This window comes from Scyliorhinus torazame, unplaced genomic scaffold, assembly GCF_047496885.1.
Source record: "Scyliorhinus torazame isolate Kashiwa2021f unplaced genomic scaffold, sScyTor2.1 scaffold_477, whole genome shotgun sequence".
NCBI lineage: Eukaryota > Metazoa > Chordata > Chondrichthyes > Carcharhiniformes > Scyliorhinidae > Scyliorhinus > Scyliorhinus torazame.
Genome location: NW_027308204.1, coordinates 2,560 through 74,648, shown reverse-complemented (window position 1 = coordinate 74,648; position 72,089 = coordinate 2,560). Strand labels below are relative to the sequence as shown.

Genomic DNA, 72,089 nt, shown 5'->3' with positions numbered 1-72,089 from the left:
CCATATCCCCCCTCCCCCATATCCCCCATATCCCCCCTCCCCCATATTCCCCCCTCCCCCATATCCCCCTCCCCCATATCCCCCCTCCCCCATATCCCCCCTTCCCCATATCCCCCATATTCCCCCCTCCCCCATATCCCCCCTCCCCCATATCCCCCATATCCCCCCTCCCCCATATCCCCCATATTCCCCCCTCCCCCATATTCCCCCCTCCCCATATCCCCCCTCCCCCATATCCCCCATATCCCCCCTCCCCCATATCCCCCATATTCCCCCCTCCCCATATCCCCCTCCCCATATCCCCCATATCCCCCCTCCCCCATATCCCCCACATTCCCCCCTTCCCCCATATCCCCCCTCCCCCATATCCCCCATATTCCCCCCTCCCCCATATCCCCCCTCCCCCATATCCCCCATATCCCCCCTCCCCCATATCCCCCATATCCCCCCCCATATCCCCCCTCCCTCATATCCCCCCTCCCCCATATTCCCCATATCCCCCCCTCCCCCATATCCCCCCTCCCACATATCCCCCCTCCCCATATCCCCCATATCCCCCCTCCCCATATCCCCCCCTCCCCCATATCCCCCCTCCCCCATATCCCCCATATCCCCCCTCCACCATATCCCCCATATTCCCCCCTCCCCCATATCCCCCCTCCCCCATATCCCCCATATCCCCCTCCCCCATATCCCCCCTCCCCCATATCCCCCATATCCCCAAGTGAATCCAGCCCTAACCTTAACCTCTGCAATGCACGCGCAACCGATGGCGTGCATTCATATACCTGCCTAACACTGTTGCCTTTTACCCCTGCCACCACCCCCCCCCAGGAGAAGCGCGCACACAACAATAGGGAGCATGTGAGGACTGGAGGAGGGCCCGCTGATGAGAGGCCACTGACCGTACACGAGGAAAGGGCCCTGGAACTGGCTGGCGGACCTGAGGACCGGGAGGTTGCTGATGCAGAGGTCGGGGCCCCACGAGCAAGTGAGCCACCAACAGCCCGTCCCCATATCCCCCCTCCCCTATATCCCCCTCTCCGGTATCACCTGATCACTGCCTGATGTCTAACCATGCATGCTTCATTGTGTATCGCAGGACCAAACGTCCAGGCACCCATCCCCGCAGATGCAGACCGCCCGCAGGATGCCCCTCGGAGACCACAGGAGACGGAGAGACCCGCACCCTCCAGCATGCGACGCCCGCAGGATGCCCCTCGGAGACCACGGGAGACGGAGAGACCCGCACCCTCCAGCATGCGACGCCCGCAGGATGCCCCTCGGAGACCACGGGAGACGGAGAGACCCGCACCCTCCAGCATGCGACGCCCGCAGGATGCCCCTCGCACACCACGGGAGACGGAGAGACCTGGAGCAACAGGGAGACGACACCCCCGTCACGTGCGGGAGCGACCACCCAGCGATGAGGGGGGCAGCCACAGGCCCCCGTCACATCCGAGCCAGGACACCACTACCCAGGACACCACTATCCAGGACACCCCTACCCGGGACACCACTACCCAGGACACCCCTACCCGGGACAGCACTACCCGGGACAGCACTACCCGGGACAGCACTACCCAGGACACCCCTACCCGGGAAGACGAAATACCGGACAGTGACTCAGAGTGGATGGGTGGAGACGAACCCCCACCCCAAAGTGCCATGGACTCATAGTGGGACGAAGAGCACGACACAACGCCACTGCTGTCACCAACACCCTCCACCATCGCAGAAACACTCACCACGGTTGGGCACTTTAGTGATGAGGCGTCTGGTACACTCACTGGTGCGCACAACACAGCCGTCCCGGTACAGCAGGTGGAGGTAGGAGCAGCAGAGGGACCGGGCGGTCGGAGGGCAGCCCAGGCCAAGCGAACATCTGCCGCCCAGATGGATCACGGGTTCCTGCAGTTACCACACCCACACATAGATCCGATGCAACCACTGACACGGAGACGAGCGAATAGGGTGACGGGTGGCTTGCGGCGGCTGCGGTCGCAGGTGGAGGAGTCCACCCGCGTCCAGGAGCTGGGAGTGGTCCCGGTCATGCGTGCCACCCAGGCTGACACCGCACGGGTGGCGTCCGCGGTGGAGGCAATGGGTGCGACGGTGTCAGACATGGGGAACGGTTTGCGAGGCCTGGGGCCTTCCGTGCAGGCGGCGTCTGTGGCCCAGGAAATGGCTGCCCTCTCACAGGAGGCCATGAGCCAGTGCCAGCGCCAGATGGCAGAGGCGCTCAACGCCATAGCCCAGTCTCAGCACGCCATAGCCCAGTCTCAGCAGGCCATGGCCCAGTCTCAGCAGGCCATGGCCCAGTCTCAGCAGGCCATAGCCCAGTCTCTGCAGGCCATGGCCCAGTCTCTGCAGGCCATGGCCCAGTCTCAGCAGGCCATCGCTGAGGGCATCGGCGCCAGTGGCCATGTGCGAGCTGGCGTCGCACTGTCGCAGACAGGGTTCGACAACCCCCTGGGCTCCATGGCTGCAAACCTGCAGACCCCTGTCGATACCAGCACGGGCCTCCAGGACTGGCAGCGCCAGATGTCGGGGGCGCGTCGGATGGCCAGTCCGTTCGCATCCCCCACGTATGTAGAGGCCTGGGGGCCATCGGGCACCCTGAGGGAGGAGGAGGTGGTGTGGTCCGTCCCGGCTCCCTCTGTAGGGGAGGTCCCGGTACACCGCAACACCTCGGACTCCCCCCCTTCCGTCCCAGGTGCATCGGGTGGGCAACGGGCAGGACAGGCTGGCAGCTCGCCATCCCAGTCGCCCGGGCCGCAGCCTGGCCCATCTAGGCCAGGACGTCCCAGGAAACGGCCGCCAAAGGGATCCAGTGTCAGAGGGCAGGAATCACAGGAGTCCACCTCCAGTTCTGCTGTACCGTCTGGGGAACCATGTAGACGTAGTCAAAGGGCCCATAAGGCCAAACAATTAGACACTGAGTAAGTTGGCACGGGTGCAGGGCACAGATGAGTTTTAGGCGCTAGGGCACGTGCATGAACTCCTTTGGTTATTAAAGTCAATGTTACACCTACCGAAGCTGCCTTTGTGCTCTGTCCAAAGTGTGCGGGGGTGTCATGTACGTTGAGCGCAAGTGTGTGTGTGAGGGGTGGTCTTACCTCAGCCCCAGGTGAGTCTTCCCGCTTCCCCCTGGGCCGCCATCAACATCCCCCGGGCAGAGGACGGGACCGTGCGCTGCAGTGTCACAGCCGCATGCAGGGATGGTCCGGGTGGATGGTGGTACTGTGGCCATGGGTCAGACATAGTCCAACGATGTAGAGCCAGGAGCTCATCGGAGGCGGGTTGTCATCATTCTCCATGGCCTGCGATAGACACGCGTCCACCCGCAACTGGGTGAGCCCGGCCCGTTGTGCCGCCGGTGGATCGGCAATTGGGGGGGGGGGGTGGTGTGCATGCGGGTGGGGTGTGTGGGGTTGGGGAGGGGGGTGAGGGTGCTGGGTGGGTGGATGGGTGGGGGGTGTGGGTGGTCGGCTGTTGTCATGGTGTGCGGTCTGTGGCCATACTACCCGATTCCCACGCCCATCTAGTCAGTGAAGCGGGCGTCTATCAGTCTGTCCCGTGCCCGCTGGGCCAGCCGGTAACGGTGGACAGCCACCCGTCTGTGTCTACCCCGTCTGCCCTGACCATTGCCCCCATCCCCCTCATCTGGGGAGGACTGGGCCTCTTCCTGCTGCTCCTCCACTCCGCCCTCCTCTGCCTGCGGCACATCGCCCCTCTGCTGGGCTATGTTGTGCAGGACGCAGCACACCACAATGATGCGGCCGACCCTATCTGACCGATACTGGAGGGCGCCCCCAGAGAGGTCCAGGCACCTGAAACGCATCTTCAGCACGCCAAAGCACCTCTCGATCACTCCCCTTGTCGCTACATGGGCATCATTGTAGCGGTTCTCCACCTCATTGCGTGGCCTCCGTATAGGCGTCATCAGCCACGATCGCAATGGGTAGCCCCTGTCGCCCAGCAACCAGCCCCTCAGCCGGGGATGGCGTCCCTCGTACATGCCGGGTATGGATGACCGCGACAACACGAATGAGTCGTGTACACTGCCTGGGTGACGGGCGCAGACGTGCAGGATCCTCATGCGGTGGTCGCAGACCACCTGTACGTCCATTGAATAGGTCCCCTTCCTATTAGTGAACACGGCCCTGTTCTCTGCAGGTGGCCGCACGGCGACGTGCATCCCATCGATCGCGCCCTGGACCATGGGGAACCCGGCAACGGCAGAGAAGCCCACGGCCCGGGCATCTTGGCTGGCCCGGTCCACGGGGAAGCGGATGTAGCGGTGCGCCATGGCATAAAGGGCATCTGTCACTGCCCGGATGCACCGATGCACCGATGTCTGCGATATGCCGGACAGGTCCCCACTCGGTGCCTGGAATGACCCCGTTGCATAAAAGTTCAGGGCCACCGTAACCTTGACGGACACGGGGAGAGGGTGTCCCCCGCCAGTGCCACGCGGTGACAGGTGTGCCAGCAGGTGGCAGATGTGTGCCACGGTTTCCCGGCTCATCCGGAGTCTCCTCCTGCATTCCCGGTCCGTGAGGTCCTGGTATGACTGCCGGGGCCGGTACACACGGGGCGCCCTCGGGTGCCTCCGTTGCCGTGGGGCTGCGACGTCCTCCTCCCCCTCCTCGTCCTGTCGGTCAGGTGTCCCTCCAGCCTGGGCGGCTGCCGCCTGCCCCTCTGCGGCAGCCTGCGCCGCCTCTCTGGCACGCTCCTCCTCCTCCTCCTCCTCCTCCTCCTCATCCAGAGCAACATAGACATGAGCGGCTGCCACCACGGCGGCCAACATCGCTGGATGGTCTGAAAACATGACGGCCTGGTGGGGGGGAGGGGAACGACGACATGTCATCATTGCCCATATCCCCTCCTCCCCCCAGCCAGGTGGCATGGACCGCATGGGTCCAACTGTTGGAGGCTGGCACCTGGCCAGGTGGACCAACTCATTTGCCCTCCCATCACCCACCCCGGCACGGACCCCCCCCCCCCCCCAACCTCCACCCCGGCACGGACCCCCTCCCCAACCCCCAACCTCCACCCCAGCACGGACCCCCCCCCAACCTCCACCCCGGCACGGACCCCCTCCGCAACCTCCACCCCGGCACGGACCCCCTCCCCAACCTCCACCCCGGCACGGACCCCCTCCCCAACCTCCACCCCGGCACGGACCCCCTCCCCAACCCCCAACCTCCACCCCAGCACGGACCCCCCCAACCTCCACCCCGGCACGGCCCCCTCCCCAACCTCCACCCCAGCACGGACCCCCCCCCAACCTCCACCCCGACACGGACCCCCTCCCCAACCTCCACCCCGGCACGGACCCCCTCCCCAACCCCCAACCTCCACCCCAGCACGGACCCCCCCAACCTCCACCCCGGCACGGCCCCCTCCCCAACCCCCAACCTCCACCCCAGCACGGACCCCCCCCCAACCTCCACCCCGGCACGGACCCCCTCCCCAACCCCCAACCTCCACCCCAGCACGGACCCCCCCACAACCTCCACCCCGGCACGGACCCCCTCCCCAACCTCCACCCCGGCACGGACCCCCCCCCCCCCAACCTCCACCCCGGCACGGACCCCCTCCACAACCCCCAACCTCCACCCCGGCACGGACCCCCTCCCGGCACTCCCCCGGAGCCCAGCCTACTCTAACCACCCCCCCCGCCGCACACACACACAAGCCGAGACACACCTCTCCTCACGCAATCAGTCTGCGGCCACGCCATTTCCTGCCCAGAGCCAACGCCCCAGGCCGTCACTCACCTCCTCGCTGGTCGGCGTGAGCCTGGAGCACCGGGTCACGCCGATGAAAAGGAGGTTTGATTCACGTCGACGTGAACGGTCATCACGTCGACGGGACTTCGGCCCATCCGGAAGGGAGAATATCGGCAGGCCGAAAATCGGCTGCCTTGCGCAGACCCGTGACATTCTCCGCGGCAGCGGCGCCATTAACGCCCCGCCGACTTTTCTCCCTTCGGAGACTTCGGCGGGGGCGGGGGCGGGATTCACGGCGGCCAACGGCCATTCTCCGACCCGGCGGGGGGTCGGAGAATGACGCCCGTGGTTCTGGACACACTTATCATTGGTAACATCTTCCCTGCATCTACCCTGTCTAGTCCTGTTAGAATTTTCTAAGTCTCTATGAGATCCCCTCTCATTCTTCTGAACTCCAACGAGAACAATCCCAACCTAGCCAATCTCTCCTCATATGACAGTCCCGCCATCCCTGGAATCATGATGATGCATGATGACAACAAAGTCCCATGAGTTCTGGCAATTCTTCACATCCAGAGCTGATTGGTGCGAGTATCCAGTGGACACTTTCTGTCTGGAATTGAAGAAAGGTTGGATTGAATCGTGGTGAAAAGCAGGTCCTGAACTGGCAAGTGGCATTCGGCTCAGCAATTTTACCACAGGGGGCACCAGTAGATCCATTAAAGGACAGCAGATAAGGTCCTGAGGCTGCCAGCCCCATCAGACAGCTGGGATAGTTTGCTGCTGCTTAGGCAGGCAGGAAACATGGGGCCTCCCGCAGGTAAGTTTGAAAAATAAATTCAGGGGGCCGAAGGTCAGTGGGGGATACTCCTCTGGGCGATCTCCTCTGGGAGATCCTTGTGGCCTGCAAGGGCTGCCTTCCCTACTTGCGGTGCCCTGTTTTTGTCTTAGAATCTCTCACCCCGATGGCCACAGCGAGGCCAGCTCCATAAAGTTGGCAGCCCCCTCATGCACTGCGTACACCGTTGTCAAATTACCAACAACAAATAGCCCTTAATAGGACTTTTAATTATGCCATTCAGCTGCCCATCTCCTTGGAGCAGGCAGTCAATCTTCATCCAGTCCGACCACTGTAAAATGGCCTGTAGGACTGCCCCAACATGGCTCCCTGTTATTATCAATCCCAGCCAGTCACTTGAGGGCTGGTAAAATGCTGTCTGTGATCGATCACCACATCTTTGTTTCATATCAGTACACACAGAACATAGAACATACAGTGCAGAAGGAGGCCATTCGGCCTATCGAGTCTGCACCGACCCACTTAAGCCCTCACTTCCACCCTATCCCCGTAACCCAATAACCCCACCTAACCTTTTTTTGTTCACTAAGGGCAATTTATTATGGCCAATCCACCTAACCTGCACGTCTTTGGGCTGTGGGAGGAAACCGGAGTACCCGGAGGAAACCCACGCAGACACGGGGAGAACGTGCCGACTCCGCACAGACAGCGATGTATCGAACCTGGGACCCTGGCGCTGTGAAGCCTACAGTGCTATCCACTTGTGCTACCCAAACACGTACAGAGAACAAGCTGGTAAGTAACCCATCTCACTATTTGAAGGATGCTGAGGCCAAACATAGTGGTCAGTTGTTATTCCAGGTAATGATTGTCTCTGCAACAAGACAGAGTCTAACTATCTCCACTTGATGTTCAATGATAATGCCATCACTGAATTCCACACAATAAACATTCTGATCAGACACTCTCTGGTCTGGGCCAGCCACATAAATACCGTGGCTACAAGAGGAAGGCCGAAACCTGGAATTCTGCAGTGATTCTTCACATTCTGACTTCCCAAAGCTTGTTCACCATCTACAAATTACAAGTCAGGAGTGTGATGGAATGTGCTCCACTTACCTGGATGAGGTCCAGCTCCAACAACACTTAAGAAGCTTGTCACCATCGAAGACCAGTCTGAATTTCCACCAGCGCTGCATTGTGGCTGCATTGTGTTCGGTTTTCAAGATGCACTGCGGCATCTCACCAAGGCTCCTTTGACAGCACCTTCTAAGCCCCTCCCCCCACCTCTACCTCCTAGTAGAACGAGGATAGCCGATGCATGGGAATACCACAAACTGAAAGCTCCCCTCCAAGTCACACATCACCCTGACTTGGAAATACATATCGGCTTTCCTTCACTGTCGCTGGGTCAGAATCCTGGAACTTGCTTCCTAACAGATCAGGGCACATCGACTCCATATGTGCTGCATATGGGCTCATCACCAACTTCTCGAGGGCAATTTGGGATGAGCAATAAATGCTGTCCCTGCCACCAATGCTCACATCCATGAACAAACAGAATGAGTATTGCGCTGAAACGTCAGCCTGGATTATGTGCCCAGTTTTTTGGAGTGGAAATCATGGCCTTCTAACTCAGTGGTGAGGGGGCAAAAAAGTAACAACTTAAAAAATAGGAACAATTCATAATCAGTTGGTGCAACTCAAACCCCTCAAGTTATTGGGTTGGAAGTCACTTTTGTTTGTATACCGTTAACTTGGCAAACTGTGCAGCACAGGAATGCAGCTCATTATTTGAAAACAGGAGCAGCTATTTGTGCTGATGAAAAGAGGAACCAATATTTGTTTCCCCACTATCTCTGATGGGAAGAGGCACCAGTAAAATGGCAGGGAGCTTCAGTACAGTTTATTTCCAGAGATGTGTCATAGATATGTACCAGCATTCATTTTACGATGTGCGCTCTGTGCAGATTACTGACGTGGACCTTATTGGGTCTGAGTCAGCTCGTTAATAGAGTAAAGATCCCATTTAGACAGTGGGGGCTTGTAACTGGCAGCACCACACAGCTCGGTGGAAGAAGCATGCAGCTTTAAAATTGTAGGTCGGAGCAGCATTGTGCTTTTGAATTTTTTCAATGTATTCCGAAATCCTGTAGCTGCTTTCTGTAATTTCTGGTTTGGGGAGGATGAAGAAATCAACCATAAAAATAACCTGAAGCTACCTCAGCATTGCGACTAAAGGTTGTGACGCTGCGATTTCAGTCTTTGGGGCTGCAAGGTTTGTGGTACTAACAATAGCATTCATTGGCACAGACATACTGCTTAAGCAGTGGTAACATGAACACCATCAGAATTACCTCCATCTGCACACCTACGATTGACAGCCTACACTTCGGAACGTGAATAAAAGCCATTTGAGGTTTAGAGCCCACTTAAAAGTGAAGAAAGACTCAAAAAAGGTGCGAGCAGCGAGGCAGAATGGTGATTTGAAAACGGCACAAAACGAAAACTAGAGTGGACATTGAATGGAACAAGGAGCTGCGAGTCAGAGTGGAGATTTAAAAAGGGTGATAGCTATAAGTCAGAGTGAAAATTTAAAAAGATTGGGAGCAGAGATTCAGAGCTGAGATTGATAAAGAGCAGAAGCCGAGAGTGACAATGGATTGAGCTGGTCCAGAAGTGAAATGACGTCAAGGTCAGGTAGCCACATAGCATAAGTTTTCTAGTAAGCATTTAATTGAAACTAAATTAAATTTATCAACTATAAAATAAGGCTAGATTGATAGATCGATTAATTATTACAAATATGCAAAACTAAAGTCAATTTGTTAAATTATCATATAATTACAAACAGTACACAGTCATTAATCACATCTGGGAGCTAAAGTTGAAACAATATAACAAGGGATAGTAACATTAAAGAGTTTGAATTTTTTCAGGAAATGAAAACCGAAGGTTCTTAAATTACAAGAGTTAAGCAAACACATGTGAATTAACCTCCCAATAAAATACAGTGATGTCAGCACAAGTGAAACAGTTGATTGGTAAGTAGTGGGTGGGTCTTTATTTGTCAAAGCAGAAATTTGAATAACCTAATAAATAGAGGCATGGCATTGAAGTTTGGACCTGTAGAGTGCCCAACCTGTTCTATGTGGGAACTCCAGGGCAGGTGTTGTGACTTGGACAAGCACGGATGTAAGAATTATCATAAGCTGCAGCAGCTTGAGATCTGGGTTTCAGCTGCCCTGATTTGGGTGCATCTGTGAGGTTGAGAGTTTCGTGCATAGTACATTTATAGATGTGACCATGCTGCAATTTACGGGTATGCAGGCAGAGAAAATGGATACCCACCAGTAAATCAAGAAGGACAAGGCAGGCGTGCAGCAGTCACCTTTCTCCCTTTCCAGTATTCAATTCTGAACACTGAAGAGTGTGATTGTTCCTCCGTGAAGTGCAGACAGAGACAAGTCCATGGCATCACAGCCGGCTCGGCTATAAAGGGGCTCAGGGGGAAGATCGGAAAATCAACAGTGATAGGGATTTGATTGTTGGGAGAATGGGTAGCAAGTCTGCAATTGTAAACATGAATCCAGGATGATATGTTCCGTCCCTGATACTATGGTCAGAAATGGCACCGAATGGCCACAGGGCACTCTCAGCTGGGAGGGTGAACAGTCTATAATTGCAGTCCTTGTTGGTAATAATGACAAAGGCATAAAGAGGAATGAAGTCCTACAGTCAGAGTTTAGGGAGCTAGGAGAAAAAACTAGCAAATGGGGGCCACAGAGTAGTACTCTTCCAGTTCCATGTGCTAGTTCATAAAGAAATAGGAGATTAAAACTGATAAATACATGGCTGGAGAGATGGTCCAGAAGGGCGGGCTTGAAATGCCTGGGACTTTGAGAACAATTCTGGGGACATGGGACCTGTACAGTAGAAGTGGTTTGTGCCTGAACGGAGCCAGGACCAATGGCCTTGCAGGATGAGCTGCTAGTGCTATTGGGAGGGTTTAAACTAAGGTTTACAACAAGTCTAAGTTAAGTGTATCGTGCAAGTATATGAATGCACAGAGTGTAGTAAATACAGTTGGTGAGCTCCAGGTACAGGTCGCCATGTGGGAGTGTGATGTGGGTACAACGGAGACTTGGTTTAAAAAGACAGGACTGGGTACTGAGTATTTCTGGATGCAATGTTCAGGAAAGATAGGAAAGGAAAGGAAGGAGGTGGTGCAGCCCTACCAATTAAGGAAAACATTATGGCGCTTGAGAGAGAATATCCTAAATGGGTGAAAAATAGAATCTTTTTGGTTAGAGTAAAGAAATAATAACGGTACCATTTCACCCCTGGGTGTACCCTATAGGCTACTAATAGAAAGGATAAAGAGGAGCACATTTCAAGAAACTTGCAAATTGTAGATTAGCTATAACAGGGGCACTTAATTATCCTAGTATAGACTGGGATAGTAATAGGGCAGAGAGGTGGAAGTTTATGAATCATGTTCAGCGGAACTTTCATGGGAAGAGAATTGGAATGGAATATTTTTGGCACAATGAGGAAGGCGGCACTGCCAGATCTGCTCTGGGAAATGCAATGGGTCAAGTGTTGTTCCAGAAACATTTAGAGACAGTAATCACAGCATCAGTGGGTAGCACTGTTGTTTCACAGCTCCAGGGTCCCCGTTTCGATTCCCGGCTTGGGTCACTGTCTGTGCCGAGTCTGCACGTTCTCCCTGTGTCTGCGTGGGTTTCCTCCGGGTTTCCGGTTTCCTCCCACAAGTCCCGAACGACGAGTTGTTAGGTGAATTGGATATTCTGAATTCTCCCTCTGTGTACCTGAACAGACACCGGAATGTGGTGACTAGGGGCTTTTCACAGTAACTTCATTGCAATGTTAATGTAAGCCTACGTGTGACAATAAAGATTATTATTATTAAGGAGTAAAAATGATCAATCAGGAGATGGCCAAATTCAGTGGGGCGAGAGGTCTGGTCCATGTAAATTAGTATTAAAGATTGATCAGCAAAACTGCAATGGAACAATTGGTAGGCTTCAGATTTGAGAAAGAAAGTTAGGAAAAACAGACATAGTAAGATAAGGCAGAAATAACAGGCATATGTCAGATGGCAGGTGGATAATACAGTTGAGAATTAGGTTCAATCTAGGAAGGAAAGAGAAAGCAGAAGAGACGAGCAGCTAACATAAAAGGGCATCCAAAATGTTTTAATAGTCATATAAACAGCAAAAAGGACAGCAATTAGTAGTGAGGCCAATTAAGAGCTAAAAAGGATACTTATGTATAGACGCATGGCTGAGACACTGTTATAACCCCAATGGTGGTCCCAGGATCAGGACTATACTATTTCCCATGACATCCTGGAATACGAACCTCTCTTTGAAGACTGGCAGGACTTCACCTTTAAGGGGGCGGGGTTTCCCCTTTACAAGGAGAGCCCCAGTTGTACAAATACCCTGGCTTGGCTGCAGGTCAGATAAGGAGACCCTGAGGGGACTGGAGGAGTTTTGTAATTATATTGAAATAAACCTTGTTCTGTAGTTTCTACTTTCGTCTATGCATTCTGCTGACCGCGGATTCAAAACTGGTGACGAGGACTCAGTGGAGCTGCCGTTGACACTAGTTGCTACCTATCCGTCCCATCCCGTCTAGGCTTTGGCAGGCCCCACTACTAACCACGGAAATGCCACTCATAGGAACGCTGGAACATTTTCATACAGGCACAGACGATGGGGGACAATATGCTGAACGTATGGACTATTTTTTTCAAACAAATGCGATTACTGGCGATGCACGAAAAACAGTTATACTACTGACAACTTACAGAGGAGCTACCTACAGTGTGATAAAGAGCTTGGCTCACACAGACGCCCCAAACTCCCGGTCGTTCGTCGCACTGGTGGGGAAAATTTCGGCCCAAAACCACTGCTCATTCTACGCCGTTTCCAGTTCCACACAGCTGCTCAGGCCCAAGCCGAGTTGGTGAGTGACTTCCTGGCCCACCTCCAAAAACTGGCGGAGACTTGCGAATTTGGAGTGACACTGAATGAGACACTCAGGGACCATTTGGTGTGTGGACTCCGCGAAGTGGCCACACAATGGAAATGATTAGCTGAGGCCCACCTGGACCTGCAACATGCGATAATGATAACTATCTCCAGAGAAAGTGCCAAACAAGGTCCAGGAACTGACAGTGCTCAGCCAATTACAAGCAACCACCACACTCGGCTAGACCTGAGAAGGCTGGCCCTCGACAACGGGACACCTTCTGGTGGAACAGGGACTACTGTGATAGAGGCTGGGGATGCCGCCGGACATTCTCCCCCAACCAGGAAGAACAAGAAATTGACCACCAGCCAGCGTGGGCCGCGACAGGCCGCAGAAACCAGACAGACAGGACCCCTGCGAGGATCTTCCTGTCTACCGACCCGCTCGGCGTGACCTCCCCCCACGTGACAGGACTTACTACGTGGAAGTTGCAGACAGCATCTGAGGCAAAAAGATTTACAGGTCTAAGGAGAAAAGGCTGGGAGGGGGTGGTGAGACGAAGTAATTTGTTAATGTCAAGAACCAGGATGGATATGATGGGCTGAATTAACTCCTCTTGTGTTGGTAGCTATTCTATCATTTTTAGGGGAACAATTTGGAACCTTGGAACAAAATTCTTCCTTAAAAGTAGCCGTCATCATCAACGCATTTCATTATTCTCTTGGGGGGAATGAGTAGGCCAAATATTTCAGCAAATGTGCATTTATATTGTATTTCTATAGTTTAATTTAATCCTAATTTTTCTTCATGATGCAGTCAGAAGCTGTGAAGCCAGAAAGCATGCAAATCCATCAATTCAAAAAATCTTTTTAAAAAAGTCAATGTGCAATCAGATTAAATTTTGTCTTTCAAGAATGAATTGAGCCATTAAAAAACACTGTACCGTAATAAGACTGCAGGCCAGGCTGTGGTGAGGGAACAGAATCCCAGCTACGGATGAACTGTGCATGTACTTTTGGAGGCAATTTAGTTTATTGCTTAACTCTTGAGGTTTTCTCTGATGGGTGGCCTGTCCTGTTCACTGCGGTGACTGGAGCCAAGAATTTGATTGAGGTCTCAATGCTGCACTGAACTGCTTATATACACCATCAATCATCACTCCCTTTCGCTGTTGGTTGGACCAACAAGAAAGGGGAGCAATGTTAAGGAGACGTAGAAATATAGAAAATAGGAGCAGGAGTAGCCTTTTCAGCCCATTGAGTCTGCTCCATCATTCAATGTGATTATGGTTGATTCTCTATCTCAACGTCATACTCCCGCTCGCTCCCTATATGAAAATGAAAAATGAAAATCACTTATTGTCACAAGTAGGCTTCAATGAAGTTACTGTGAAAAGCCCCTAGTCGCCACATTCCGGTGCCTGTTCGGGGAGGCTGGAACGGGAATTGAACCGTGCTGCTGGCCTTCTTTAAAAGCCACCTATTTAGCCCAGTGTGCTAAACCAGCCCCTAAACCAGCACCATATCCCTTGGTGCCTTAATGTCTAGAAATCTATCTTTTTCTTTTTTAAATTCTAAGAGACCAACACTAACGCACTTGGTAGCACGACTTTGAATAGAGGAAATACTTAGTTCCAGAAGTTGCATTGAAGCCATATTGGAGTTAACTGAACAAATCCAGTTTGGCATCAAGAGCTGACTGAAATTTCCATTAGACCCATATCTCCATGAATTACTCATTTCATGATTACCAGGGTCAACCTTTGAGAGGTATACATATGGTGTTGAAGCTGAGTGGTGGGGAGACACATTTCGATGGAACGGTTTACTTTTATTTTTTTCACAATTAAGGGGCAATTTAGCATGGCCAATCTGCCTATCTTTTGGGTTGTGGGGATGAAACCCACGCAGACACAGGGAAAATGTGCAACCTCCACATGGACAGTGACCCACAGTCGGGATCGAACCCGGGTCCACAGCACCGTAGGCAGCAGGGCTAACCACTGCGCCACTGTGCTGCCCTGAAAATGCAAGCAACATTTCTATTATATCAGAGTGAGAAAGATGTGTTACCTTCCAAGCAGAACCCCTCATTAGCCAATATTGCAATTAGTGTAATGTGCTCCTACCTTGGCAAGCATACTGTTCATTTTGCAAATTCTGATTTCTGTTTTTGGATACTTGGGTCGAGTTGAGTCCAACTCAAGCGGATGTGGGTGGGAAATGCAATGGGAGCTGATCTACTGGCTACCCATTAATCTTTCAACTTTTGGAATTTCCTGCTAGTGTTGATTGGGATTGGCATGCACAATATATCTGTCCTCTCGGTGGGCACATTGAAATCCAAACAAATGATGGAAGAATATCATCTGTTGTATTTCGGCTAATATTAAGCAGAATCTGTTGTATTTGGGCTAAGATTAAGCAGAATGTAACGAATAATAAAATAGAAAAATAGAAAAAGGTACTCAGCAGATCAGAGAGCCTGTGGAGAAACAGAGTTAATGGGCGGAATCTTGTATTCTCACCTGGTGAACTAGGAGGCAGGAAAGGTATGTAATTAGGCTGGATGGTAGGGTACTGGAACTTCACTCCTCTGCCAGAGTGAAGTTCTGGGCGGGAAGTCCATGGTCAACGTTCCTGCCCCGTTGCCAATTGAAACTCTTAAGTGACCAATCAATGACCACTTGTGATTTGGAGGGCCTTCTCAAAGAGGCAGTGCAGGTCACTCGCTGGCTCCTCAGCCAGCAGGCAAGATTCCCGTCTTCTCAATAAGATTCAACCCCATTTTTCAGGTTGGTGAAATTTGGTCAGTTTTTGTCAGTTCTGATGAAATGTCATGGATCTGAAACTTTTGAGTACGATTTATTGGCCGCGTGTCGTCAGAATCAGGATGGCACGTAGCCAGCAAATCCTGTGGAAAGTCTCTTCCGGGATTCCCGACTGTTGCTATACCCTGCGAGGGCTAACAAGATCTCGTGAGACGTCGTGATGCGAATAGTTAAGTGAGCTTAACCGCTCACTTAACTATGTTTACACCTGAATAACCAGCCCGCAGGATCTATTGGCCTCACCAAGGAGACCACATTCGGACAATGTTTAGCACTGGTCTCCACAAACGGGAACCAGGCGGAATGGCACTTGGGGGTGGGTGGTCTCGCAGGCGATCGGAGGCTCCCGGGTGATTGGCCCCTGGGAAGGGTGGCACCCTGGGCATTGCCAGTCTGGCAGTGTCACCTAGGTGCCAGCTTGGCATTTCCAGGGTTCCCAGGTGGCACTACCAGCCAAGGTGCCAGTGCCAAGGTTCACAGGTGGCATTTTGCCCATTCTAGGAATGAGGCCCGGGTATGCCTTGCCGATATGAGGTAGGGTGCAGGGGGACGGGCTTGAGGGATCCTGCAACAGGTGACTTGGCGCGTTGGGGGCGCAAGATCAGGGCATCATTTTTAAATGCCCCTTCCTGCATGGGCGAGCAGAGCTCCTCAGTGCAGGAAATGTGATTGAGTGTGACCTTGGGGTTGGGGAGCGGTCCCCGCCGAGGCCCAGAAACCAAAATGGGACTATTTATTTTTTGTTAAAATGCACCCGTTGACTGTTTCTCTCTCCAAAGAGATGCCTGACCTGCTGAGTATTTTCAGCACTTTCTGTTTGCAGTTTAGATTTCTGGCATCTAGAGCATTTCCTTTTGCAAGAATGTAAAGGATGTCTTTTTGTCCCTAATATATTCGTAATCCTATTTTCTATGTTTCAGCCATGATCATATTGAATTGCGGAGCAGACTCGAAGGGCCGAATGGCCGACTCGTGCTGCTATATTTCTGCATGTGGCAGAAGGCCCTTTAAACTGTAAATACCAAAAGCCTCTGTAATCCGATGGAGGTTGACTGATTGTGTAGGCTTAGGAGACAATTTTTAATCCAACAAATAAAACTTGCTTTCAAAACTCCAGCAGACAGCATATAGGTTACTAGCCGTGCCATGATACAGCATACTCCTGAGACCTGCTTCAGTAAATCTCCATCTTTCTCACTGGTGGATCCCTGCCTGAGGTATTGAGCAATCCAGAGGTTGGAAAACCAATTCATGTCAGGGACACATTATTCAGGCAGTTTAAGGATTCCGAAGATCTGAGGCATGGGGCGAAATTCTCCCGAAACGGCGCGATGTCCGCCGACTGGCGCCCAAAACGGCGCCAATCTGATGGGCATCGCGCCGCCCCAAAGGTGCGGAATGCTCAGCATTTTTGGGGGCCGAGCCCCAACATTGAGGGGCTAGGCCGGCGCCGGAGGAATTTCCGCCCCGCCAGCTGGCAGAAACGGCCTCAGCTGGCGCGGAAATGACATCCCCGGGCGGCGCATGCGCGGGAGCGTCAGCTGACAGTTTCCCACGCATGCGCAGTGGAGGGAGTCTCTTCCGCCTCCGCCATGGTGGAGACCGTGGCGGAGGCGGAAGGGAAAGAGTGCCCCCCCGGCACAGGCCCGCCCGCGGATCGGTGGGCCCCGATCGCGGGCCAGGCCACCATGGGGGCACCCCCCGGGGCCAGATCGCCCCGCGCCCCCCCCCAGGACTCTGGAGCCCGCCCACGCCGCCTTGTCCCGCCGTTCAAAAGGTGGTTTCATCCACGCCGGCGGGACAGGCAATTTATCGGCGGGACTTCGGCCCATTCGGGCCGGAGAATCGAGCGGGGGTGCCCGCCAACTGGTGCGATTCCCGCCCCCGCCGAATCTCCGGTGCCGGAGACTTCGGCAACCGGCGGAGGCGGGATTCACGCCAGCCCCCGGCGATTCTCCGACCCGGCGGGGGTCGGAGAATGACGCCCATGATTTTTTAAAAAATAAGGTACGAACAGTCCTTGCAATGGACCATGTACAATTTGCAATATCATAGATTCTTCCTGCTTTATTTACATTCTCCCATGGGAGGTGAATAACTCTAGGTGACATACCCTAGAAGAGCAAACTATGTGAGAGTCCTCTCTGACATTGAAAATCAAAGGAAAGCTCAAAATTCTCAGGTACTATTACTCCATCCTGAGCAGTTTCATTCCCCAGGGATAATTCTATCACCAGAAAAGCATTGAGGTCAGTCTGATCATCTTTTGCCTCCGTTCAGATTGTGTTTTTTTGTGCAGTTCTGTGATTGTGCTCAGAGCTGCTGAGAGATCACCTTGCGTTCATGTTTCCTACTGTTCACATTTGGGAGCTTCATTTAAACAAAACAGAATAGAAACTAGTGCAGACAAATTAAGAGTCAGGACAGAGAGATGGAGCAAGAAGAATGGGGTCATTGCTAAAGAAAGACAAACGCATGTAGGAGAATAACTGAACCTCACAAACCACAAATTGAGTAACTAGTGTCTGGTATGCAAAGGGGGAAGGTTGGATCATGTCTGGTAATTATATTTGCAGCAGTGAATTGCACGATCCTGAAAGCATTCTTGGTAATGCGTGTGGTATTCATTTCAGAGAACCCCTACTCCAGGCTTAATAATGAACTGTTTGGAAAATTTGTATCTCTGCAATTCTGATTCACAATATTTAAATACTACTCCTGAGACTGGGAATGAAGAGCCTAAATACTTTATTCTTGGGTCAGAAGTGCACAAACGATTGTCAAGATTAAATGCTTTTCAACTTGCCGCTGGCATGAAGGGTTAAAAGCCCACAGATCAACATAGAAACAGGTGAAACAATGCTGACAGTCCATCATTTGAAACATTATAATAATTTAATAAAGCTGCTTTATATTATCATAAAATATACAGAAATGTGGTTCTTATTTTACAATGAACCAATCACTGTGAAAATGTACATAACATATATGCATATACAGCATTATCTTATCATTTCGCACAATCTTTGACAGATAATCTGGTAAAACAGTCCGTGCTGTAAGCTCCCATTGAGCTTTTTTTGGCAAATGACCAGTGTGTAGTGTTATCAGATGCTTCTGTACGGCAACTCTGTGAACTGTGATGAGAGATTGTTATCTTTCTCTGTGCTTTAACTGTAGTAGCACATCTGTCTGCATCTGATGATAGCTGAATATGGTTCCATTCTGTAATTATAGGTTTCTATTTATGCGAGAGCAATTTTGACATGTATAAATCACTGACAATAGCTTCTTCACAGAAATAGCCTTTTTTCTCCAGTCGTAAAGCAATCATCACAGAACAGATGTCAATTTGTGTACTGCCACTGAGAAAACTGGGGGTGGGGGGGGGGGGGCGGGGTAGGGTGGTATGGGTAATGATACAAGTGTAACCCTCTGAGAACTGGGCTTCCTTTTATACTTTTGTAAAGCACTGACAAACTTTTGCTCCCACATCTATAACACTGAATTTAATTTAGAGGAATATAGCTATGTTCACACAGGTGAGTTACAATAACTTCACAAACACAGGAACATTTCTTTATGAACAATATTCTCTGGAAAAAGCAGAATAATCTAATACTATATTTGTTTCTGTTAAAAAAATTGCTCCCCCCACCACCAATGCAACATCTAAGTTACCTTAGTCCTCAAAGCGTTAACCTGGAAAACAGTCCTCACATCATTCATTCTTGCCCTTGAGCCTTCCCCCCACGTGCCTGCCAGAATCTTTAATATATAAAACAAATAATATTGCAAAAGTAAAACAAAAAGAATAACCTCACGGATGAACTCATTAATAAACTGCACGTCTTTGTGCAAATGGCATTCGGTTGAGGAAAATCAAAGCAAAGAGGCAGGTGTTGCACATTGTGAATGAGTTAGTGTGGCTGCATATACTGCTGCGGAATGGACTACTGTACAAATGGAAATTGTGTGAACACTTGACTAAAAAACTGGAGAAACACAGGAGACCAACAGACATGGGCTAAGTGTATATTGCACTTGAAAAAAAAATCTACTTAAAACAATGCAGAAAATATATTAATGAGTTTTGCAAGCAGTGGGTGGGCTGTAGAACATGTCCAATACTTAGCTGCTCCTTCCCTGATTTCCATTAACTACTTTTGTAGTTGGTCAACACGATACGTCACTCATAAAACCATCACGGCAGGTAGACCTCCTCCCTCAACCTAGTCTTTGATACTCTGTTGACAGGTGCCTGTGCGTGAGATAGATTTGCTCCATTTTGCCTGGGTTACGAGCCACCGCCACCTTTGATTTCGATTGGTGTTAAACCTTGCATTTTGGAGGTGAAGTACATTTCCCATTGTAGTCGGTGCCAGGGTTGAGTTGGCATGCTTTCAAAGGTTGAAATGGCACTGCAGTTCACCCCTCTCCAAAACGCTGTGTGAACAATTCCATTTGACTGGTCCGGATGATGGTTGCTGGGAACCCAAGTGACCTGCCTCTGAACTGATCAACCCTCCTGTACACACTGGAAAGTGGGTATTTGATTGTCCATCTCTGCTAAGTTTGGGACTACAAACACGGTGGCAGCCAGTCCGATGTCCCTGTGCTGCTCTAGTCCCTGTGGTTTATTTTGTTGTTGTTTTCTTGCTGCAGGATTTTGAGCTCATTCCAGATTTAGAACTTATCACAAATATGGGGATAAATCTTGCAGAACACCTTAATAAAATACATCAGTAATGAATGGCCACCCTGAAAAATGCACTCAAAATTTACAAATATTAACACTATGACAGTTGAGACTTCAACAGTGGACAGTGTCAAAGGAACAAACTCCTCGAACTTGAACTGGTTCTGAAGATTTAAAAATGATGTAGATTTGTAACAACAGGCAGACATTTGAAGGGTGGCAGCTGCTCGTTCCATGGTCTTATATTTACAAATTCCCTCTTGTTGTGACCCGTCCCCTACCCTTACCATCCAAAAAATCATAACCTTTCAACTATACACCTCAGAATATACATTAGTGATCTACTCATCACTAGATATTACAAAGTCATACAACATAAAGGCACAGCTTGTAGCTGTTGTGATCATAAGGCCTATTTTTATCATTTGATGACCAGCCGACAATCAACGTTCCAAATATCAGCAGGCCGATGTGGCAAAATGTTTGTCCGATCTCAAGTTGTCACCACAGAACTCATCGAACAACTGAACACTATCAGATGGCGGACCTACAATACCATGAATGGGGAAAATGTTACCAACTATTGTGTTTTTGTTTGCGATAGTTATGGCTGTACAATCATTGGTAAACTAAAGCAAAGTGCTCAAACTGGGATGTGTCATAGTCAGTGAATCAGTCTTGACTTGCTATATGTGGGAATGTGGCCATGAACTGGGTGGGAATTAAACTATTAACTTAAAAAGTAGGAAGTTCACAACAGAAGTGAAATAAACACCCATCTCCTCTGAACACTCTGTGTGGGAATATTCTGCAGATGTAGGCTTTGATTGTGGGATACCCCGCCAGCTTTATTGATGGGAATCACTTTTGAGCTGAAAAGATATGTGCCAATGTTGGTTAACTTGAGATTTTTAATAAATATTTTAAAGACTTTTATGGCATTTAAATAATACATGAATCATCTTAAAGTATCAATTCCACTTCAATAACTATTCAATAGTTACCAATTTATTCCTGCCTTAAGTTTATAAAGTAAATTCAACCCTGCAGCTGGTATGATGACACGTACTTCAAGACAAAAAGAAGTTCAGAAACGTGCCACACCAACTGTGTATGTCAGACTGGTTCACTGGAGTTGGGTACAGTTCTGCCTCTGTGAAAAAGAGTACCCATGCTAATGCTCAACGTCTTACAATTACAGTATGACTATACCGATATAAAAAACCTTATTTATCAAGTGAGAGTGCTGATATTTCTCAGCAAGTCCCTTGTATTAAGAACATAACTATGGCTAGCAAAGTAGGGAGATATTTGTTGAACTTGTGCACCTGACTGAATGGAACATACTTTGCCATTCATATGTGATGCAGTCAATTTCACATATATAATACCTCACACTGCTAGTTAGAAGAGTATCCCGCTCTTGAGAAGAGATAGCGTTCTGTTACAGAACATTTAGTCTCAGACCTTCGGGTATATGTGGAGGGGGGAGGTCAGGTGCCGTTGGGTAACTGAGCCAGTTCTACTGTGCTTTTACAAGGTATGCAATGACTGGTCACCCATTTTATACAGGAAGGCTAATGGAGATAAACCACTTTATGAAAATGGTAAAAACACCATTAATACAGGTCAAGCTTTTATGGGGTGGCACTTTTGTGGGGCTTGAGCTCAAAATGGCTGGGCTGACAAACGGGGAATAAGCAATAGGCATGAATTGTAGTTAGAAAAGTCTGAATTCGGATTTGCTTTCTGGATCTTTTGAAATTTGAGCTTTACATCGATCATTCTTCCCAGTGGAGCTCCTAAAGGTTTAAACCACACCGGCCATGATTACAATCTGAAGCTGCAATGACTTATACTGGCCCGCAGAGCCTGTCCTCAAATGCATCTGAAATGATTGCATTTGGATGACTACAAATTGATCCAAACTGATTCAGTTTGGACTAATTTAATTTTGGAATTACATGGGAGCTCACTGCTTAGAGTTCCTCTTTTTCCCTCAATGCCTATGAAACAAAAGAGAATTTTCTTATCAAAAAATATAATGAAAAGAAGTACACTTAGGAAAAAGCTTTTAAATGAGCCATACACCAAACTGAAGGAAACCAATTTAAAAACTGTCACGGTGTTAATATTTATCTGCATTGCGGGTGGTACCCAGTGATCACAGCACAATGTCCTGTATTCGCTTGATGCCCAGCGAGTCCTTTTCACTGCAATCATGCAGGAGGTGGTTGATCTCTCGGACATGTTCTGAGTCTGCTTCCCGGGACCCTGGCTCTGATGGATGCGAGGTCTGATTGACAGGCTGGTCGAGGTCACGTGTTATGGGGCAGTGCATCACAGAGTATGTGACTGGAGGCCTGCTGGACGAGGGACTGCCCAAATGCACAGGTGTGCTGGCAGGACTTGAAATGTCAATGCCGTTGCTTGTTTCCTGGCTGCTGGAGACAGAACCATTCACTTTTGGGCTGCAGATGGGTAGATCAAATGTCCTCTTTCCTTTCAAATCTGTTTTATCGTTCTCAGTAGTACGATCCCTGGGATCTTTGCCAAAAGTTGCAAAAGTTCTCTTTGAACTGCCATTCTCATAGGGTTCTGAGTCCACACTGGTGGTCTCGATGGACAGTGCAATAACATTTTTACCACGGTCAGGTGATTTGGCATGGGTTGGCACTGCGACCCGTGGCATCCAACATCTGTCTGAGTGACCTAAAATTCGGCATTCTTCCATGCATGTAAAGCCTTCATTCTGATCTGGGGAGGCAGCAAGATAATGAAACACATTATTACTTTGAAAACATTCGCACTTTTATCTTTTTGTTCCAAGATCTGGTCAAACAAAGATTGGTTAATACCTTATACTGTTACGCCACCCTGGGCAAGTGTGCGGTCAATTCCAGCCCACATGCCCTGGAGTCACAGCACAAATGAATTAACCAATAATTCTAATAAAAATTTCCAACGTCTTTGCCCTTGCCTGCCCAACAATTACAGTCACCAGGTTTGTAAGCTGAAACACAATTACTGTTTATTTATAACCAGAATAATGGTTAAATACACAGCAGATACAGTTGGTTAAATATTAATAAGTACCTAACTCCTAATTTAACTTTCCTCCTCACCCTCGACTCACACACAAGGTAGATAAACACAGTGGGGTGGAAAAGGGGGGGAAAATGTAAATGAAAGAGAAAAGATTATTTGCTTCAGATAATGTTCTTGCAGGCTTTCTCCACAGTAAGCTTGCATATCAAAGTCCTTATTTTTCAGCTTGCACTCACAATTTTCCTGGAGAGAAAAGAGTCCCCTTGTCATCAGACTTTGCTCTCAGTTCGTGGCCTGCCTTCAGGCCTTGATTTCAGGAATCCAACACCAATAGGCTTATTGGAGAGACATTTAGCTAGATATTTATGAAGTGGTTTAGCAACAGCTTTCTGGAGAGGATTTACCTCCGTGCCTCCGAAATCAAAAGTGAAAGCAAAAATGAACCTTTTGGCTCTGAACAAACATTCCAGGGGATAATATCCAACCACCACCTGTTAACGGGAAGAGCACAGCCTTTTGGGAAGTAATTTGCCACCAGCCATACCAATCAAACCGAGTCATCCCTGATGCTGGCCAGTCGACAATCACCAGTATTCTGGGTCCTTCCGTTTGAATTAACGGCATAAGGCACTGCTTTCTTATGCTTGAATTAAAATGGCTGGCAGCCTTAAAGACACATATCCATAAATCATCCAAGGATCAAAAATATAACGGCAAAAAGAAAAGGAAGGGGGAAACAAGGGAATAGACAGGGAATAAACGAGAAGGACCCTTATAATACCACTCTTTCGTACTTGCTGCTGCTTCCAAAGACAGTGGTCCACATATTGCCCAGCTCTGCAGTGTTAATGATTGCATACTCACGAACAGATCAGTATCGTCATGTAAGTGATACCAATATATTCACCAAGGACCTTGATTATTTTGTTTGCTCATTGATTAAGGTCAGGAATAAGCCTTTTTGGACAATCTGTTGTTTTCGGCAGGATCTGCGAGAAGGCTGAATGGTTCTGGGAATCGATGTGTAGCCAATTGTGCGCAAGTACTTGTGTCATGATGTTGATTAGCATTAGGACAGATGTGTGGAGTTAACTGTGCATTTAGTAGGTAATTGGTGGATAAACAGACTTAAGAATTCCTGCTACGGTATGCATATTGGCCCTTTATATTAACGTAATATTAACACACTTTCAGTGTAAAAATGTCAAGAGGAACATGGCCAGCTGGTCAGCAGGCTGGCTGGTGATCACTTATCTCAGATGAAACCACTCACCACCAATAAAACCTGACATCTACTGCAACCTTCAGCTGATGCAATCCTCAAACTACCCTCACTTTGGATCACAAATCAACTCATTGTATAGGTAAAGAGAATTTAAAAACGTCCTCAGGCTAGGATTTAACTCCTCCTCATGTTCAATCTTACAGATGGAACAACTCCTAATTAGAAATAATGGGATTATGTTTTACGAAGGGTTATGCTCATCAGTAGGTTATGACCTTGTTTAGGATCAATACAAACATAATTCCCTATATTTTATATACTATATATATATATTCAAAATCAAGGCCAGTGATGTTTGTTGCCCGTAAGGTTTAATGTGATGCTCTGGGTACAATTACATCATGCATAAACAAATTTGCATCCATCTAATGATAAACTTCTTACGTGTTTCTGTGTCATTATAAATTTGTCAACTATAAGAAGTACTTTCAGAACAGGTTTTGATGTACAAAAAACATTTCAAACTTCTCCCAGAAAGCACTTAATTAAGTAAAAATGTATCCCTTTCCTGCAGGTGCAAGCTGTTGAAGGATTTAGGGGAGAGGTTGTTTTAATACTTCCTGTGATGTTTTATTAAGTCTTTCTCTCCAGTGGCCAGATAAATTGGTTGACTTCACGAAACAAACAGTTTTCAGTTTGGAATGGGGCCCCAGAGATTCACTGAGACGGGAGTACTGATTGACATGGCATTTCTGCCATTGATATTCAATAACAAAGAAGATCGTTAAGATAATTCAGTGGGTTTTTTTGCATCTCCCTGCATGTTACCTCAAGGAAACCAGATGCAATAGCTGTTTTATTGAAGAGTTGAGGGAGGCAATATTCAAAAGTGACTTATTGTACAGCTCCCTGTGTACCCTGTACACATTCTGGAGGTCATTTTCTGACCTTGCGTACTCATATTGGCAGTGCGTAGTACACAGATTGGAGCGAGGTTATACACCATTTTATGACCATATTTAAATTAAGCAGCCTGTGTTATGCACCTGAATTTCCGGCACTTTCTCCACAGGCAAGGATCCCCGCTGGGAGTAGGAGAACATATACGTTAACACTATCGTGTAAACACAGAGGCACAAACCAACTATCAACCATCAAAATATAACCTTTCAATGTGCTGAAAATAACAAAACACTAAAGGGACTTTGGTGACTTCATGTGGCTATAACAGAACTGTTAAGATATCAGAGGAGTTATTATGAACTCATGGAAAGAAATATTTTTATTCTAGAGCGTGGGATGACATAATGATGTATGGTGAAACTGTCACCGTGTGTATTATAAAGAGAAGAGAGTCTGAAATTCAGAATACATTGTATCGATTAATTAAAATGTGCCTCACAAGAGGACAAAATATGTGTTGCATGTGGCATTTGCTTAGGAGACAAGTTTCATACAATAAAATATTGAAAATTAAAATGCTGACCAAGTCAAGAATGCAGACCGGATGTGAGTGCTTGCTTGGAAAGTCACTATGTTGCAAAGCTGTATTCGAGGTCATTAAACATAAAAGCAAAACTTTGCCATTTAAATCACACAAGGCTGTTGCATTTTTGCACAGTCTCGGCTATCTAAATGTGTTCTAGTTTTGTTGCAACAGAAATAGATGAATTTGAGATTCATTACCTTAAAATTTGAGAGGCAAAATATGATCTTGTCATTGATACCAATCAATCCAGTCGAAACGGTAGTTAATAAGAACTGTGGTTTTAATCAGCTAGAATGTGCCCACCAGTAGCTCCTCCCGCACTGAGAGGCTGTCCCGGATTGATGGGTTATATATCCTCTCAGAGCGGCGGAGCCACAGGCGGAGCCAACAACATCAACACAACAACAGTAACAGTAAGTAAATACAATAATATATACAACAGCCATACGTGGCTCACCACAGTCCTAATGGGAAATGCTTGTTAAAAAAATGTCAAGATAGCCACAGAAGTTTGTGGTTATATGCATCACTGTAAATACACAAGGGGTTAATGTAGATACACTAGGACTGAGTAAACACTAGAGGGAGCACCAGAGACGTCATGACATGCAGCTAATGAACACTTAGAATAGGACATGACCAATGGACAGTCAAGACACCCAGAGGTGACAGTACCACAAGGGGCAACCCATATAAAAGGACAGGGCATACATGCTCTTTCTCTTTCCAGAGGTGACACAGGGGCAGATCAGAAGCATCATACCCACCGCATGGCTTAGAGCAGACTGGCTAGTTAGATTGAGTTACTATAGCAGGATTAGCAGGAGAGTCGAACTCAAGTAGGAGAATTGTTAACTGTTCAATAAATGTGTTAAACCTATCTCCAAGTCTGAACCTTCCTTTGTCAGAGCATACATCAAGGAAGCAGCTTATGCTACATGAAGAAGTATAACACAACATGGTACCAGTAGTGCCTTGTTGAATCTATATAGTTCAACTCAAGATCCGTGACTACCAGCAACAGCACCCAGGCAAGATGTTCGAGATTCCGGTTCCTCAGCAGCTCAGGTACCACGGCAATCTCAGTGCCAACTGGCGTGCATTCAAACAGAGATTTGCGATCTACCTCGTAGCGTCCGACCTAGATGGCATGGCGGATGCAGAGAAAATAAAACTTCTGCTCACCATTGCGGGTGCAAGTGCAGTAGAAATCTTCAAGACCTTCAAGTACTCCAAATGGCAAGACAAGAGAGACTTCCAAGACAGTCCTGGACAAGTTTGAAAAATACTGCGAGGAAAACACAAAAAATATCGGTAAAACTGGAACCTATACTCACCACGAGGCAAAGGTAGGCTTGCAGCACAGGAAAACAGCAGTTTTGGGTGAGTGACGGTCATCTTGCGAAAGGAGCCGCACATGTGCAGTTCCCCAAAAAGCGCGAATCGGCAAAACGGTGTTCCTCTCGCGCATGCGCAGTTGCGCAAAGAGCGCACAGTAAAGGAAAAGCGATTTGCACATGCGCAATCCATTCCTACGTCACCAGCGTCATGGCATCAGAGGCCCCGGACCACTCCCACTTAAAGGGGAAATGCCCAAAAACAGTGAAAAAAATTTTTAAAGCCGGAAAACACAATTCTTTCACCTGGAACGACAGCACAATGCCTGAACTTCGACCAGTAGCTGAAAGTAACCTCCGCAGACCCCTGCAACAAGCAGTTAGCACTGCCCAAAGAAATGATTTGGTCCTTGAAGACTACGACTCAGATGTTGATTTCTACTTTGGATATCGTGAGCATAATGACAGCTCCGACACAGAAAGTGATGATATGGTCCTTGAAGACTATGACTCAAACGGTGATTTCATCATTGGACGTGGCGACCTCTGTACCAAATTCGAACCGCAACGAGATGTGTTGTATAGTGAAGAATCCGACACAGACATGGACGAGTTCTTCGGATTTGAGGATCCACAGCCCAGCACAGACGACATCCTAACCCAGAGGTACAGGATTCTGCTGCGGCCTGACGCCAAGAGACAGAGAGAGGTCCAAGCCCACAGAGAACGGCCTGACGCAAACCAGTGGTCTACGCACCACGAACAGTGCTCCACGCACCACAAAGTGTCCCCGACTCCATACAGAGAGTGGTCCACGCACCACGAAGAGTCCCCGACTCCACCCAGAGAGTGGTCCACGCACCACGAAGAGTCCCCTACTCTGCACAGAAAGCGATGACAGACTCCACAGCGAGACCACTGCACGTCTCCACACAGAGAACACAGAAAGACTCCACAGCGAGACCACTGCACGTCTCCACAAAGAGAACACAGAAAGACACCACAGCGAGACCACTGCACGACTCCGTTGAGAGCGCACAGATCGACTCCACGGCGAGACCACTGCATGACTCCGTTGAGAGCGCACAGATCGACTCCACAGCGAGACCACTGTATGACTCCACACAGGGAACGATGCCAGACTCCACAGAGAGCGGTACAAGCCTCCACAGCGAGCTCGTTGACAGACTCCATGATGGAAGCAACGCAAGACTCCAGAGCGCAGTCCTTGCATAAACAAGATCATGAAGGCCTAGCAACCTTATCTGAGCAACCGGCAGCAGACGATGCAAGTCTGCCACGCTCAAGTGCACAGCAAGACGACTATGACAGTCTACCACGCTCACTTGAACAACAAAAGGACTATGACAGTCTACCCAGATTACTTGAGCCACCAGAAGAAGACAATGACAGTCTACCGAGCTCATTTAATCAACCAGAAGACACTGAAGGTCTACCCACTGTATGTGCGACAAGTGACAAAGGCTTCAGAATTCCCATACAAGACATGCGACATCTCAGCGAGACTGACAGATCTCAGCTAGTATGTACAGAGGCACTCGACTATCAAAGTGAGGTTACTAATGACTCCAGTGACACCACGTTAATTCAAACCTCATTCACTCGAGCCTCTCCACACGAAAATGCATTCCTGAATGTTTTGACTCCGGACGGGGAGCACCAAGACACCTCAGATGATTCAAGTGACACCTCAGATGATTCAAGTTAACCTGAAATGACTCTGGACGGGGAGTGTCGAGACACCAAAGCTGATTCAGGTGAACCAGAAAGGACTCCAGACAGGGAGCATCGACAAGCCAAAGATGATTCTAGTGAACCGGACATGATTCCAGACGGGGAGCGCCGAGGAATCAGAGACGGCACGCTCAATGAAACAGCAGATGCCACAAAGGACACTGACACAAGTAACTTTGTGAAGGACTCAAATTCTCCACTCGGTATGGTCAGTGAGCGCAACAAACACAACAACAAAACCTACAAAAACAACAACAAAGACAACAACAAGAAGCATACCAAAGGCACCAATGTCACCAACAAGCACGACAAGAACAACAACACTGGAATAATGATTGGTATGACATGGTACAATTCTGCAAATGCAGGATAATGTAACAGCACAGCCCCTAACACTGGCAAGAGTACAGCCATACCATGGCATGACTGCAAATCTCACCGATTCAAGTTTGCTCCACTACAAACAAGCAAACCAGCTTTCAAGGCAGATGCGTTTACTCCATGACGAACAATCAAACCAGCTTTCAAGGCAGATACCATACTGCATCAATATCGCAATCACAAGAAACAGTCCAGGTCGGACAACACAGATGACATACTGCATCTCGACCACAAGCATTGAAAAAAAGGGGTCTAAATCAGACAACGCAGTGATTTGACCATTTGCACACATCCTGATGACTTCTTGGTTCCTTAAGCACAGGGAACTGACGACATTCACAAGGAAATGACATCAACGTCGACACTTCAATAACAAAACAAGAAAGCCACTCGAACATTTTAATTCATGAACTTTGGACTCATAAATATTATTTGGTATTCTTTAATCATCACTGTCATCATGATTTGTACATGTCATCACTTATCTACCTATTTTGTTCAATTTTCTTTCACACTGTACAGAAAATATGTGACATGAAAAAAGGGGGGATGTGGTGATATGTATCACTGTAAATACATAAGGGGTTAATGTAGATACACTAGGACTGAGTAGACACTAGAGAGAGCACCAGACACATCATGACATGAAGACATACAGCTAATGAACACTTAGAATAGGACACGACCAATGGGCAGTCAAGACACCCAGGGGTGACACTACCACAAGGGGGCAACCCATATAAAAGGACAGGGCACACATGCTCTTTCTCTTTCCACAGGCAACACAGGGGCAGATCCGAAGCATCACACCCACCGCATGGCTTAGAGCAGACTGGTTAGTTAGATTGAGTTACTATTGAAGGATTAGCAGGAGAGTCGAACTCAAGTAGGAGAATTGTTAACTGTTCAATAAATGTGTTAAACCTATTTCCAAGTCTGAACCTTCCTTTGTCAGAGCATACATCAAGGAAGCAGCTTATGCTACATGAAGAAGCATAACACAACAGAGTTGTCTTAAATTTTAAAAAAATACAACTGCTTGCATAGGAAAAGCATCTTTGATGCGTGAATGTGTGATTCAAGGCTGAAAGGAGGCAAACGTTTCGGCAAATATTTCTTCTGATTTACTTGGCAGTTAAGGCGAGGAACAACTAGCTGAATTATGCAAATATTTTGCTTATTTAGCAGCTGTCAAGGATATTCACGGGGCTGTTGCTCCTGGATATAATATTAAGATGCAAAAATAGTCACTCTGTGTTACCATTGAATACTTTGAGATCCTTTGGAAAGATCTCACAAATGTCTAATATTTGACAAATTACAAATACACTTGCCTGGAGTCAAAATATTTCACAACAGTGCCGCTAGGAAAGGATTGTAAAGAATAAAAGATGTCTATAAAACCTGAAAAAAATGCAATGCTAATTCACCACTCTGTGATTTTGTGCTTAAACTTTGGACTAGGCTCATTACTGCTATGTGTTCGAGAATACATTCTTGCTGGTTCTGTATCACATGATGTGTAATGATGTCAGCAGAGGCTTTGGGCAGATCAACATTTTTGATTGTATGAGCAACATCTCTAAATAAACCCCTCAACATGGTTTACAAGAATCTTTGCGGCCACAAAGAAATATAACAAAAGAGAAAACTGGCGATTGGGCAGAAAAATAGCTGGAAAGAAGATTTTGTTGATTAACTGTCGGACGGCCTCGCGAGCAATGGAAGATTCTCGCACACATATAAAGGTCGGGGGAAGCACTGCGCCAATGCAGAAGGTTTAAACAAATTTTTGGCCGCAACTGTGAGCAAAAAGACCAACTGTTGGGGAATACTTGCTTGCATTGAAGTGAGTGGAGTCTGGGCCGCAGGGCCCACCGCGTACATGGCAAAGCACAGGCTGCGGGGAACAGGGATTTCAAAGTCTGACAACTGCACGGGCCACTATTTCGGCGAAAATATCAAAAATACAGTCAGGCAAAAGGGGAAAGAATTGCTAGTTGCTTGTTCAAGGGATCATTTGTGCCATACTTTCCATTGCAATCAGAAGGGAAGAAATATAGACCCTAGGAGCCGGTATCTAAAAATGGCGGGAAAAACGGTCACCATAGGCGGATTTGATGAGGATTATGAAATATGGAATTCATGCGAAGAAAGATTCCAATTGTTTTTAATAGCTAATCAGACACTGGTGCGCCTATAGATTGCAACATTTCTCAGCTCAATTGTAAAATGTTTATGCTGTGACAGAATCTAATTCATGCAGCAAAATCAGAAGATAAATTCCAAATTTAATTAATGAAAATCAGAGGGGCATTTCTCTCCTAAACTGTTACTGATTGCAGAAAGGTTTTGGTCCCGCCCCCATAATCAGGAAGATGGAAAAAGCATTTTACAGTTTGTAGCGTCTTTAAGAAGATTAAAGAGATATTGTGAATTTGGTACTACATTTGATGATATGCTACGAGACAGGCCGGTTTGTGGACTCCGTAGTGAAGCTATTCAGAGGAAGCTGACTGTCAAAAGTGACTTAACTTTAAAAGCTGCTGTGGAAGTTGTCATATCTATGGAGCTAGCCAAGGGAGAAGTTTGGCAGATAGGGGCTAGAGCGAAGATCCACAAAATGGATACCACAAGAAACAAAGCTACATGCAAGAACTGTAGCAATCAAGTCCACATTGTCAAGGCATGTTGGCTTCAGAAAACTCTCTCCTACACCAAGAAGGTCAAGAAGAAAAATACAGTTAAACAATCTAATTATGTCTACCAAATAGTGGTTGAAGCTCAAGATCATTCAAAAGACAGCGCAACTGAGCTATTGCAAGGGCTAAAGCTAGGTGTTTTGTCAATGCAGATCGATCAACAACGTTTTTGGACGAATCCAAAACTTGAAAGTCAGGAAATTAAAATGGAAGTGGATACGGGTGCAGCAATATCATTAAAATACCTGAGATAATTTATCATTAAAATCTGAAGCAGCTTCCTTTCAAACCGTTGATGTGATCCTAAGGATGACGATGCCGTGCTATTACTAGGTTGCATTGTGGTGAAATTAGAAGCGCAAAGTTGGCTCTTCATATTGTTTGTGGAAATCTTCCTGCTCTATTTGGCAGAGTATGATTGGCTAAGCTTAGGCTTAACTGGGAAAGAGTCAATCAATTAGTGGATTTAAAGAGCAATTGGTAACAACTTCTGATGAAGTACAAGAAGGTTTTCGAAGATTCGCTAGGCTACAGGATTTGAGTTGAGGACACCTAAAAATCAAGCCAGACAGCACACCAAAATGTCTCAAAGCTAGAACCGTACCATACGTAATCAGGCCTAAAGTTGAAGAATAACTATAAAGATTACTAAGGACAGGAGTCATTGAATCTATTGCTATAAGTGATTAGGCAACACCAATCGTTCCTGTATTAAATTGGGATGGCTCAGTGAGAATTTTTGGAGATTTTAAAACTACCAATAACCCAGTTTTGTATGTAGATCATTATCCACTGCCGTTGATCGAAGACTTGTTTGGTGGACTATCTGGAGGACAGAAATTCAGTAAAACTGATCTTTCACAGGCATATCGGCAGATGAATGTGACTGCTGAATCACAGTCACTATTAACCATTATGACGCACAAAGGTCTGTTTCATTACAGAAGACTTCCTTTGCCATCTGCACCTGCTCTTTTTCAAAGATCCACGGTTCAAATTCTAAGTGGGATGAATGGAATGCAATGTTATTTAGATGTCATACTACCGGTCTGAGTGAACAGGAATACTTGGAGAATTTGGAAGCTCCCCTGAAGCGGTTATAGAGCCACAACTTGAGAGTTAAGAAGGAAAAGTGCAACTTGATCATATCATTGGTAAAGATGGCTGACACAAAGAATCAAAGCAAATGCCAGCAATCTTAGAAGCACCACCTCCTCAAAATGTGACACAATTAAGGTCATTTTTAAGGTTGATCAATTATTATGGTAAATTGGTGCCGAATTTAGCAACAGGATTGAAGCCTTTACACACGTTACGTGTCAAACAGGCATGGCACTGGTCATAATAATGTGAAAATGCATACAATGAAGTGAAAGAAGCTTCACAGAAGTGTTAGCTGTTGGTTCATTTTAATCCCAAGCTGAAGTTGAAATTTGCTGGTGATGCCTCACCCTATAGGGTTGGTGCTGTCATCTCGCACATTATGCCTTCAGGAGAGGAACGACTAATAGCATTTGTTTCACATTCTCTTACTAGCACAGAAATGAATTAAGTTCAGCTGGAAAAAGAAACATCATTTTCAATGTAAGTCTGTTCCACCATTACCCTTGTGGACAGCATTTTACTCTTTTGACGGATCATCGACCCATGACAACAATCTTTGGGCCGTATAAAGGCATACCTTGTTTGGGAGCTAGTAGATTGCAAAGATGGTCATTGATATTGTCAGCACTTATGATATCCAATATTGCAAGTCTGAGCAGCATGCAAATTCTGAAGCAGTATCACGATTGTTGTTACAAGTCAAGCATGACCCTGAAAAATGTTTTGTCAATATTTTGTATTTCTCATTTATGGATAGTGTCCCTTTGACTTCACCTTATTCAAAGATGTACAAGAACCTTTTCAGTGATGGGGAAGATGATGGATTTGGACCAAAAAGGAATTCTGTCAGATGTTCATAGTAAAAATCCAAATCTCAAGCCCCACACGAAGACTTGAGCTCATAGTACTGAATGGAGTTCTATTATGGGGAATCGCTGTGATTATTCCTCCGTGCTTGGATCGTAAGTACTTGATTAACGACATGAGTGACATCCTGGTGTGATGAGGATGGAGGAATTGGCATGCAGTTATTTTTGCTGCCCTAAATTAGATGTTCAAATTGAAGAGAAAGTTGGGCAATGCCAATTTTGTACAAAACTAGGGAGCACACCACCATTACATCCATGGTAATGGCCGACACAGCCATGGCAGAGAATACACATTGATATTCTGGTCCACTGGAGGGTCACATATTCATAGTGATTGTGACGTGCACTTGAAATGGCCAGAAATTACAATAATGAAGTCAATGATGAGAGCAAACCATTGTGAAACTAGACAAAATATTCACCAGATTTGGAACATCAGAGTAGATTGTTTGTGATAATTGTGTGCAGTTTACTTCAAAGGAGTTTGAGGACTACTTGAAAAGGAAAGGTATACACCACAGCAAGTCAACTCCATATCATCCAACAGCGAATGGATTGATTGAATGTTTTGAGCAATCATTAAAGTATTATATCAGTGCACTAGAGGACCAGGGAAAATTATAGGAAACAAATTTCTAATATCTCAGCGGACCACTGTGCATGCTACCACGTAAAGGTTTACCAGCAATCCTGTTATTCAAGAGGAAACTACGAATGCAGTTTGATTTGTTAACTCCACTTGATACTTCAGAGCTTGTCAAACGACAACAACATGCACAAATTGCTCGGAGGGAAAAAGTCTTTCAATATTGAGTATTCAGTCAGTGCTCGCTAGGAGTTGCACCACCAATGAGAAATGCAGGTCCAATATCATACAGTAAACACAGATCATGAAAGAGTTCGGTGACATCATGCTGATCAGTTACTTGCTGCATGAAGTGGGTTTGCCAAAATTTCTCAAGAGGTTCTGCCTTTAGAAGATTGAGAGAGCTATACTTTTGAACAAAGCCCAAAGTCAGTGACGAGTTCAGATTCTGTTTCTGAGGACTTTTCTATGCCTATAATGGCAGATACTGAAACAACTACTTAAGAAGTAACATTTACAGACAGGAATGAGGACACTTCCGAGGTCGCAAGTAGCAGAGTTCAAGAATGCCAAATTTTATTAAAAAGGAACAGATGTCCACCAGAGAGATTGTCTTAGTGAACTGTATAAATGCATAGAAATAACATGTCAAGGGATCTGTTGGAGTAAAGAGGGAGGGGTGCTATGTATTTGCGAATACATTCTTGCTGGTTCTGTGTCACGCGATGTGTAATGACATCAGCAGAATGTTGGCACAGGATTTGGGCAGATCATCATCTTTGACTGTATGAGCAACACCCTTAATAAATCGCTCATCGTATTTTACAAGAATCTAGAGTATGGCTACCTCCGTACCTTTTCTCTTTGTGGCAACAAAGAAATATATCAATTATGATCCTGACTTTTATTCAAAGTTTGAGCTTCTGTATACTTTGGTTTGACCATTTAAAATAGGAATTTTAGGGGAGGTCAGAGAGAGGGTGGTTGGGTGGTGGATAGGGGGCAGTTTGGTTGGGTTGGGCAGTGGGATAAGAATTTTTTTTCTACGTGGCCTTCTTCTAGATGAAGAGCTACCTAGTTTCTCCTTTGGTCTCTGAATGACCAAACAATCTAATGGGACTTGCTTCCCCACTTCCTTTCTATTGTAAGAAGAATTGACAGTCCTTTACGGACAGGGCAAAAGGTTTTAATGGCTGCTGCTGCCTCTCATTCTAACCTCTGTGATACTACCGAAACATTATTAAATAAGTATCTGGAGTGCCATTAAAATATGTAAATTAAATGATGCCAGTCAATCCCAGTTCAGGCAGCGTCCGCATAGGATGAACAGCAGCCCTTGGGTGTTCGGGATGATCAGGGCATTTTGAGATACAGTAAATAGGTATGAAACTATGTAGAAAGACAGTTAACAGGGGCAGGTACCATACGCAGGGAAAAATCCACTTGACCTCGTCCTCATCAATCTATCACAGGTGCATCTGTCCATACCAGTATCAGTGGCAGTGGTCACCGCATGGTTCTCTGGAGATGAACTCCTTTACTCACACTGTGGACACTCCAATAAATTGTGAGCACTACCACTAAGTAGGATAGATCCAGAAAGATCTTGTAGCTCACAAACTGGGAATCATCATAGAATTTACAGTGCAGGAGGCCATTCGGCCCATCGAGTCTGCACCGGCTCTTGGAAAGAGCACCCTACCCAAGGTCAACACCTCCACCCTATCCCCATAACCCAGTAACCCCACCCAACACTAAGGGCAATTTTGGACACTTAAGGGCAATTTATCATGGCCAATCCACCTAACCTGCACATCTTTGGACTGAGGGAGGAAACCGGAGCACCCGGAGGAAACACACGCACACACGGGGAGGATGTGCAGACTCCGCACAGACAGTGACCCAAGCCGGAATTGAACCTGGGACCCTGGAGCTGTGAAGCAATTGTGCTATCCACAATGCTACCGTGCTGCGCTTGTGGGCCATCAGCAGCAATGAATTATATTCAACCAAAATCTGTACTCACATGATCCCTCATGCCATCGAATCAGGGGCCCAACACTGGTTCACTGAGGAGTGTGGCAAAGCATACCATGAACAGAATTAGACATACCTAAAAGTGAAATGTTAACCTGGTGAAGCTAAACAGAGATAAAACTAGTCATCATAGTCCCAAATGGCCATAGGCTGCTTTCCCCTTCGAGTGGGAGAGCTAGCAGGTGGTGATTTAATCTGAGGATCACCACACCTCAGGTGAGGGGGAATGTTGAGAAGGAAAGCCTTCATGAATAACCTCAGCTGGTAAAAGAATTGAACCCACACTGCTGGACTTGTTTTGCATCAGAAACCTGCTGTCTTGCCAAGTGAGCTGTAACCTGCTCCCGGAACAGAGGTAACAGTATGCTATACACGTAGCTAAGTGATCCAGCAACCAGTGGATCAGATTAAAGCCTTAGCAGGAAGAGATGCCAGGCCAGAGGAGGCCCAGAAAGGTTAGTGGACTTTCTTGTTTCACCATGCCATCTCACTCCCACCTCGTTGCCATCAGGTTGGGTGGCATTGAGGGAACTGAAATAGATGAGGGTCAAGAGTTAAAATCTCCCAGGATTCTCACTGTATCCGTCCACACACTCCCACCTTAAGTTAAAATTGGAGCCGATACGTCATTTTCAGCTAAATCGCCGTGAGACAAACAGCTGATTTAAATGTCTAAAAGAGAAATTTGCTCTAATAATGCAGTGCACACATGCATGAATGCAGGTTGGTAAATATGTGCAGTGGCCAATATGCTAAGAATTGGAATTATCTATGAAAAGCAATTCACTCTTAAGTAATAATAATAAACCATATGGAAACCTGAAACCATTCATTTAAGTGGGCTGTGATGTTAAACTGATCAACGTAAAACGTAAAGGTGTGAATTTTGATTAGCTTTTATTCTTTATGTGAATAATACTTGGAAAGTTCAAGTGTTTAGACACTGAAAAGCCCCAGTTAAAATACTCTTGTGAATAATGATCACATGAAACACCGAAGTAGTTGTAATGCAACTAACAGAATAATTGATTTAATAATAACACCTCATTCCAAGGGATTCAATACCAGAGGTAGACTACTTCATTTGGGCATAACACATTCAGTTACTGAACTTTACTGTGGCACTATCAATCAAACTTTTACAGGGGCCAGTCAACTTGCTCTGTTAGAGAGACAAGTGGTTATATATCTCGAATAGCAACATTTCACAGCAAGTGTTGGGGAAAGGGGGGGGGGGGTTGCAAGGAGACAGGCCTCCATGAACTACCACAGCCAGAAAGGGGATTGAACCCGCGTGGCTGACATCATTCTACATCACAACCATCTAGCCAACTGAGCTGAAGAGTAAAAACGCTAGTTGCTGCCGACTGTTCTACTGTGTGAACAGGAACAATATTGGAAAGTCTAAGACATAGATGATGTGCCAATTTATAATCTCTGTGAAGCCTTTCAGAGGCGTTGAACAGAGGTGAGCTGTTTTCTCTCAGACAGAGGGAGAATATCTAGGAGTCAACTTGAAATAATGCTCTGCCAGCTGGTTACACAGTTGTACTGCCAGGACCTGTTTCCAGCTCAGCTGTGTTACTGGAGGTGGACATCAGTGACACAAGGGGATTATATGAAAATAGAAGGCACATTTTCTGAATTTGTTCTTGCCCTCATCTGGCCTTGGAGTGCTGTATGGCTGTTGCAGCTTTTAAAACACTTATTTTTCTGATTGTATAATAATGGGAACTATCCAAAGTAAAGGTTGAGAATGTGTCATGAATAACCTCATAAAATAGTAATCTCTTGTTATATTTTGGAGTAAATCTTCCATTGAATCTCCAAGGTTCATTAATTTTTTTTTATCCTGGATGCTAATAACCTTTCCGAACAGAGATCTGAATTATAGATACTCTTCTTCCCAGGCAGGTACCTTTTGTCTGTTCTACATTGCAGTCATTATCATCAATGTCAATTCTGCATTGCTATTATAATGGTGAATGCACTATGATATCATTAGATGCCAGTAAGGTGAGTATGCTTATAGCAACATAGGAAATAACATTTTGGGACATAAAATGTATCAATCATTCGTAGCAATTGCAGCGTGCTTGGGAGGAACAGGTGACTTCCAAAGCTCGCCACCATTGGGGATGTCCTCAAGTCATTACCAAAGAGAGTGAGGAGAGGGGTGAGGAGATTTTCTTTGCACGAGATAGTTGGGGCTTGTGTTGCTAATCACACAGTGATAGAAGCAGGGACCATTGCAACTTGCGAGAAAAAGTTGAATATATTATGCAATGGTGAGGAGGATGTTAAGAGGCTTCAAGGTGATTAGGCAAGTTGAGTGAATGGGCAAATACATGGCAGTTGCAGTATAACATAGAATCATTGAATCCCTCCAGTGCAGGAGGCCATTCAACCATCGAGTCTGCACCGACCCTCCAAATGTGGTAAATGTGAAGTTATCCATTTTGGAGAGAGAAACAGAATATAATTTAAATGGTGATAGATTTGAGAAATCTTGACATACAATGGGTTTCCTTGTACACCAGTCACTGAAAGCAAGCACGCAGATACAGCAAACAGTTAGGAAGGCAAATGGTATGTTGGCCTTCATTGTAAGAGGATTTGAGTACAGGACCAAGATTACCTTACTGCAGCTGTACTGTGTGAGACCGCACCTGGAGAACTGTGTGGAATTTTGGTCTCTATCTGAGAAGGAAATATACTTGTCATAGAGGGAGTGCAGCGAACGTTCACCAGGCAGACTTTTGGGTTGGCAGGATTGGTGTATGAGGAGAGGTTGGGTTGGCTAATTGAAGCGTATAAAATTCTGACGGGGATGGACAGACTGGATGCAGGGTTACTGCTTCCTCTGGCTGAGGGTCGAGAACAAGGGGTCACAATCTCAGGATGCAGGGTAGGCCATTTGGGACTGAGATGAGGAGAAACGCCTTCCCTCAGAGGGTGGTGAACCTGTAGGATTCTCTACCATGTAAGGCTGTGAAGGCTAAGTTACTGAATATATTTAAGAAATAAATAGATTTTTAGACTCTAAAAGTGCCAAGGGGTATGGGGAGAGTGCGGGAGATAGAGGGTCAATCATGATCATATTGAATGGCGGAGCAGGCTCGAAAGGTGAAATGGCCTATTTCTGCTCATATTTTCTGTGTTTCTACTTAAGCAGAGAAAGACATAATGCTCTGGAGAAGAAAGCAGGGTAGAGCGATACGCTGTGAATTGCTCAAAGCAAGAGACACAGATGGGCCGAAAGGTCTTCTGTGCTGTAAAGCTCATTGGTTCCACACGGAGTTGACTAAATGATTAGTTTAACTATTATTAGTCAACAACTCGGTTATCTTTATGTCAATGCGACTACCTGGATGGTAGAAGGCAAACCAGGTTATTTTTGTTTCATCTAGCAATTTCTATATTCCAAATTCTGAAAATGCAACAATGCACAAATCCCAAGAAGAATCCCGAACAGCTACCAAAGATATTGTACTCCATTTTTTCCACTTGTCTCAGTGGCTGAGACAGGCAGATACTTAATTTGTATGGCAGGTCAAATTCAGTTTGAGTCTATTGATCCATAGTAAATTCGATCTTTCCCAGGGCCAGCACCATGGCCCTGAAGGAATCCATTGGTTAAGAAATATCAAACTACTTTTTGATACACATGCTGTGCTTTGCATTGGAACAGAAAACCAATGGGAAATCAGAGCTTGCTGTTTCTGCATGGTTTTGATTTGCAGAGTTGAAAAGTGGCACTGGGTGACAGGCTTTTGTTTTTTTTAAACTCTGTGACGATGGTGGATTGAAAGCATCTGCCAGATTTACGCAATATACTTTTAACTCAAAATGACTAAAGCTCACTGGGGACAATGGGAAGAGGAGAATATTTTATTCCAGGAGTGAGGCCAACTTTGTAATTCACGCGTGATAAACGATGAGTACTTTACAAAGGTCACCCTCACAACTCAAATAAAACGGGCAATCAATTGTGTGTGCTGCTAACACCAGAGGTAAAAATCTAGCTGAATTGGGAGTAGCCAGTATTGAGATTTGCAAAATGGTCTTTTCACTGAGGTGCTGGATTTCAATTCAGCTCAGTCTGAAAAGAGAGAGTCTCTCCATCTAACAACTAAAATACGGTTCTTACGGTTAATGTGTTTAATCGATCTGATTCTAATTGAGTCCAAGTTCACACAGCACAGAATTACCTACAATTCAACAATCTGTAACAGATAAATTTATTCATTCAAGGAATGCCATTGGGTAACTGGTGAAAACTGAATGAACCGGACTGCTGCTGTCGGGAGCTCCAAGATTGGGGTTAAGGTGCATGGCTGAACTGTAGGTGTCTTTTATTATCAAAGTTGTGTGCTTCTCAATATTAGTGATGCTAGAGAATGGAATACTTTTCGACTTTTGGCATCCTGTGGCGTCAAGCAATCTCTACACCGTGGCTATGATTGTAACATTTCATTCTGCAGTCTCTCCTTCCTTCCCTATGTACGGTATGCGTTGTCTGTATAGCATGCAAGAAACAATACTTTTATAATAATAATAATCATTTATTGTCACAAGTATGAAGTTACTGTGAAAAGCTCTTAGTCGCCACATTCCGGCGCCTGTTCGGGTAAGCTGGTACGGGAATTGAACACGCGCTGCTGGCCTTGTTTTGCATTACAAACCATGGGCGGGATTCTCCGACCACCTGCCGGGTCGGAGAATCGCCGGGGGAGGCGTGAATCCCGCCCCAGCCGAATTCTTCGGCACCAGAGATTTGGCGGGGGCGGGAATCGCACCGCGTCGGTCCCCCCCGACGATTCTCCGGCCCGCGATGGGCCGAAGTCCCGCTGCTGTAATGCCTGTCCCGCCTGTGTGAATCAAACCACCTCCCTTACCGGCGGGACCAGGCGGCGCGAGCGGGCTCTGGGGTCCTGGGGGGGGGCGGCACGCGGGGCGATCTGGCCCCGGGGAGGGGGCACGGTGGCCTGGCCCGCGATCGGGGCCTACCGATCCGCGGGCGGGCCTGTGCCGTGGGGGCGCTCTTTTCCCTCTTAGTCGGCCATAACCTCGGCGCATGCGCGGACTTCCACCAACCGGCGGAGTCCCTTCGGCCCCGGCTGGCGTGGCGCCAAAGGCCTTCCACGCCAGCCGGCGGGACGGCAACCACTCCGGCGTGGGACTAGCCCCTAAAGGTGAGGGCTTGGCCCCGAAATGTGCGGAGAAATCCGCACCTTTGGGGCGGCCCAATGCTGGAGTGGTTCACGCCACTCCATCCCGCTGGGGAGGGGAAAATCCCGCCCCAGCTGTCTAGCCCACTGAGCTGTATACTAATACATGTGACAATAATAAATCAAATCAAATCAAATCTCTCTTTGGGCATAGCATGCATTATGTGGAGAAAAAACTTCCTACTTTGCACCAGAGCTATGACAAACCCCAGTCTCGGAAGAGCAACTCCTCACAGTGCGAAAGTGAACGCTTCCTTTTTCATTCCATATCAGAATGGTCTCAATGAATCCCGTTATGGGAGAGTCGCCTGCTGAAAGCTCATCCGTCCATTTCCAGTCATTGGGACAGGTGAAAGCCATTACGCCATCAAGCCTGTTTGCTGTTTAATTCTCATGAACAATTGGGGATGGGCAGTGACAACCACATCTCATGAAATAATATTTAAAAAACTCATGGCAGATCAATATCTTAACTGAATTTACTCTCCTTAATTTCATATCTGTTGCTGAACAAAACTCTTGTCAGTTTTGAAATTTTCAATTGGCCGAGCCTCAACAGCTAACCGGGGAGAGAGAGAGACCCGGATATCCACTGCCCTTCACGGGAAGAGTTGTTTCCTGACTTCATCGCTGAACGGCCTGGCTCTCAACTTTACATTCCTGCTCCTTTGTTCTGAATTACCCCATCAGAGGAAATAGTTTCTCTCTAACTACAGCACCTGGTCTTTCATCTACCCACAACCTTATGGAAAAGATTTGCATTGCGTTGAATTCCTCTCCTGTGCAACACTTATATGCAAAAATACAGAACATTTCCATAGCCATTCATTTTGGATTGCTTGGCAGCATAAATAACCCACTGTCAAATTTCACCTAACAATGGCAATTTGCGGATCTTTGACTCACAAGTGAAGGAATTCAGAAGTCTAATCACGTTGGTGTATAAATGCACGCGCTTTTCCCCCTACTAATTTCTATAGATGGTTGAATGAGTGATTAAATGGGCTGTGGTGAGAAAGATTTGCAAACTGGCTGGTTTTTTTCACGACAGTTGATAGAATTCCTTATTCAATCATAATCCAGATAAAATGCATGGTAATTTCTTACCGAGCTGTGCACTTATTGTAACACTCCAATGGAGTTAAAACACGTATGCTGTAGCAACCAAGTACTTATTCATTCCTTCTACCCTGTCAAAGTTGGGCAGCCATGATGTCAGAACACAAAGCCTGATAGCATCAACGTGCTAGAATGAGAGGGCTAAAAATTGTTAATATGGTGCATCCTGCATGGCTTCCAATATTAACTGGATATTTCACCTTGTCATTCACCTTGCATTAAACGTACATTGCAAATTCCTGTGTTCGGTTTACAACTGAAAGAGTTTAAAAAAAATTTAGAGGGCCCAATTCATTTTTTCCAATTAAGGGGCAATTTAGCATGGCCAATCCACCTACCCTGCACATCTTTGGGTTGCGGGGGCGAAACCCACGCAAACATGGGGAGAATGTGCAAACTCCACACAGACAGTGACCCAGTGCCGGGATCGAACCTGGGACCTCGGCCCATGAGGCAGCAGTGCTAACCACTGAGCCACCGTGCTGCCCTTACAACTGAAAGATGATGAGCGCATTTCTTTTCCAGCAATTTCTGACCTCAACTCTCCTAAGATAAGCACTCGATCGAAAAATAAACCTCCCATAGAAACCAAATTGGCTGCTGCTATTTAAATGGACTGGGATGCCCAGCTTCCCACCACGGTTGGGATGCTTTATTGATCAGTTCTGTCAGAATATCAATCACATATACTGCTTGAGGCAAAGTGGGCTGTCAGTTGGTGCTGGGGACTTGAATAAGTGGTTCATCGTGATAGAATATTTCATGAATTAAGTATGGCACTAAGTAGGCAGCCAAAGTCTTGACATTGTGAATTGTCATGTAAAGTACACATGGCACCACCATATTTTTGGTTGCGCCTTTACAATGGGAGATGGAAGGTGGAGAACCTTAAATAATTCACTCTGATGAAGGGTTCAGCATGTACCAATGAGTAAAGCAATGATAAACTGTGGTGGGATTCTCCCGATTTGGCGCGATGGCCCGAAGCCGGCGTAACAAACGGCGCAAACCACTCCGGCGTCGGGCCGACCGGAATTCTCCGCACTTCCGGGGGCTCGGCTGGCGGCGGAGGGGTTGGCGTAGTTCTGCGCATGCGCAAACCGACCGGCGTCTTCTGGCGCATGCACGGGGGCGTGTCTTCTCCGCGCCGGCCATGGGGGAGCCTTACAGGGGCCGGCGCGGAAGAAAGAAGTGCCACCGCGGCACAGGCCCGCCCGCAGATGGGTGGGCCCCGATCGCACCAGCCAACTTACCTGGCAGGTCCTGCCGTGTGGGACCATCCCCAATCCACGACAGCGGGACTGGCCAAACACGGGCGGCCGCTCGGCCCATCGGGGCCTGGAGAATTGCCAGGGGAGCCGCTGCCAACGGCCCGACCGGCGTGGCATGATCCCTGTCCCCGTCCGAAAACCGGCGCCAGGGAATACGGCAACTGGCGTCGGAGTGGCGGGCAGGATTCACGCCGCACCCCAGGGATTCTCCAACCTGGCAGGGGTTCGGAGAATCCCGCCACTGGGGTTTCAAATTACCATAAAGAATTTCATAGCAATCAGTGTAGCGTTTCTCAGATAACATGCCAGTTGTGTACTGGATAACGGAGTCTCAAGATTTCACACTTGAAATGGAGCGAATACTTGCCAATACAGGTTATAGTTTAATCGTCTTTCTATGACTTATTTAGGAATAATGTCAAATCTTAAAATAATTTTCAATAGCAATCTTTTGTACTTAAACTGGTCTAAGTGAGTTCTGTCTAAGTGTGTGTGTTTGCTTGTTCTTTATGAAGCTCTACCCTTTTCATAGAATTTTTAGAATTTACAGTGCAGAAGGAGGCCATTCAGCCCATCGGGTCTGCACCGGCCCTTGGAAAGATCAGCCTACCCAAGCCCACACCTCCACCCTATCCCAGTAACCCCACCCAATCTTTTTGGACTCTAAGGGCAATTTAGCATGATCAATCCACCTAACCTGCACATCTTTGGACTGTGGGAGGAAAGTGGAGCACCCGGAGGAAACCCACGCAGACACAGGGAGAACCTGCAGACTCTGCACAGACAATGACCCAAGCAGGAATCCAACCTGGGACCCTGGAGCTGTGAAGCAACTGTGCTAACCACTGTGCTACCGTGCTGTCCACACTGTCTGTGTCAGTTGTGGTTCACTCTTCTCGCTCAGTCGGAAGTTTTTATGTTGAAGAGACTTTTTTTTTCTTATTAAGCAGGAATTTTAGAGTGGCTAATCCACCTACCCTGCACATCTTTGGGTTGAGGGCGAAACCCACACAAACACGGGGAGAATGTGCAAACTCCACACGGACAGTGACCCAGAGCTGGGATTGAATCTGGGACCTCGGCGTCGTGAGGCAGCAATGCTAACCACTGCGTCAACGTGCTGCCCTATGTTAAAGAGACTTGAGCAGGAATCCTGATATTCCAATGCAATGCTGAGGGAAAGCTGCACTGTCAGATTTGTCACTTTTGAAATGAGATGTTAAAAAAACCAAGACTATCAGCTCAAGCAAGTTTAGCAAAAGCCCATGGCCACTATTACATTCATGTCGAGCGGGCTAGAATCCAAGAGCAGGGATGTACTTCTGAGGCTGTATAAGGCTCTGGTCAAACCCCATTTGGAGTACTGTGAACAATTTTGGGCCCCGGTCAAACCCCATTTGGAGTACTGTGAACAATTTTGGGCCCCGTATCGAAGGAAGAATGTGCTGGCCTTGGAAAGGGTCCAGAGGAAGTTCACAAGAATGGTCCCTGGAGGGCAGCACGGTGGCACAGTGGATAGCACTGCTGCCTCACGGCGCCGAGGTCCCAAGTTCGATTCCGGCTCTGGGTCACTGTCCGTATGGAGTTTGCATATTCTCCCTGTGTTTGTGTGGGTTTCGCCCCAACAACCCAAAAATGTGCAGGCAAGGTGGATTGGCCACGTTAAATTGCCTCTTAATTGGAAAAAATGAATTGGGTACTCTAAAATTTAAGAAAAAAAGAATGATCCCTGGAATGAAGAGCTTGTCACATGAGGAATGGTTGAGGACTCTGGGTCTGTATTCGGAGTTTAGAAGGATGAGGGGGGATCTTATTGAAACTTACAGGATACTGCGAGGCCTGGATTGAGTGGATGTGGAGTGGATGTGGACAAAACTAGAACCAGAGGACACAATCTCAGACTAAAGGGACGATCCTTTAAAACAGAGATGAGGAGGAATTTCAGCAGCCAGAGGGTGGTGAATCTGTGGACTCTTCACTGCAGAAGGCTGTGGAAGCCAAATAACTAAGTGTTTTTAAGACAGAGGTAGATAGATTCTTGATTAATAAGAGGATCAGGGGTTATGGGGAGAAGGCAGGAGATTGTGGATGTGAAAAATATCAGCCAGGATTGAATGGCGGAGCAATTCGATAGGCCGAGTGGCCTAATTCTGCTCTTATATCTTATGGGGCGAGATTCTCGCCGGGTCGGAGAATTGCCGGGGGCTGGCGTGAATCCCACCCCTGCCGGTTGCCGAATTCTCCACCACCGGATATTCGGCGGGGCCGGGAATCGCGCCGCGCCGGTTGGCGGCCCCCCCCCCCCCCCCGCGATTCTCCGGCCCGGATGGGCCGAAGTCCCGCCAGCGTAGATTAAACCACCTACCTCACTGGCGGGACAAGGCGGCGCGGGCGGGCTCCGGGGTCCTGGGGGGGGGCGTGGAGCGATCTGGCCCCGGGGGTTGCCCCCACGGTGGCCTGGCCCGCGATCGGGGCCCACCGATCCGCGGGCGGGCCTGTGCCGTGGGGACACTCTTTCCCTTCCGCCTTCGCCACGGTCTCCACCATGGCGGAGGTGGAAGAGATCCCTCCACTGCACATGCGCGGGAATGCCGTCAGCGGCCGCTGGCGCTCCCGCGCATGCGCCACCCGGAGATGTCATTTCCGCGCCAGCTGGCGGGGCACCAAAGGCCTTTTCCACCAGCTGGCGGGGCGGAAATTCATCCGGCGCCGGCCATGCCCCTTAAGGTTGGGGCTCGGCCCCCAAAGATGCGGAGCATTCCGCACCTTTGGGGCGGCGCGATGCCCGACTGATTTGCGCCGTTTTGGGCGCCAGTCAGCGGACATCGCGCCGATACCGGAGAATTTCGCCCATGATCTTACTTTGAAGCAGAGCAGAGACGCTCCCCTGTGTATTAACAAATATTCATCTCTCAAAAGTGTTTATCTGGTCATTTTTTAAATATCACATTTTTGTATGGGAGCTTGCTGGTGCATTTCCTTTTTTTTAAAATATATTTTATTGAAATTTTTTTCCCAAACAACAATTTTTCCCCTCTTACAAAGCAAACGCAACAATAACAATACAGAAATTTTTAACAATACACAAGTAACAAAACCCCTTTATCATTGACGTAAACTAAACTAAACCCCCCCCCCGCCTTCCCCCTGGGTTGCTGCTGCTGGTCATCTGTCTTCCCTCTAACGTTCCCCTAGGTAGTCGAGAAATGGCTGCCACCGCCTGGTGAACCCTTGAGCCGATCCTCTCAGGGCAAACTTTATCTGCTCCAGTTTAATGAACCCCGCCATATCATTTACCCAGGCCTCCAGTCCGGGGGGTTTCGCCTCCTTCCACATGAGTAGGATCCTGCGCCGGGCTACTAGGGACGCAAAGGCCACGACACCGGCCTCTTTCGCCTCCTGCACTCCCGGCTCTTCCGCAACTCCAAATAGAGCTAACCCCCAGCCTGGTTTGACCCGGGCCTTCACCACCCGCGAAATCACTGCCGTCACTCCCTTCCAATACCCTTCCAGTGCCGGGCACGCTCAAAACATATGTGCGTGGTTTGCCGGGCTCCCATCACACCTCCCACATTTGTCCTCCACTCCAAAGAACCTGCTCAATCTTGCTCCCGTTATGTGTGCTCTATGTAGCACCTTAAATTGAATCAGGCTAAGCCTGGCGCATGAGGAAGAGGAATTTACCCTGCTTAGGGCATAAGCCCACATACCCTCCTCTATCTCCTCCCCTAGTTCTTCTTCCCACTTTCCTTTTAGTTCGCCCACCGACTCCTCCCCCTCTTCCCTCATCTCTCGGTAAATCTCTGACACCTTGCCCTCTCCGACCCACACCCCTGAAAGCACCCTGTCCTGTATCCCCTGTGTCGGGAGCAACGGAAATTCCCTCACCTGTTGTCTAGTAAACACCCTCACCTGCATATATCTCAAGAAATTTCCCCGGGGCAACTTATACTTTTCCTCCAATGCTCCCAAGCTCGCAAAAGACCCATCTATAAATAAATCTCCCACCCTCCTAATTCCCAACTGGTACCAGCTCTGAAATCCTCCATCCATTCTTCCTGGGGCGAACCTATGGTTGTTCCTGATTGGGGACCCCACCAGGGCTCCCCGCACCCCTCTCTGTCGCCTCCACTGTCCCCAGATATTCAATGTTGCCGCCACCACCAGGTTTGTGGTAAACTTTTTAGGTGAGATCGGTAGCGGCGCCGTCACCAGCGCCTCTAAACTCGTCCCTTTACAGGACTTTCTCTCCAGTCTTTTCCACGCCGCTCCCTCACCCTCCATCATCCATTTACGTATCATTGCCACATTGGCGGCCCAATAGTAATCGCCCAAGTTCGGTAGTGCCAATCCTCCTCTATCCCTACTACGCTGAAGGAACTCCCTCCTTACTCTCGGAACTTTCCCTGCCCACACGAAGCTCGTGATGCTCCTGTCTATTTTATTAAAAAAGGTCTTGGTGATTAGTATAGGGAGACATTGAAATACAAATAAGAACCTCGGGAGGACCATCATCTTAATTGCTTGCACCCTGCCCGCCAGCGACAGAGGCTGCATGTCCCACCTCTTGAAGTCCTCCTCCATTTGTTCTACCAACCGTGTCAGATTAAGTCTGTGCAAGGTTCCCCAGCTCCTAGCGATCTGAATCCCCAGGTATCGGAAGTTTCTTTCCACTTTCCTTAGAGGCAAGCCTTCTATCTCTCTACTCTGGTCCCCTGGATGTATCACAAATAATTCACTCTTCCCCATGTTTAGCCTATACCCCGAGAAATCCCCGAACCCCCTCAAAATTCGCATAACCTCTATCATCCCCCCCGCTGGGTCCGACACGTATAACAATAGGTCATCCGCGTATAACGAGACTCGGTGTTCTTCTCCCCCTCTAATCACCCCACTCCATTTCCTGGAGTCTCTCAACGCCATGGCCAGAGGTTCAATTGCCAACGCGAACAACAATGGAGACAGCGGGCATCCCTGTCTTGTTCCCCTATATAGTCGGAAATACTCCGATCTATGTCGACCTGTAACTACGCTTGCCGTTGGAGCCCCATAAAGAAGTCGCTGGTGCATTTCCTACCTTACAATTGTGACTATCGCTTTAAAAGCACTCCATTGGCTGTCAAGGTGTCTGGGACCTTCTGAAGTTATAAAAGGTGCTATGTAAATGTAAATCCTTCTTTCTGCCTTTATACACCAAACGGAGAAATGAAATCTGTATTGTTCGTTTTTTATCTGCATGGATATTTCTCTACGTTTCTGATTGAAATTATTTTGTTCTTCTGGAAAAGTAGGTGACAATGGCATATAGTTATAATCCTCCAAAGGCTTTGCGCATCAGTCATGCTCATTATATGGCACTTGCATTGCAAATCATTTTTTAAATTATCTTCGATACACTCAGCAACATCACTGACCCATGCCTTGGATACATTTGGTACCATAACTGGAGAGTCTGGTAAAGGATAGCTTTCCTCTCTGTAATCATTCACCTCCCCAACGTAAACCACAGAATTAGAAAAATTCTTGTTCAATGAAGGTAAGGGAGCATTCTGCTCCAGGATTCCACCTGGACTGCCTCTGCATTTATATCTGTTTTCCTATTCATTAACTATTTTGATTGATTGTGTGAACATCACTGTGTGCGCTAACAGAAGACAAGATTTTCCATTTAAACAATTCCACTGTCAGCAAATGCACTAATACTTCAACCAGTCACATGTTTAACTTGATTCTTTTCTCCAGCCTGTATAATTTTCGAGCATGATCTCTGCTCCCACCCCTGAAATTTTGCTCTCCCTCTCTGAGACACATACTATTCCCTGTTTAAAAACCTTTCCCTCCTCCACCACACTCCTCTCCTCTGCTCAGCATTCTTCCTTTGTTTTATTGACCTCGCCTCCCCGGCAATGCGCCATTCTGACAAAGATATAATTTGGGACTTCACTGTACAGAGAACTGAGCAAATTTTTCAGGCTTTAAATCTTCTGAAAAACAGAGCCAAAAAATGCTTGTTATACAAACCCAAAAACGTTATTAATAGGCTGCAAAAATATGAATTCCTTTTTCTTTTGTGGGTTTTTCCCTCTTGAAAGCTGATACAGAGAATGCAGTGTTCTGTGTAAAAGAGGCAAGTTTCTAGATGCCTGTGGCATCTCCTCCTTAGAGAATGAACACTGAAGCTGTGCCCAAAATGCACTGTCAATCAGTATTACACACATGTTTGGTTTTGTGCATTCCAAGCAATTGAACTGACTGAAAAGTGCTACAACTGGTTGGCTACCAGTCTGAACTTCAATAGTTCCCTGGAAAAGATTTAAAACTAGTACAGTGTCTTATTGAAACAAAAACAGTAGTTTCTGAAAATAGCAGAATTGTTTCCGCATCAAAATAGTAAACTAAATACATCCATTCTGAGAGAACTTTACATGTTCATACAGCAACATCCTGTTCATTTATGTACTGACTGTGAACCATGTGCCAGAAAATAATCTTTCAAATAGTGTTGAATGGAAAGGTGCGAAAAATTTGCAAATGGAAAAGTTTTCTTAAGTTGATTAAAGGATGAAAAACCTCAGTGCTTAAAAAAATCAGCAACTGGTATATGATGTAGGGTCTTAGATTTCAGAGCAAAGATTATTTTTTAAATCCACAGGGCCTAATAAAATGAAGCAGCAACCAGTTTGATGGCTGGACTTCCTGGACTGGCATTCAAATCGCAAACTTTTATGCAAGTAAGGATTATACTTGGAACTGGGGTTAGGCATCTCTGAAAATTAGCGAATGAAAGAATCACTCAAAAAGATAGCACACACAAATAAATTCTCCTGTACATATGGAGTCAGCTAATGATTGAACATTCATTTATAATGTGAACTGCAACAGCCACATGTGAACAACCTAATGTTGCAATCAGGAACCAGGAGGCAAGTCTTCAGTGTGGTCTCCTCCTCTATATCGGAGAGACCAAACGCAGACTGGGTGATCACTTTGCTGAGCACCTTCGGTCTGTGCACATTCAGGACCTTGACCTTCCTGTTGCTTGCCATTTTAACACAAGACCCTGCTCCCATGCCCACATGTCTGTCCTTGGACTGCTGCAATGTTCCAGTGGAGCTCAGCGCAAACTGGAACAACATCTCATCTTCCGGTGCGGCACGCCTCAGCCTTCTGGTCTCAAAATCAAATTCAACAACTTCAGATGATTAGCTCTACGCCATCTCGACCCCTTTGTTTTCATCCCATTTTATTTTAACTGTCTTTTACCATTTCTTTTTTTCTCGTCTTTCTATATATATATATATTTACCCCCCCCCCCATCTTATCCCCCCCATTCCTTACCTTTTCACCCCTTTGCTTCCCCCTTCCCCTCCCCCATATCTACACCTGTTACAGTTTACCCTCTGGTGTTAAGTTTCTCTGCTTTTGGCCTTTCACGCCTTTTGTTCTCTCTGGGGACTACCATTAGCACTCTTTCCTTTTGGTTTCTGTGGCTATTAGCACTCTGTTCCCTTGGTTTCTGTGGCTATGACCCATATTTTATTCACTCACTCCACAGTATAAATATTTCCCACTTTCTATGTCTTTTAGCTTTGACAAAGGGTCATTTGGACTTGAAATGTTAGCTCTTTTCTCTCCCTACAGATACTGCCAGACGTGCTGAGATTTTGCAGCATTTTCTCTTTAGTTTCAGATTACAGCATCTGCAGTAATTTGTTTTTATCCATTTATTTGGCAAGTCTTCATTCATCCACATTGTCCCATATTGCAGGTTTATTTTGAGCTTGTGCACCTTAATCAGTGGTCCTGCATTCTATGTCAAAGAAGGAATACTGAGTGAACTTGAGAGACCTCTCAACCAAATCTCGGGCTCTTTCTGTTAGCAAAGTGTGCAAAACAACTACTCTCAGGAGGGCTGGTGGACAAAAGGTTAACTACCAAATTTCACCTTTTAGGAAAAAAATATACATTGGGCTGGATTCTTCCACCCCCTCACTGCAAGATTGCCACGGCACGGATCATGTAAAGGTCCATTGACCTCAGGCAGGAATTTACGGTCTGGAGAATCACACCCATAGATTGTTTACTCCCGATGTCATGAATGGATGGACCATGTTTTCCAACAAAATCTACGTTAAATTATATAGTTAACATGTAAAATTGAAAATAGTGCCAATCAGGTTGCATCATTTAATTGGATACAGTAGTTTCCCGAAGATCTATTTCAAATATATTAGACAATATCTACCTAACACAAAGTGCGCACACATGCCTAGAAATGGGTATAGATGATAATGTAAAGCATAATATTGCAATATTATTCCAATATTGTTCCTATAAATGAATATTTAAATAAGTTATAATTTAAAGATGAATCTAAAAAGAAAAATGTAAGGCATGCTTAAAAATATCATAGAATCGGTGCAGGAGGCCATTCGGCCCATCGAGTCTGCACCAACACTTCAAAAGAGCACCTTACCTGTCCTAGGTTTCCAGGCTCATGCCCTATTCCATAATCCCACCTAACCTTTGGACACTAAGGGGCAATTTAGTATGGCTAGCCCACATAACCTGCACATCTTTGGACTTTGGGAGGAAACCGGAGCCCCCAGAAGGAAACCCACACAGACAAGGGGAGAATGTGCAAACTCTACACAGTCACCCAAGTTTGGAATCAAACCCAGGTTCCTGGCGCTGTGAGGCAGCAGTGCTAACCACAGTGCCGCCCTACCGTGCCATGTGATTTGGATATTTTCTGCAAACATCTACTCGAGACAGATAGTATTAACTTCTTGTTCAGGCTCCGTAGTACATTCAATGCATTCATTAAAAGTCGGTGCGGAAGAGATACTCAATAGGTTTGTGGCGGGGGGGGGGGGGGATGGGTGTGATAAGACCAACAAATGCCGTGACTAGGTGACAATATCCTTCAGACATGAAGGGAAGAAATTACACAGGAAAGTCAAAGATGCAAACATGGCAGCTACATTTAAAAGGGGATGACGAGACTGACAATTACATTCTCATTCGTCTAGGATCAATTCTAAGTAAATTAACGGGAGCTATTATAAGAACTAAGCTAGAGAAAGACTTGGACAACAGTAACTTAAATGGGAAGCACAGTTAGAAAAAGAGGATCGTTTTCTTTGAGAATGTCAGGGATAAAGCAGATATTGAAGGTTCCACACAGCATAAATGTGACCATACGAACAAATAAAGTCAGGCTATAAGATTTTCAAATGGTTAAATTATGTCATTAAGCTCAGGAAAACTTATCCCCTCCTCTCCAATACTGCTATAACTGAAAACAGCTTAGTCTCAACTTTCTGACTCCAACCAAAACCAACTGCAGTTTGCCAATTTTGCTGGTATTGTTCAAACAATAGAACAAAGGAGACAGAGGGTGCGGTGAAGGTTTTCAGAATACTTGCTACACAGCCAAAAGTAACAAATAAATTTTAACATAGGTATGCTCAGAAAAGGATGATCAATTTCATTATCCAGATACTGTAAACACAGCAGAACGACTTAAAAGAACTGAATATAATGTTCGAACATGTAACGAGATAAAGGCGACAGAAGTTACATTGAGGTATTTCGAAACATTAGTCAGACTATAATTAGTGCACTGGATCTATTGCACTGTAGAAAGATAGAACTTCAAAGGAGATGAGCTTGGAGAAAAGATTATAGAAATCCAATGTTTATAGTCTGGAAAGAAAAATGTCAACAGGCGGGGTGGTGGAGCCTGCAAAATATGTATTCAATGGTGCAGTTAAGATACAACTAAAATGTTATTTCAAAGACTAAAGAATGCTACCAGAGGACATAACTGAGAATTACACAGAAATAGGTTTAAGAACAGGGATCAAGAAGAATATTTCTATTCAGTAATAAGTACATGGAATAATCTATCTAGTGGAGACACGTACTGGGAGTGTTCAAAGTACTGGTGGCTGCTAAGATGGGGCAGTTAGTAGTGATAGGGATGTAATGGCCTTTCTTCTTACATTCCTAGATTTGCAATTCCATTTTTGTGATTATAGATTGGATTTGGGGGGAAAACTAACAGAATTAGTTTAAACTTTGAAACCATGGTTTCCATCTGAAAATGATAAAGTCAAAATTTTGGTGGCCAGTCATAGGAACTAAAAGAAAGTTTTGATAGCAAACCATTGCAGAAAGATTCATTTTGGCATATTCAGGAAGAGCATTATTCAGAAACAGAGACATCTCCAAGGCTTTCTTGTATGAGGTTCAGTGTCAATAATCTTACACTGGAACACTTGGGTTTAAGGATCATAGAGTCATTTCTAACTTGTCCCACTGGGGTTGAACTGCCCATTTTCCACCCTGCCCGTTTTCCCTTTCCATTCATTGGGTGTAAAACTGATAGGTAGCTGCTGCAGGAATAGTTAAAACCAACCCCATTGATTTGGAAACGGGGGAGCAGGAGAAAGGAAGCAACCACAACTTTTAGCTGCATGAGTGACCAAAATAACAATCGTGCCTTCTTTGAGCAGCTTGGATGAGTCTAACTCAAATCCTCAGCATTTCAATGCAACTCTAATGGACTGGGGCTAGATTCTCCGGTCCCACAGCCATGTGTTTCTCAGTGGTGCACTGTTTGCTGGTGGCAGGATTCACTACTTTTGCCACTTGTCAATAGGATTTCCCATTGAAACCACTCCACGCTGCTGGGAAACCCACGAGCTGGGGTGCGCTGTCGGTGGGAACAGAGAATCCCAACGGCCGGAGAATTCCAGCCCTGCCCTCTGTTTTCCCTGGAGCTGCAATATATTCCTCACCTACATTGCTTGATTGCCGGTCTCTGTAATAAAACTCATGGGTATAAAAGTACAATAAACAGACTGATGAAACTACCAGGAAAGTCGCTGGGTTCTGATACTGAAAATATGTACATTTTCATTTTTTAAGTGAGCAATGTGCTACAAAACACTACATGCTCGATTAATGTCAGACATCTGACACATTTAGGTCGATCCAGTCTCAGCATGTCTCTTTGAGAGTCATTACTCGTAGTCTTCAGTGGCATGCTGACAGGTAAAAACGCCGCCACACACTGTACATAGTTTCCCATTAATTATGTCTGGTAATGTGTGGAAACTGGGTAACCTCCGGTTGTTTGTTTGTTTTATTTTGTCCAACACACAGCTAAATGTTCCTCCAAATATATGTTAATGCGGTGCTAATCAGGATTGAGCAAAGCAACCTTGGTGCAGATTTGATTCAGTCTGAACTCATCCCAAGGCCCTTGAACCTGAAGCCAGACCTGAACCACAAAAATCACTACCTGAATCAATAGTACAAGGGGAAGCCTGGCTCGGTTGCAGGTTGTTCTGCTGTTTCCGAGAACATGGATCTTCTCCAATTATAACCTCTTGTGCAGCCTTCACTGCTTCGGCCCGAAGTTTTGGAATTCCCTCCCTAGACCTCCTTGTCTCTCTCCTCCCTTAAAGCACTTCTTAAAAATGAGCTCTTTGACCAAGCTGTTGGTCACCTGCACTAAATGTATCTTTCTTTGCTTTGTTGTCAACTTATTTTACCTGTCATGGGAGTAATGTTTTACTTTGGTACGGGTCCAATCTAATTGCAGGCTGTTGCTGGCGTTTTTACATTTAGAGCCTTTGAGAAATGAAATATCTCTCCATGTTATAAAAATTCTGGAAACAATTGCAGTTGACTTGGTATTTGCTGTGTTTCTTTGTTGCCACAAAGAGAAAAGGTATGGAAGGGACCAAGATCCGATTCTTGCAAACACCGATGAGAGGTTTATTAAAGGTGTTTCTGAAACAATCAGGATGATGATCTGCCGAAACCCCACGCAAACACTGCTCGCGTCATTACAAACTGACACGAAGCCAGCCAATGTATTCACAGATACATAACACCCCTCCCTCTTTACTTCACGAGTGCAACAACAACAATTATTTATCTAATAGATTCCCTGGTAAGTTATTTCTTTATATATACACAGTTCAATAAGACAGTCTTTGTGGTGAACGCCTATCCCTTATTGATAGAATTTGGTGTTCTTGAACTCGGCTACTTGCGACATCAGAAGTGTGCTCATTCCTTTCTGTAGATAGTACGTCTTGAGTAGTTATTTCAGTATCTGTCACTATAAGTATTGAAAAGTCCTCAGAAACAAAATCTGAACTTGTCACTGCACGGTAACACAGTGGGTAGCACTGTTGCTTCACAGCTCCAGGGTCCCAGGTTCGATTCCCGGCGTGGGTCACTGTCTGTGTGGAGTCTGCACGTTCTCCCTGTGTCTGCGTGGGTTTCTTCCAGGTGCTCCGGTTCCCTTCCACAAGTCCTGAAAGACGGGCTGTTAGGTAATTTAGACATTTTGAATTCACCCTCTGTGTACCTGAACAGGCGCCGGAGTGTGGCAATGAGGGGCTTTTCACAGTAACTTCATTGCAGTGTTAATATGAGCCTACTTGTGACAATAAAGATTATTATGCTATTATCTAATATTCTTGCTGATTCAGCGAAACGTGATGCGCAGTGATGTCAGCAGAGTGTTTGCGTGGGCTTTGAGCAGATCACCATCTTGATTGTACGAGCAACACTCTTAATAAACCTCTCATCGTATTTTACAAGAATCCAGGGGGTGGGCACCTCCATATCTTTTCTTTTTGCGGCAACAAAGAAATATAACAGTCACCGTGAGTAAAATTGCTTCTGCTCCGGAGAATGAGTTGAACTTAGCATGGGAATTTCACCTTTTCGGTATGGTGCTACAGCTCTGAAAATATGATTTTTATTTCAAATTCCATTTCTGAGGATATCGTGTTTGTGTTCACTGGTGGCTGAGAGTTTGTTAAAAGGTAGGCCAACTAACGAGATGTTGAACCAGACGGGCAACCTCTTTCTGGTGTTTGCTATAGAATAACTATTATAAGTTATCCTTTATCCTTGCGTTCTCTTCCTGAAGTCAGGTTCTAGGCCATTAATCGCCTCAGCATGACTGTGTGAGTTGTGATTTTCACTACCATGAGGTGTGCCCAATATTCACCTAAGCCAGCACGTGGACTGAACCCCGTGTTGCCAATGTTAATCTGATCCACATGTTAGCCATCGAGCCTACTGATGAGCTAAATGGCCTCCCTTATCCGAAGTGTTCACTGGGATTTTCTGGTGCCGCTGAAAGTGAATGGAGTTTTGGCTGGAACCCCAAATTTTCCTTTCTCGCTCGCAACAGGTCCTGCCACAGTCAAGACTGGAAAATCCCGCCCCTTATCTCTCATAAATGACGAAGCCAATAAGTGTATTGCCTCATGCGGGCATAAGCCAACGACATCAGGAAGATTTGGGCTTGATCTATCTGTTTTCTGATCTTGAGATGATAGGAACAAAGCTGCAATTGCCTGAGATGCTCTGAGCTGCTCCTTAGTGTGCCTTCAGATGTAGAAACAGGAATTTGTTTAAATTGTAATTTCTAGGTGTGGGCACTTTCCAAAGGACATCCAGTTGGTTGGCCTGTGGAAATTTCAATAGAACCATTCAGTGATGGCCCAATGTTCCACATACACTAAGGTCCGCAGGCTGGATCTTAAAATGGATCTGCAAACACAATCATAATAAGGTGGAAGAATTTATTTTTAAATATTATATAGATGAGAGGCAAGTACCTTTCTTGGTGTAATTTGATCACAAATTGAATTAAGTATGATAAAAACAGACAAGTAAACAGAGCTGATATCCTGGCTGAATGTTGAGAATTTGTGGCAGATTCGGGAACCTGCAAAAAGTGTTAGCTGACGTCAGATGTGCCAACTTTCATTTACAGTCAGATCCACAGGCGACCAGTAACAGTATCAGGTTATTTATCACAAACCATGGGCGAGATTTTCCGACCTCCCGCCAGGTCGGAGAATCACCGGGGGCGGCGTAAATCCCGCCCCCGCCGGCCGCCGAATTCTCCGGCACCGAAAATTCGGTTGGGGCGGGAATCGCGCCACGCCGGTCGGCGGGTTCCCCCCCGGCGATTCTCCGGCCCGCGATGGGCCGAAGTCCCGCTGCTGTGAATCAAACCACCTACCTTACCGGAGGGGCTGGCGGGCTCCAGGGTCCTGGGGGGGGGGGGCGGAACGATCTGGCCCCGGGGGGTGCCCCCACGGTGGCCTGGTCCGCGATCGGGGCCCACCGATCCGCAGGCGGGCCTGTGCCGTGGGGGCACTTTTTTCCTTCCGCCTCGGCCATAGCCTCCGTGATGGCCGATGCGGAAGTGACCCCCCCCCCCGTGCATGCGTAGGGATGACGTCAGCAGCCGCTGATGCTCCCGTGCATGCGCAGACTTCTGCCGGCCGGCGGAATCCCTTCGGCCCCGGCTGGCGTGGCGCCAAAGGCCTTTCCCGCCAGCCGGCGGCACGCCAACCACTCTGGCGCAGGCCTAGCCCCTCAAGGTGAGGGCTTGGCCCCTAAAGGTGCGGAGAAATCCGCACCTTTGGGGTGGCCCGACGCCGGAGTGGTTCCCGCCACTGCATCCCGCGGGACCCCCCGCCCCGCTGGGTAGGGGAGAATCCCGGCCCATATCACAGAATCCTACAACACAGAAGGAAGCCATTTGGCCCTTTGTGCCTGTTCTCAGAAAGCTATCCAATTGTTTGCACTCCCCTGCTCTTTCCCCATGGTCCTGCAATTACATACCCTGTTCCATTTTGAAAGTTACTATTGAATCTGTTTCTGCCATCTTATCAGGGTCAGATCAAATTCTCTGCAGAAAAACATTCACCTCACTCCCCCTCTTCTTTTTTCAGTTGACTTAAATCAGTATCCTCTGTTTATCAACCTATTTATCAGCAGGAACAGTTTCTCCTGAGGTACTGTCACAAAACCTATTTAATTGTGAACACCTCTATTCTAAAAATTCTATTCCATAGCCATTGACTCCATCCCTCTCCGTGGCAAACCGTCTGAGGCTCAACCAGACTGTTCACAAGTCATACCTGACTGCGAGATGAACTTCTGACCACATATCTGCTCCATCATTAAGACTGCCTAATTCCATTTCAGTATCATGGCCCAACTCTGCCTCTGTCTCAGCTCATCTGTTGCTGAAACCCCTATGCATGCCTTTGTTACCTTTAAGTTTACTGTTCCACTTCACTGCTGGTCAGCTTCCCTCATTTCACTCTTGATAAACTTGAGCTCATCTAAATTCAGCTGCCTGTTAACTCGCGCCTTGACCTCTGCTGGCTCTCAATTAAACAACGCCTCGATTTTAAAATTTCCAACCTTGTTTTCAAATTCCTCCACTGCCTAAACCTTCCTTATCGCTGTAATCTCCTCCAACCACACGTCCCCATCTACGATTACAGTGACTTGACCATCTCCATTTTAATCACTATTGGTGACTTTGATACTGCAATGTCTCTGGGCCCTGACAATATTCTGGCAATAGTACTGAAGACTTGTGCTCCAAAACCTACCACACACCCCTAGCCAAGCTGTTCCAGTGCAGCTACAACACTGGCAGCTAACCAGCAATGTGGAAAGTTGCCCAGCTATGTCATATACACAAAAAGCAGGCCAAATTCAACTTGGTCAATTACCGCCCCATCAGTTTAATCTTGATCATCAGTAAAGAGGTGAAGGGATCGTGAACAGTGGCACTTACTCAGCAATAACCTGCTCACTGATGCTCAGTTTGGATTCCGCCAGGCTCACTCTGCTCCTGACCGCGTTACAGCCTTGGTTCAAACATGGACAAAAAGCTGAATTGTGAGGTGAGAGTTAAACGCTGCCTTGACATCAAGGCCACATTTGTTGGTGTATGGCATCAAGGAGCCCCAGCGAAACTGGAGTCAATGGGAATCAGGGGACAAACTCTTCACTGGTTGGAGTCATGCCTGGCACAAAGGAAGAGAGTTGTGGTTGTTTGAGATCAGTCATCTCAGCTCCAGGACATTACGGCTCAGGTAGTATCCTAGGCCCAAGCACCTTCAGCTGTTTCATCAATGACCTCCCTTCCATCATAAATCAGAAGTGGGGATATTTGCTCATGATTGCACAATGTTCAACACCATCTGCGATTCCTCAGTTACAGGTGCAGTCCATGTCCAAAGACCTGGATAATATACAGACTTGGGCTGACACGTGGCAAGTATCATTCGGCCCACACAAGTCCCAGGCAATGACCATTTCCAACAAGAGAGGATCTAACCATCACCCTTTGACATTCAATGGCATTACCATCGCTGAATTCCCCCACTATCAACAGCCTGGGGGCTTACCATTGACCAGAAACTTAACTGGACAGCCATATAAATACTGGTGGCTACAAGTGCAGGTCAGAGGCTAGGAATCTTGCAAATTTACAACAGCCATGGGCATGTCAACTATAACAGTGACCCTATCAATGGGAACTGAGGACTCATCTTTTCCAGCATGTTGATATAGTGATGTCAAAATCAGCTTAGATTTCCTCTTTTTCATTGAGATAACTGTACTTAAGTACCCCATGCAGTAGATGAGATCCAATCACAAACAACCATGGGTTAAGAATTTGCACTGCCTCTTTAATGCTGAGATTCAACACAAAAATGAAGAATCACACTACACCAACCTCTTTCCTTCCGAGTAACGTCCACTTAACTTTCTGCAATACACTTGTATTATCTCTGTGTCATAAAAGAAGACAGCTTCTGAGTTATGACTTCATATCAACAAACCTAAGATACTCCTATTGCACGTCCCTTCTCTGCGAACTCTTCCACCGAGGAGAAAAGCAGCATGTCTTGAGGACACCAATATCTCCATTCTTCCTTCAAGTCACACAACATCTTGACTTGGGCATATATCGCTAATTTCTTTTTGCTGGATTAATGTCTTGGGTGTCCCTTTCTAATACCATTGTGGAATCGACATCTCTACAAGCACTCAGCCATCCACTGTCTCAGTGGTAATGAGAGATAGGCAATAACTACAGCCTTGCAGCCATATCCCAAGAACAAATGAAGAAATAATTAAAGGCACAGCTTTCAGTGGAAAAACAATTTGCAAATAGTACTAAAATGGCCACGCAGCCCTGTGTCAAAATGAAACATTTATTCTGTGGTAAACCATTTGATTGGGGGAAGGAAAAAAGCCAAACAGCTTCTCATGAAGTCTGTGCCCCTTTAAGCAATAACACGATGGAAGTCCTTTCTGATTTAAAAACAATCATTCTTAAAAAATCCAAGTTGATTAATAACCTGTTTTACTAGAGTTAATATATAAATAAACTTTAAATTATTCACAAAAAAGGGTTTATTTGAATTTAAATGAAGAACTTTTCATAAATTAGCCCAGCAAAGTGTACTTGCAGTCTAAATACAGAATTACTTAATTTGAGTTGTATATTAATTCAAATTAAAGTAGTGTAAAGGGCACCTCATGTGATTATTACTTAATTTGAACAAATTTTCTCAAAAAACAAATGCCACTGAATCACCCTGAGCCCAGGGCAGGGTATCATGATCAGTATCCATGTTCACTAAATGTATGAGTACAAAGGAGAAATCCATTACACCTACCAATCTTTTGCCGTGACCTTGGCAACATTACTTTAATCATCTTACCTTGTTCAGGTACCTGAGACCCGGCGGAATTGAGAGTAGTATTCAACACTTCATTGATGGCTGTGTCACAATACAGGCCTCGATGCGCATCATGTTCGCTGTCAGTTTGGTCACTTTCTTCATGTCCACTGTCCTTGAGACTGTTTCTTTCCAGGTCTTTGAATGTGGAACTACTGGAGTGTGAAGCAATACTGATTTATTATCAATCCTAGCAGTACCAGATAATGCTCTCCTTATGGAAAAGAAATGCATTGCAATACATATTGCCGTACAATGAAACCCATCAAACATACACAGCCAGATATTACAATGTGTCAAAATGTATCAAAACCAAGAAGTCATATTTTTCCCTAATGCAGCACCCGCACCCCACCCCCCCCCCCCCCGCCCCCCAGGTTTGCTGTTGGAGTAAGCGTTGCGCAGGTCAAAGAGACACAGCCTGAGTGAGTAAGACCCATCCAGAGTGCGAATTTGAAACTTGGTAATTTGGTGCACTGAGGTAACCAGGAAAGGTAAGTGGTAAATCTAATTCTGCTGTTTTTCAGTTAAAAGTGCAGTGTAGATTAGTGTCTGATTGGCTGAAGCTGCCCCCACCCTAATTGCTGAGAGGCAGTTATCTGGCAGTCACCTGAGGCCTGTTTAGGGGCACAAAGGTACACATTGTATTTGTCTCTTTGAAGTTTAAGTAGTGTGAGTCATCCTGAAGTCTGTATAAAAGACAGACAGAAAGCGCACTCAGTAAGCGTTGCGCAGGTCAAAGAGATACAGCCTGAGTGAGTAAGACACATCCAGAGTGAGAATTTGAAACTTGGTAATTTGGTGCAGTGAGGTAATTCGGTGCAGAGTGGGAGAAGGTGCTTTTTCCCTACTGTTTTGTTCTCTCTCTTTCTCCTGGCCTGTAACTTTTAATCAGCAGGGAGAGAACCTGAGACCCTCAGAAGATAAGTAAGTGATTTTTACTCATTTTTACTTTTATTACCTTTTCAAATTGTGTGTGTGGGGGTGGGGTGGGGGGAAACTGAAGTGACATCACAGAAAAGCTGTGACCTGATTGGCTGGTTGGGAATATACACTAAACTTAAAAAATTAAGTATTGGTAAACTAATTAAACATAATTATAATTAGAGGGGTATCTAAGCCAGAGATCGGAGAGTACTGTATTGAGCTTTCACATTTATAGTAGAAATCTAGTGCTAGGAAACATATAGTTAACAGTAACTTAAAACATTTAAAAAAAAACTTTTAACTTCAATTTACTAATTAATTGACGCAATGTCAGCTAGAGGGGTGCAGTGCTCTGACTGTGAGATGTGGCAGGTCCGGGAGGCTTCCAGCGTCCCGGATGGCTTCATCTGCAGAAAGTGCACCCAACTGGAGCTCCTCACAGACCGCATGGTTCGGTTGGAGCAGCAATTGGATGCACTTAGGAGCATGCAGGTGGCGGAAAGCGTCATAGATAGCAGTTATATAAATGTGGTCACACCCAAGGTGCAGGCAGAGAAATGGGTGACCACCAGAAAGGGCAGGCAGTCAGTGCAGGAATCCCCTGTGGTTGTCCCCCTCTCGAACAGGTATACCCCTTTGGATACTGTCGGAGGGGATAGCCTATCAGGGGATAACAGCAGCAGCCAGAGCAGTGGCTGGCTCTGATGTTCAGAAGGGAGGGTCAAAGCGCAGAAGAACAATAGTCATAGAGGACTCTATAGTCAGGGGCACAGATAGGCGCTTCTGTGGACATGAAAGAGACTCCAGGATGGTATGTTGCCTCCCTGGTGCCAGGGTCCAGGATGTCTCCGAACAGGTAGAGGGCATCCTGAAGGGGGAGGGCAAACAGGCAGAGGTCGTTGTACATATTGGTACTAATGACATAGGCAGGAAGGGGCATGAGGTCCTGCAGCAGGAGTTCAGGGAGCTAGGCAGAAAGTTAAAAGACAGGACCTCTAGGGTTGTAATCTCGGGATTACTCCCTGTGCCACGTGCCAGTGAGGCTAGAAATAGTAAGATAGAGCAGCTAAGCACATGGCTAAACAGCTGGTGTAGGAGGGAGGGTTTCCGTTATCCGGACCACTGGCAGCTCTTCCGGGGCAGGTGTGACCTATATAAGAAGGACGGGTTGCATCTAAACTGGAGAGGCATAAATATCCTGGCCGCGAGGTTTGCTAATGTCATGCGGGAGGGTTTAAACTAGTATGGCAAGGGGGTGGGCACGGGAGCAATAGGTCAGAAGGTGAGAGCATTGAGGGAGAACTAGGGAATAGGGACAGTATGGCTCTGAGGCAGAGCAGACAGGGTGAAGTTGCTGAACACAGCGGCTCTGGTGGCCTGAAGTGCATATGTTTTAATGCAAGAAGTATTACGGGTAAGGCAGATGAACTTAGAGCTTGGATTAGTACTTGGAACTATGATGTTGTTGCCATTACAGAGATCTGGTTGAGGGAAGGGCAGGATTGGCAGCTAAACGTTCCAGGAGTTAGATGTTTCAGGTGGGATAGAGGAGGATGTAAAAGGGGTGGCGGAGTTGCGCTACTGGTTAGGGAGGATATCACAGCTGTACTACGGGAGGACACCTCAGAGGGCAGTGAGGCTATATGGGTAGAGATCAGGAATAAGAAGGGTGCAGTCACAATGTTGGGGGTTTACTACAAGCCTCCCAACAGCCAGCGGGAGATAGAGGAGCAGATACGTAGACAGATTTTGGAAAAGAGTAAAAACAACAGGGTTGTGGTGATGGGAGACTTCAACTTCCCCAATATTGACTGGGACTCACTTAGTGCCAGGGGCTTGGACGGGGCAGAGTTTGTAAGGGGCATCCAGGTGGGCTTCTTAAAACAATATGTCGACAGTCCAACTAGGGATGGGGTGGTACTGGACCTGGTATTGGGGAATGAGCCCGGCCAGGTGGTCGAAGTTTCAGTGACCACAATTTAGTAAGTTTTAAAGTGCTGGTGGACAAGGATAGGAGTGGTCCTAGGGTGAATGTGCTAAATTGGGGGAAGGCTAATTATAACAATATTAGGCGGGAACTGAAGAACCTAGATTGGGGGCGGATGTTTGAGGGTAAATCAACATCTGACATGTGAGAGGCTTTCAGGTGTCAGTTGAAAGGAATTCATGACCGGCATGTTCCTGTGAGGAAGAAGGATAAATACTGCAATTTTCGGGAACCTTGGATAACGAGAGATATTGTAGCCCTCGTCGAAAAGAAAAAGGAGACATTTGTCAGGGCTAAAAGGCTTACCAGGCGAAGCCTGTGTGGAATATAAGGAAAGTAGGAAGGAACTTAAGCAAGGAGTCAGGAGGGCTAGAAGGGGTCACGAAAAGTCATTGGCAAATAGGGTTAAGGAAAATCCCAAGGCTTTTTACACATACATAAAAAGCAAGAGGGTAGCCAGGGAAAGGGTTGGCCCGCTGAAGGATAGGCAAGGGAATCTATGTGTGGCGCCAGAGGAAATGGGCGAGGTACTAAATGAATACTTTGCATCAGTATTCACTAAAGAGAAGGAATTGGTAGATGTTGAGTCTGGAGAAGGGTGTGTAGATAGCCTGGGTCACATTGAGATCCAAAAAGACGAGGTGTTGGGCGTCTTGAAAAACATTAAGGGAGATAAGTCCCCAGGGCCTGATGGGATCTACCCCAGAATACTGAAGGAGGCTAGAGAGGAAATTGCTGAGGCCTTGACAGAAATCTTTGGATCCTCACTGTCTTCAGGTGATGTCCCGGAGGACTGGAGAATAGCCAATGTTGTTCCTCTGTTTAAGAAGGGTAGCAAGGATAATCCAGGGAACTACAGGCCGGTGAGCCTTACGTCAGTAGTAGGGAAATTACTGGAGAGAATTCTTCGAGACAGGATCTACTCCCATTTGGAAGCAAATGGACGTATTAGTGAGAGGCAGCATGGTTTTGTGAAGGGGAGGTCGTGTCTCACTAACTTGATAGAGTTTTTCGAGGAGGTCACAAAGATGATTGATGCAGGTAGGGCAGTGAATGTTGTCTATATGGACTTCAGTAAGACCTTTGACAAGATCCCTCATGGTAGACTAGTACAAAAGGTGAAGTCACACGGGATCAGGGGTGAGCTGGCAAGGTGGAAACAGAACTGGCTAGGTCATAGAAGGCAGAGAGTAGCAATGGAAGGATGCTTTTCTAATTGGAGGGCTGTGACTAGTGGTGTTCCGCAGGGATCAGTGCTGGGACCGTTGCTGTTTGTTGCATATATAAATGATTTGGAGGAAAATGTAACTGGTCTGATTAGTAAGTTTGCAGACGACACAAAGGTTGGTGGAATTGCGGATAGCGATGAGGACTGTCAGAGGATACAGCAGGATTTAGATTGTTTGGAGACTTGGGAAGAGAGATGGCAGATGGAGTTTAATCCAGACAAATGAGAAGTAATGCATTTTGGAAGGTCTAATGCAGGTAGGGAATATACAGTGAATGGTAGAACCCTCAAGAGTATTGAAAGTCAGAGAGATCTAGGTGTACAGGTCCACAGGTCACTGAAAGGGGCAACACAGGTGGAGAAGGTAGTCAAGAAGGCATACGGTATGCTTGCCTTCATTGGCCGAGGCATTGAGTATAAGAATTGGCAAGTCATGTTGCAGCTGTATAGAACCTTAGTTAGGCCACACTTGGAGTATAGTGTTTAATTCTGGTCGCCACACTACCAGAAGGATGTGGAGGCTTTAGAGAGGGTGCAGAAGAGATTTACCAGAATGTTGCCTGGTATGGAGGGCATTAGCTATGAGGAGCGGTTGAAAAAACTTGGTTTGTTCTCATTGGAACGCCCGAGGTTGAGGGGCAACCTGATAGAGGTCTACAAAATTGTGAGGGGCATAGACAGAGTGGGTAGTCAGAGGCTTTTCCCCAGGGTAGAGGGGTCAATTACTAGGGGGCATAGGTTTAAGGTGTGAGGGGCAAGGTTTAGAGTAGATGTGCGAGGCAAGTTTTTTACACATAGGATAGTGGGTGCCTGGAACTCGCTACCGGAGGAGGTGGTGGAAGCAGGGACGAAAGTGACATTTAAGGGGCATCTTGACAAATACATGAATAGGATGGGAATAGAAGGATACGGACCCAGGAAGTGCAGAAGATTGTAGTTTAGTCGGGCAGCATAGTCGGCACGGGTTTGGAGGGCCGAAGGGCCTGTTCCTGTGCTGTATTTTTCTTTATTCTTTGCTGTTGTTAAGTAGGGCAAAGCAAATTTAGTTTATATGCTACAATCCATCGCTCTGTAAATGATTTGTGTTAAATCTGCTTTATCTCTATTTCTAAAGCCTTCTTGTCAATTTCGGCTTAATTCTGCATTCTCAGAATTGACCAATGGGTCACTTCTTGTATACCTGAGCTTGTTTGAAAGAAAATCCACTGTTGTTGGATTGCTGCTGCAGGATATAATTACCTTTAAATGGGAAAGTGGCAATGTTAACAAAAAACAAATGGAGATAAAACATACTTTATGTTCAGGCTAGTCTGTTTATAAATTACCCTTGAAGACGGATACTCCCAGATTGGAAAGCAATACACAAGCATGTCCTTGTGCTATATTCTTAGTAGCAGAACTGCATTTATTAAAATTAAAATATTACAAGCTGTTTTTTACACAGAGTTTACACTGAGGGACCGATCCTGGGAACAAACTAGTCCAGGGAGGGGGAGGAGAGTAAACTAATGCACATTGGTCATTACCCCCTCCCTTAGCATTGATATCTTTCCCCATATGCAATTTACACTGCATGTTTTACACTTGAGCTGGTTTTCTACGTATTTAATGTGCTGCTATGCTTCTTTATTCCATTCGTCATTGGGATTTGTTAAACCTCAGTGGGAGTGAAATTTGAACCCTGACAGCACGGCTGGAACTGACAGCTCTGGTAGGGGTGCAAAACCTCGGTAGAGGTTCAATAACTTGTTATGCAGCTTGCCTGATTATATTTTCCAGCAGCTTCAATCACCAGGAGAATCGGGTGGCACTGTAAAAAGCGGCTGATCCACTGAGGGTACCTCTGTCCCCAACCCCCAATGGTGGAATCAGTCCCTCGCGTGCGCACTCCAAATAGGCGAATCACAGCCCAGCAGAGGTTGGCGCACAATGACAAAGGCAAAAAAGTGCAACACATGGAGGTCAGCTCTCCAAGATGAAGATGAAAAGTCTCGGCAGAAACGTTCTGGATTGGATTGGTTTATTGTCACGTGTACCAAGGTACAGTGAAAAGTATTGTTCTGCGAGCAGCTCAAACAGATCATTCCTTACATGAAAAGAAAATACACAATGCAAATACATAGACACAGGCATTGGATGAACATGTGTGGAGAGATCAGATCAGTCCAATTCAGGGTTTCCATTTGCCGATTGCTCTCCAGTGATGAGGGATATTGTATACTTGTGGACTTCAGGTAAGAATAAAGTTCTGTTTGGTGGTGAGACCATGAGGTTAAACAGGTCTATGAACTGAGCTGTTTTTGGAATGGCAATATACCAAAGCTCTGTCATTTTGAACAGAGCAGCAATCACTACAACAAAGGGACGAAAGGAAGAGGAAGCAATTGGCAATGGAGAAAAAAACTGTCAAAAAGCTCTGGAGCTGTTGGTTATAAGCTGCAATCACTGGATAATTACATGACACACCACCAAATGAATTTATAACTTTTAATGAAACTACTTTGCACTGTTTTCCCAAAAGGATGAAAAAGCAGAGGTCAGCAGTACAGCTAATTTCTGATCCCATATTATCAAATATAATAATGGGTTAGTTCGAGTCTAAAACTTGCAAGTATGTGGAATGCATCCCAACTCTACCTCTCTCTGCAGGCTATTTGTATTTATTATTGATGCAATATTCTGTGCATAGTTTTTGAATCATAGAAGTTACAGTGCAGGAGGCCATTCGGCCCATCGAGTCTGCACCGGCCCTTGGAAAGAGGACCCGACTTAAGCCCACACCTCCACCCTATCCCCATAACACTACCTAACCTTTTGGACACCAAGGGCAATTTAACATGGCCAATCCACTGAACCTGCACATTTTTGGACTGCGGGAGGAAACCTATGCAGACATGGGAAGAACGGGCAGACTCCGCACAGACATTGACCCAAGCCGGGAATCGAACCCAGGTCCCTGACGTTGTGAATCAACAATGCTAACCACTGTGCTACTGTTCCGCCCATGAACACATGGAAAGAATGAAAACTTGACATCTACAGGTGGGTTTACCCTCAATCATTTCTAATTTTCAATACAGCTGAAGAGATTATCATCTTTAAAAAAATACACTTATTTTTAAAATTCTGAGAAAATATTGGCTATTTCCAATTTAAGTCTGCAGGACTCTGTGCAGAAGCTGTTATTCTGTCTGTCACCATCCGATTTAATTTCCTCTGTACCCACTTGCAATTTTCCCTGTTGCTCTCAGCAGACTTTCTCCCATTAAGCCCTACTGGAAGCTGGCGGGGAGTTTTCTAATAGCTTTCTCTCAGTGCGCCTTGCTTCATCGTGCCTTTTGTGGCTATCCCCAGAATCCCTTTTCTTGCACGTTGGCCGGGTGTCACTGTGAACCAGATTGGAACTGAGGTCTTTTATCAGTGATAATCTTTTCTATTTTGTTCGCTAATAGATGCTTTTAGACGGCTCGAACTGTGAACAAAATTTGACACCGAGGTGATTTCTTCTGCATGAAGGGAGAGAGTTGCTGAGAGAAGATTGACCAGCATTAAATCAGAGTGGGATGTGGCCAAATCAGGATAATGGTGAAGATCTAACAATAACAAGAGGGACACAAAAATAATTGGCAGATCGCTTCATCATGTGAATACACTCAAACTGTTTAATGCTGCACAAGGGTGTGACTTACCTTTTAATGAGGTGCTGTCTGCTGTTTACGTAGCTTGACTCAATGGAGTAGTTTTCTGACTAAAGATAAAACAAAGAGAAATGAATGAAAATAAAGACTGCAGCATTCTGAACTCACACGATTTGTAATCAGTAGAACAAGCTGGGTCCTCTTAACCATTCCCCCCAAAAAGTACTTTATTTTGTTTGATCTCAAAACCTCCACATCCATCCTGAGCCTAATCACTTCAGTTCATCTTCAATCGAATGTCAGTGAGATATCACTCTTATAGATAGGTTCATTGAGATCTTCAGCTTGCCATTCATTTCTGTTGTAGGGAAGCAAGCTTGCAATGGAGAACAGTGTTCCGTGGTTGTGACTAGAGCTCTTTAGAAAGCCACTTGTTGTGACAACAATACATATCATACATACACAAGTGAAATGAAGCAAAAACATTTTACAGAATAGGGTTTTATAATTGGAGAATGCAGGTTAGGTTGTGGCTCAGTTTATCAGTCTGAAACATTTACTCTACCTTCTCTCTCCACAGATACTATTTGCCCAGTTGTATGCTTCCGGCATTTTTTCCTTTTAGATTTCCAGCAATAGCTGTATTTATTTCTTGTTTTCAAAATTTGACTGTCTTTTTTATTTTTGAGACATTATATAGCATTTACATGAAAATTATGGTAACAATATGAATGTGAAAACATATCGAGGTGGTGTAACCATCTGGGATGGCTACACCACATCTGGCCATGTATAAATGGAAACATGGCCACTTGCAAAGAATCATGGGAAATATGGCCAATGCAGGATCCAGACGAACTCAGAGCTTAAGTGTATATTTGCCACTAGATAACCAGACACTATCGAAACCCCCAGCCGATTTGCATTCTAATGGCCCATTTCCCCAGAACAAAAGACTTGTACTCCGGTATCAGATCCAGATCCAAACTCATCGGCGCCACTCCCTTCACCCAGGAAGCCCAAACAACCAAGGTCAATGACCGCTCAGGACTCGCCCAGCCATCAAGGCACCCGCACCTTTATTGGCGAAAATCGAAGGCAGCAATCGAAGCCTGCTGAATTATTGGGTCCAAAGCTAAGGACCGCCCAGAAGAGTGCGAAACCCCCGAAGGATAAAAAGAGACACTGCCATGTGTTCAGTCTCTTTTGGCCCCGGCACACTGGCACTCTCTTGGCCCCGGTTTGTGCCCAAAACCAATTGCAGCACCACGACCAGAAGCAAGTTCAAGACCAACTATCGCAAGCAGACGGATGAGCCCTGCAGAAACAAAATCACTTCTCCAGACCCAGCCACGCAAGATCCGAACAAAGGCCTTGTTTCTCTGCATAAAGCTGAGTGCCTGAAGTTAAGTACAGGTTGTTGTAGTGTTACGCGTAATTTAGCTTGTAGTGTTTTATGTTGCATGTCGAAGTAATTCTTGTGTAAATAAACTATTATTGAACTTGAACTAACTGGTTGTTGGGTCTTTGATCGATATCCGGCTAAACCTTGTGGTGGTATCATCTGATACTGGTGACTCTGAAAGCAATATCATCATTAATAACTGTCATATTAGTATCCAGTTAAAAAGAGCAACATTATTGGCTTCTCCAAGCTGAATTAGCAACAGTGGGAAGCTAGTCTGCATGTAGGTAAGATGACGGCAGTATCCAACGTGGCTGTAATACTCCAACCCACAATACTGCTCAGATTCACAAACAACCATTGAGACACTTAGCTGGGGGGGGGGGGGGGGGGGGGGGGAGCACGGGACTATATTCCAGCAAACATCATTTTATTTAGGAGGAAAGCGCAAAGCAACCTGATAGCAACTGGACAAAATGTTCTTTTGTGCAGATTATGTGTTTTGTGACTTCACCAGAAGGTAATTTCCATAATCATTCAATCAATGATACTGTTCAACAAGATTTCTACAATTCCAGCAACTAACTTAATTATACTTTTTTATATGTCCAATACCTCGTCGGTCTCCAGAGACCTCCTTTCTCTCTCCCGTTACATTCTTCCTCACAAATCTCCTCACCATGTCAGTTTCTCACACACAGACTGAAGTTTTCCTTTGCTCATTACTGCCTTGGCTTAGTTTAGTGCCATCCTTGCTTCTTTAGTTTATTGCTATCTCCAACACAGACTCCTCCATCTCCCTAAAATTTAATTATTCATTCTGCTTTACACTATGAAATAGTCTTCTTTCCTCAGGTATGGATAGGTTTCCCTTTGTTCTGTACCTCCTCACCTTACCCTCTCACTCCCTGTTTCACTGCCTCCCCCCCACACCAATGTTGGCCATTGTACCTAAACGTCTTCTTTAACAGCCCTTTTTAACAAGGCAGGTCCTTTAATAACCTGTATTGATCTGCATATAATGACGATCATTGTTAATAAGGGAAATTGATCAGACCTATTTTATGAAAGACCATCT

At 46.2% G+C, this 72,089-nt stretch overlaps 1 protein-coding gene across 1 annotated transcript; it reads right to left on the bottom strand.

Annotated features, from left to right (window-relative positions):
- Positions 1 to 18,098: 18,098 nt before the first annotated feature.
- LOC140406323 (protocadherin-19-like) lies at positions 18,099 to 69,716 on the bottom strand (the record flags this gene model as incomplete). The annotated part of the gene is made up of 3 exons (XM_072494441.1): positions 18,099 to 22,823; positions 61,809 to 61,981; positions 69,658 to 69,716. Coding segments are annotated over 3 exons (825 nt in total), but the record flags the coding sequence as incomplete, so codon positions are not given.
- Positions 69,717 to 72,089: the final 2,373 nt, after the last annotated feature.